Below are 71,549 nucleotides of genomic sequence, written 5' to 3' on the forward strand. Positions count from 1 at the left end.
GTTCCATTAGGAAGGGACATAGAGGTTATGGCCCTTTGAATATGTCAGATATAAAAAAGACAAACCGAGAGGTAAAAAAACACCTAATTTGATAGTACTTAGTCAATTCTGACATTCCTGCCATGTTTAAAATAAGATCAAACAACACAAATAGAACAATACCTCTCCAAAAAAATTATTTGCCCTTTCTATTCTTCTTTCAGTTTCATCATACTACATGCAATAAGATTAAGTTCATAAGCAAATATTGCTATAAAAATATATGCTAGGGGTAGTGAGATAATGGAAGTCTAAAACCTAAATCAAGGAGTATTCCAATGTCCCTTACCACTCCCTCCTGTTTAACTGCTTCGTAATGATTACAAGCATAAAAATTGCTCATCTTTTCACCATGGTCTAACCATCCACCCAAGCATAACATATGAATAAAAAAATATATATATTTTCACATCATTGTGCCCAAGAGATGACCCACAGAGAAGTTGAGTTGACATTGGCATTTCAAAATCGTATTCAATGCATTTCAACCCATCCCTCAAACTGTATTGAACAAAATATATATGCAATCCAATTTTAAAATAATATTCGGCAAAGGAAATACACATATAAACATAAACTTGAAAAAAAAAAAAGGATCGTTGCAATGACGCACCTATTGCAACAACAAACCAAAGATTACGACGATAATGGTGGCCAAAAATTGTAGTGAGAAGAGTGAGATGGTTTGCGGTGAGGCTGAGAACAGTGAGAGTGAGAAGGCTTTGCGGTGCGATTGAGAAAAAGGGTTTTCAGTGAGAGTGAGAAGAGGGGTTTGCGATGAGACTGTGAGTGGCTTCCGGTGAGAGTGAAAATGTGAATGGTTTTCGATGAAAGTAAGAAGAGATGGGTTGCAGTGAGAAGAGAAAAGTTTCACAGAATGAGAATGGTTCACTGAAAGGAGAATACGAAATGAGGGAAGATTTAGTGAGAGGGGTTGTGTTGCGGTGAGAATACGAAAGAGGGGAAGATTCAGTGAAGGGAATACGAAAGAGGGGAAGGTTCACTGAGAGGGGAATACGAAAAAAAAAAACATTGGAAAGAGAAATGTTACAAAGGGAAAGAAATGCGAGAGAACATTTATTTCGAAGGATAATTATGGCGATTCTAAATGTCACATTTCAAAGGATAATTATGACGATTATGAAGTTGTCGTATTATACAGCTAATTGTGACGATTTTTAATAACCGTCATATTATAATCTTCACATACAAGCTTTTTTGTAGTGTTTCCACGTTGAAATATTTTAAGAAATATGCTTACAATCCATCATACGTTGCAGGATGTCGACGGTCATCCTGAATATACTCTGCATTCAGTGAAATGACATGAGTTATTAAATATATTAAAATAATTAATAAAGGTAAATAAACAATAGATATATAACAAGATAAATTACTCAACCGACAAACATGCTCATGTTGTGATGGTTGTTGTGTCTCGCCATCATCCGGACTATGGGACTGATGACGTCGTAATACAGATGACCAATCTTCCTTCGTCCCACAAAGTATGTAAGGATGTAACACAAATTTAAATAAGTGCATGTAAGGTTGCACATGCAAATAGATGTGTATCTAATGTCACACCTCTAACAAGGTGGTCAACAAAGTGCAACTACATGTCATTTATTACAACATGCTAATAGATGTCGCACTTTTATTTGCAAAGATTAGGCATCCCACAGGATGCAACAAATAAGTCTGAGTTTTATACTCCTATCTCTGGTGGATGCAACACTCCTCATATACCTTTGCAGCCAACTAAGTCTGGCGTGTGTGCCACGACATTATCTCAACTCAACCATTGCATCACCTAAGTCCATCCTGAGGAGCTCAACCAATGATGTGCCCCATGAGTATCCACCACACATACATAAATTGTTGAACAACTGCAAGTACGACACACTAATAGATGTCACACTTTTATTTGCAAAGACTATGCATCTCGTAAGATGCAACAAATAAGTGCGAGTTGTAGACTCCCATCTCTGATGGATTCATCACTCACAACCAACTTAGTCTGACATGTGTGTACGACATTGCCTCAACTTAGTTGTTGCATCACCCAAGTCCACCTCGAAGAGCTCAACCAACAATGTTGACACTAATGAGCAATCCAATGTCACATATCCTGAATATTGTCCCATGATGGGGATATGTAACAACACAAACACATAATCCAATATGATGGTCATCTCACCAACGAGAAGGTGAAAAATGTTAGTCTCTCGATGCCACTTTTCCACAAAGGCTAATATGAGACCTTTATCAATAGTCTCATAGTTGATATTGCACAGTGACAAGAATCCAAATTTGAGCATGAGAGCCTCGATCTGAGGATGAGTTATCCCAAGTTTACTTAACTTGCATCTTTAGGATACCAAATTTAATTTTCCTAAATCCTAACAAAAATATATCGGTCTTTCTAACTATAAATAATAACAAATGATCAAACATAAAATCATTTTTAAGTTTTTATTTCTTATCTCACCCTCCCATACTCTTAATGCAACGTAATATGCATAATTTATAAGTATGGAGGTATTAAAAGGTCCACCAGAAAATCCTTGTTGCTAAGCATTTCTCCTGCAACTTTATGTAAGACATCATCACCAACGTCAGCGACAACTTGTTCCCGAGCTCTTTTGTAGATTGACGTTAGCAGTTTCTATTTAGCATCGTCTTGAGATGCACCACCTTTAATTCTAGCCATAAGTGTCAAATGATTTTTTATTAATGAACTATTTTTTAAAAGGACATTCTGGATTTTACATTCTAAAATGCATTTCCAGATCCATAAATTCATTTGAGAATGTAATCCAAAATGTATACAAAAGTTAAAATAAGTTCTGGATTATGCAATTTATAACCTTCCCGAATCACCCACCCAATCTATAGTAAACCAGAACTAATGATAACAAAGAGATATTCACAAAAATCAGCATCTTCAAGCGAAGTGCCAAGATAATAGAGTTTGAGACAGTTCTTCGGAGAGAAACATTGTTTTGAAAAAGCCTCTCACACACGAACGATGCAACAAATCAGGGTGCACGTTGCAACAAATGGGGCTGCAAGCGAAGGAGGAAGATGAAATGAGGGAAAGGAGAAAAGATAAGGTGTTTTATAAATGTGAATCATGAGTATTTTCTACATTTCACCACCCTATGGGGATGTAAGTTCAAACCATGGGGATGTAAAATGTAATGACCATATTAAATTTTTGTTGGGCTAGTTTATTAGGCTTGAATTTTAACTATAAACAAATTCTCCTTCCACCTCCATAACTTCTCCCTCCACCTCCATATTAATTGTAAAAAGTTGGTTTTAACCGTTTTTAAAATTTTCAAATAATCCTAAATAAAGCATAACCTTACCTTTTTAAATAACCTTAACTACACACTGCACGCCCATACCTCATTCCAGCCGCAATGCTTCCATTCTTCTCTAGCCGCAACATTTGAGAGAGTAGTTTCATCATTTAAGCATGCATGAGAGGGTTGACAAGAAGATTCATTGTATTTGATGTTTTCAGTGAAAAAATATATATTTTTTACTTTTGTACTACATTTTTGCACCTCCCTGAGTATATTTTAGGTTTTATGGATTCCAAAAAAATGAAAAAAATAAGCGAACAAAAACACAACCATCATAAATAAAAACACCCCAAAACTTACTTTAACTACCAACTTTCACCATTAGTCACCACAAACCATCACCATGACTTAAAAATAAAGAAAAAAAAACCGCTATCCATTCATACTTAGAAAGATATTGTTGGAATTAAAAAAAAAAATATGAAAGTGGAGCGAAAATTTGTCTAACTATATAAGGCCTTGGTATTTGTAGACATTTGGCATTGGTCCAAATAGAACAAATTAACTTATAAGTGAAACTAACTAGAATTGTCTAATTTAATTTTTTTTTTCTAAAATAAATAAATAACTTGGCATATCCAAATTTGTCTTGGAAGACATTTTTTTTATAGAAAAAAAACTTCAAAATCACAATTTTATTGCACTTTGATTTTTTTTATTTGTTTGAGTTGTCGTTTTTAAGAATTCCTTTTAATCACGGGTAATGTAGTCAATGAATGATTTGGTAAGCTTGAATTTTCAGTTTATTTGATTAAATTTCATTTGAAATAAAACAAAAATAGCATATGTTTAATTTAAAATCGTGGATATATATTATTATCAAGTGTTCTAACCCATTTTGTCACATTGCAACGAATGAAATATAATATGATTCCTTTAAAACTTTTTTAACTTTTATAAATAAAAGGGTGTACAAAGATTTTAATAAGATAAATATAAGGCAAATTCTTTCTATACCCAACCTTTTTTGAATCTGCACTCTAAGTGCTTCTACATTTAAGAAAATGTCTTTCATTCTAGAAATGAAGATCCAAAATTTGGAAATAATACATTTTTAAAAAGAAGATCCAAAATTGGAAATAACACATTTTGGAAAACTAATAAGAGATTATTGTATTCCCGAAATAAAAATTCAAAATAGATTTAAAAAATTAAATTTTCATTTAAAAAAAATTCCGCAATATAAAAAAGTTTGTTCTGAAAAAGAAAATCCGAAAACATATTCCAGGTTCAGAATATATATCTTTTTACCTCATTTTATTTAAGAATATTTTCGTCTTTTCACTCTAAAATGCAGTAATATGGTGCATGAAGTAATTGCCTAAATACAAAAGCATAACCCACAAAGAGACATTGGAAAGTGCACTGGACTTTTTCTTTAAAGTGGCCTTTTCTTTGAAGCCTTTAGCTTACCAAAAGGGCCTTCAAATAAAACACTCTTCAAGCTTTTTCATTCTGCACCCTCGTATTTTTTAAAATAATCATTTTGTGAAAGTAACTTTTGAATTACATGTGCTGCAAATATTTAAAAATAAGTTTTCTAAAATATAATTTTTGGAACATAATTTTCTAAATAAGTTCTCAGAACAAAATTTGTAGAACAAATTTTTTAAAAAATATATAATACCTTCGAGAATGAACTTTTCAGAATATGTAGATTACATTTTAGAAAGATATTTTTGGAACAAAATTTAAAAGAACAAACTTTTTGGTACATAAACTTTTAGAATAAGCTTTCCGAACAACTCTCTTCTTTTTCCTCTCCGAGAATGCAGTGCACGACGGGGAGAGAGGACATTTTAGTCTTTTTCTCGTAGTATGTGGATGCAGTAATTATGGGAGTGCAGAAAGAAAAAACCCACTCGCTATAGAACACACTTTTGGTTTCTTAATGGGCCCAAGACTAATGGATTCTCCGTGTGTGACACTCAGGTCACAACCATTCACCTGTCGTCACTAATAATGAGTTCCTCCTGGATTTCTTATTTTAGTTTAATATAAGCATTTGTTTTCGTATAATTACAATCAAATAATTATATTGAGATTAAAAGTATACTTTTTAACTTAAATGAATAAATCATATTTTTTTAATTGGTAATCAACCATTTCAATTAAAATATAAGATTATTATAAATTGATAGTTAAAAAAAAAGTTATTTGTGGATATAAAAGATGGTGGATTGAAAAAAAAACATTTAAAAATATCACATAAAGAAAGAGTAGTTTGAAACGATAGCAACATAAATACGAAATACTTTGCATATCTATCTTTGATAAATGTAAAAAATATATTAAAAATATATTGAAATATTTGTTGAAGATCTTATATCATAAATATAATGAAAATATAATATATATATATATATATATATATATATATATAAATATAAATGGAGTGAATTATTTCATCTTACTAAAATGGATTTTTAAAATTAAATTAAACTTAAAAAAATAAAACATCATTTTAAATTGAACAATACCTTAAATTAAATGTGTTGATTTATCTTAATAATATTATCTCAAAAATTTAAGATCGAAACATTAATATTTTTCGTAAAAATAAAAAGTAGTTTTAAAGACAAATTTTCATTCTTTTAATGATTTGAAAACTTGTTTCAATACACTAAAATAAAATTTCAAGTTTCAAAACTAATAATATCTTAAATACAATACAATGATTAATCCAAAAATCCTAATAATAATATTTGAAATGATTTAAAGTTTGAATAATGTTTCAACAACCGTTCCAATCTATATTATTGAAGCATATTTTCCATTTATAATTTGGCATAGCAGATTATTTTCTCATTTATTATTTTTAAGAAAAGTGGCACTGAACTAAATTCTCCTCTTACCTATTTAGTCTACTTCCCCTGAAACACGAAGTCCCAAATATAAACAAAATAGAAAAGACTCCAAGTAGACTTTGTATACACAAATTGTGTAAAGTAAACTAATTAAATGATTGAAGAGATAGTTTATTTTTTAATATATTATTATTAATTTTCTGATTATTTTTATTTTGATTGTTTATACAAATTAATAGTAAAATTAAATTTTCAAAGTACTCATTATACGATACAAGTTTGAAATTTCAAAGAAACTGACATATCATTGTACTTCACTTCCTTTTAAATTCATATATGAGTGTGATACTATATTCGGTCCCCTAGTTAGGAAAATATACGAACCAGTAATATAATATGAAAAATTGTAAAGTTTTTTTTTTCTAGAAATGGCCAATTAAACCAATTAAAGTATAATGCAAATGTGTATGAAATTTAATGAAGTACAAAGACTTTGATTTGCAGGTGGACTGGTATGGCCCACAAATTTGGTCTATAGATGTTTGCTCACATAACAAGTTAGTTCACCAATTGACCCAGTGACTTTGAAAAGAACAAATAAAAATTAAAACTATAAAATTTAATATTATTAATAATTTTATAATTTTAATTATTTCATTGTACTAGAGAAACAAGTTAAAAATAAAAAATTTACCCGCAAATTGATCTATTTAGTTGCACACTTATAAAATTTACATTTATATATCTGTTTCCCTTTTCTTCTAATCTTTCAATTAGCCATAGCAGGTTACAAAAGTGTGTTTGGACGAGAGCTCGCAAAATTATATTTTGAGCAAAGTGATTTATCTTAAAACTTAATGTAATTATTTTAATCTGTACAAAGGCTAATTTTTTTTATCACTTCCTTCTCGATTTTTGTGAGACATAATTTTACAAAACAATGCTTAAATATTTATACTTTTACAAAAAAAAAATAACTACAATTTAAATTATGAATGAGATTTGTGTTCCAAATCATCAAACTTTGAAAAATTCGGGAAAGGATAAACTATCAATTAATATTTTTTTATCACTAAACCAAAAAACACTAAAGTAGATTTGTCATTAAGAGTTGAAAAAGTGGTTTGGGATATTTTTTAATGTTTAATTTAACATACTATGAGCCTTTGGGACAGATACGACTCAAGAGGAAGGTCACGCCCAGGGTAGCCGGGTGCAGGGTACGAGAGGAAGGTAGATACGCTCTCAAAGTACGTGGCTAGATGATTGGGGGCATGAGTTGGCACCCAAAAAGTCACCCCTAGCGCAGTAGCACTCCCAAACAGGAGGACTCACACGTAGAAACGTCCCCAGATGGGCAGAAGCGCCCCCAGATGGGGTCACGGAGTCGTGAGACACGACAGCCATGTCAGAATAGAAACACCCTCTAGTCAGGTGCCAGGTAATTAAAGTCATTCAATACAGTTTCCGTTTCGAACATTCAGGTACTATAATGGCTCCCAAGCGTTTCAACGTCTTAAATGCGCTACGTTTTCTAATTAGATACGCTGATTGAGTGCGTTACATTTGTAATTAAAGGCGCGTTAAGGCGCTTTAAATGCTTGGGTAGTTTAAATAGTGCTGAGAATGTTGGAAAGGGGGTTCGAACTTTTGGCAAATTTCCCAGAACTCTCTAGTTGTTTGCTCGTGCCTTGAGGTTGCGTACAAGGGACTAGGGAAAGATCTTTGCCTGAGGGAGAAAACATACACACAATACACAGTTCTTTTTACCACCTTCAGAGTGTCATACGCGGCGCTCGGAGACGGAGGTGCACAGTTTTGGTGTTTCTTGCTGGCTGACTTGAGCGTCGGAGTGCAAACGGCCGCTAGGGGCGCCCTTTTGTCCTCTTTTTGCAGGAATCCACAGGTAACCAGTGGGAAGGAGTCCCTAGCTGATGGTTGAGGTCGCGCACGAAGACGTCCCAGTCAACCGGACGGAACATTTGGCGCCCACCGTGGGGCCGATATAAAACATTAGTCTCATCACAAGTTCGAGAAAATCTACCAAGTTACGGTAACGTTGGAGGAGGTTGGAGTGACAATGGCCCCCACCAGACGAGGCACAGCACGCGCAACCCCAACAGAACTATCCATGCAACAGGTCCTGGAGATAATGAGGGGGCTGCAGCAAGATATGGCGGAGTCGAAACTGGAACAGGAACGCATGCAGGCAGATCTCGATGCCTCGCATGAGAGGAATGAAGAGCTCCACCGCGTAAATGAGGAGTTGCGCCAGGGCCTGAGAAATGATCGGGGACGGCATGGCCATGACGAGATGGAGAACCATTCCCCACCAAGGGAGTTTTCCACTCCCTTTTCGCAGGAGATTCTAGATTCAGTGATCTCGAACACGTTCGCGAGACCCAAGGTGATCTTCACTGGGATGGAGGACCCAGAGACGCACCTTGCTGCATTTCACACACAGATGGTCTTGGTAGGCGGTTCTGACGCTGCCAAGTGCAAGCTCTTTATGAGCACCCTGACTGGGATGGCTATGGACTGGTTCATCAGCCTCCCGGACGGACATATCACATCTTTCCGCCAATTGTCACAATTGTTCAGGGAACAATACTTAGCAAACAAAGCCCCGCCGCCGGCCTCTTACGATCTGTTTGATGTGAAGCAGTATCAAGGGGAGACCCTGAAGGAGTATATCAATCGCTTCGGGGCCCGGGTCGTGAAGGTTGGTACGACAGAGGAGCCTATGATCGTGTATGCCTTCGTGAAAGGCGTATGCCCAGGTCCTTTTGGAGAATCCATCATTCGCAACCGCCCTAGGACTTTCGCTGAGTTACGGCGTCGGGCGGTAGAACATATTGCTTCTGAGGGGGAGGTGTGCGTGAAGCGCACCAGCGTCGTACCCTCACGCCCGAGGGGACCGGCGCGAGCTCAATCCGTCAGGGTCAATGAGACCACGACGAGAAGAAAGAAGCCAGATGCGAGACGCCCTTACGAGGCCAGAAAGCCCCAGTCCAGGGGTCCAGCGGGAGGTGATCGCCCGGCCAGGGAAAGAGCGAGACCGGCGAGGTACAACTTCGTGGTGGAGCTGAAGGATTTGATCGCCGTACCTAACATAGCTGAGAGGCTGAGGCGACCGACGAAAACTGACAACGTGTTAGGGCCTCGCAAAGACTCTTGGTGCGAATTCCACGAGGCTTTCGGGCACCAAATTGATAACTGCCTGTCGTTGGGTTACCAGCTAGATGAGCTGGTGAGGACTGGGTTTTTGAAGGATTATGTCGTAGAGCCCACGACGACCGCCACCTTGCCGCCGTAGGCGGAAGAACCAACACACGAGATGCCTGTGCTTGGCGAGGTCCACACCATTGCTGGAGGTTTTTCCGGCGGGGGACCCACCGCCTCCCAGCGAAAGAAATACTCTCGGGGACTCTCGGGGGAGCCATGGGAGTCGGATCTCGTGTTCACGAGAGGAGATCTCCGAGATGTGGTACCCCACGACAACGACCCCGTTGTCATCTCAGTCGTCACAGCCGGGAGGAAGGTGCAAAGGGTGCTTGTCGACCAGGGAAGTTCGGCGGACGTCATGTTCTTGTCGACCTTTAATAAGTTACGGTTGTCCCTCGATCTGTTGAGGCCCTACACGGGGTGCCTGTATGGGTTTGCGGATAACCAGGTGGAAGTCCGGGGTTACCTGGAGTTGAGGACTACGTTCACGGACGGAGAAGCCTCCCGTACCGAGAGCATCCGGTACCTGGTCGTGAACGCCAACTCCGCCTACAATATTTTGCTGGGCAGACCGGCGTTAAACCGTTTAAACGCGGTGTCCTCCACACGCCACATGAAGATGAAGCTGCCGGACCTCAGTGGCCAGGTGATAGTCATCAGGTCAGACCAGGAGGAGGCAAGGAAATGCTATGAGAACAGCCTGAAAACGAAGAGAGGCGTGTTCATGGTAAATGAGCGTCCGTCGATCGCGGACACGACAATGATTGAGGCGACGCCCGCTGGGTCGACGCCTAAGGAGGCCATACCGGCGAGGGCGACGCCCGAAACAGATGCACCAATGGAGGAAGGCCCTGAGGACGCAGCGTCCGTGGAAGAGGCGGCGCCCGTCGAGGATGACAGCAGGGAACAGCCAGCGGCTAACGCCGTAGAAAGGGAGATTGGCGGCAAGACATTCAAGTTAGGAAGTTCGTTGAGCCCAGAAGAACAGAAAGGGGTGGCAGAAGTGATTTCGCGCCACCTGGATGCCTTCGCACGGTCCGCCTCGGATATGCCCGGCATCGACCCCAATTTCCTGTGTCACCACCTCAGCATGGACGCCACGGTCCGCCCCGTGCGCCAGAGAAGGAGAAAGTTCAATGAGGAGCGACAGCAGGTGGTGAAAGACGAAACGCAGAAGCTGTTGAATGCTGGCCACATCAGGGAGATTCAATACCCTGAGTGGCTTGCCAACGTCGTCTTGGTGAAAAAGGCGAATGGAAAATGGAGGATGTGCGTGGACTTCACGGACCTGAATAAGGCGTGCCCAAAGGACTCGTACCCGTTGCCCAGCATTGACGCCTTGGTAGACAGTGCGTCCGGCAGCAAGGTGCTGAGTTTCCTGGACGCCTTCTCAGGGTACAACCAGATCAAGATGCACCCAAGAGATGAGAACAAAACTGCATTCATGACTGAGACTTGCAGTTACTGCTATAAGGTGATGCCTTTTGGGCTGAAAAACGCGGGCGCCACGTACCAGAGGTTAATGGACAAGGTCCTGGCGCCCATGCTCGGGAGGAATGTGTACGCCTATGTAGACGACATGGTGGTGGCGTCGCAGGATAGGGCGCAGCACATGGCGGATCTGGAGGAGTTGTTCATCACAATATCCAAGTATCGCCTCAAGTTTAAACCCTGAGAAGTGTGTTTTCGGGGTAGAGGCTGGTAAGTTCTTGGGTTTTATGCTCACAGAAAGGGGGATAGAGGCAAACCCCGACAAATGCGCGGCGATTATCGCCATGCGAAGCCCAACGTCGGTAAAGGAGGTGCAACAGCTGACAGGGCGGATGGCGGCGCTCTCGAGGTTTGTTTCCGTCGGGGGAGAGAAGGGGCATCCATATTTCCAGTGCCTCAAGAGAAACAGTCGCTTTGCATGGACTGATGAATGCGAAGCGGCTTTCATTAAGCTAAAGGAGTACCTGGCAACACCACCGGTCCTCAGCAAACCGGTAACGGGCGTGCCCCTCCGGTTATATTTTACTGTAACGGAGCGGGCTATCAGTTCTGTGTTAGTCCAGGAGCAGGACCAGAGTCAGAAGCCCATCTATTTTGTAAGCAAGGCATTACAAGGAGCTGAGACGAGATACCAAGCACTGGAGAAGGCGGCGCTAGCGGTAGTGTTTTCTGCCAGGAGTCTCCGTCATTACTTCCACAGCTTCACGGTGGTGGTGATGACAAGCCTCCCTATACAGAAGGTGCTGCAGAAGCCTGATGTGGCGGGAAGAATGGTGCGCTGGGCGGTGGAACTGTCAGAATTCGACATCCAGTATGAGCCTAGAGGATCCATCAAAGGGCAGGTGTACGCAGATTTTATAGCGGAACTTTCGCCCGGAGGTGAGCAAGAGGTGGAAGTGGGCTCGCAGTGGCTACTCTCGGTTGATGGCTCTTCCAACCAACAAGGGAGCGGAGCGGGAATAGTCTTGGAGGGACCTGACGGCATACTGATTGAGCAGGCCCTGTGTTTCGCCTTCAAAGCGAGTAACAATCAGGCGGAGTATGAAGCCCTAATAGCAGGAATGCTCCTGGCCAAGGAGATGGGCGCGCAGAACCTCCTGGTGAAAAGCGACTCCCAGCTGATTACGGGGCAGGTGTCGGGTGAGTTTCAGGCGAAGGACCCACAGATGGCGGCGTATCTGAAATACGTCCAGTTGTTGAAGGGAGCATTCAACGCTCTTGAGCTGATACATGTCCCGAGGGAGCAAAATGCCAGAGCTGACCTGCTTGCAAAGCTGGCCAACTCAGGCAAGGGGGGTAGACAGAGGACAGTGATCCAAGAGACTCTCAAAGCTCCGTGTAGATTCGTGGAAGACAACAGGGTGGATGTCCTCCAGATTTATACAACAAGGGAAAGGCTGATGAGAATCAAATAAAGGAGGCTTTTATTAATGGAGGAAGAGGACATCCACCCTCACATTTGAAGTTCTTCCTTCTAGTCTTCTCAAAATTAAAAGAAGACATAAAATAAAGATGAGGCCCAAGCCCAAAGCCCAAGCCCAAGCCCAAGAAGGCCAAAGCCCAAAGAGCCCAAGTCCATCCCATGAGGGGCAAGGCCAAGCTTTGAAATACTCTTGTATAGTTTTAGGAGGTGTGGTTATTAAATAAAGGAGTGTGAAAATGTAAAATAAAGTCACATTACCCATGTGACTTAGGAGAGTGGTGTAGGTGTAGTTTTTGGGAGGTGTCATAGTAGAAAAAGGTCACACCTCCCATGTGACTTGTTTTTGGTGGGAATTTCGAATGAGTTTATTTGAAATTTCCCACCTATTTTTCAGCACCTTAGGCTATAAATAGAGGTGCTTTCTTTGTAAAATTCAGATTGGAATTAATCTAAGAAAACTCTACTCAAATTTTGAGTGAACTTTGAGCCTTCTTCTCTAGTCTTATCTTGATGGATCATTGGAGTCCTCAAGTGGCGGCATCACTCTCATCTAGGAGCATTCCACACTTCTAGTGGCGAGATCATCCAACATTCTTCCATCTTCATGAGCACTCTCTTCTCCTTCCTTTCTTCTCTTTCTATTGTTTTTGTTAGCTTGTGTTCTTGAGTTTTGGTTTGGTGTTCTTGCTGTTTTTTTATGAGTTTTGGTTCGGCAGTTTTATATTTCAGTCCATTCATCTTGTTCCTTTGCTTTTCTTACTCTTTTGTTCGGTTCAATTTGACTAAAATTGGTTCATCCAAATGAGTTTGGGATTTGGTACTAGTTTTTGGTGAGTTCTTGTCTTAGAACAATGATCCAACTCTAAGAAAAGTGCCTCTATAATATCCAACTCAAGGTGATTCCTAAGAAGGTCAAGAACCTTTCTCTATATGGCTAGTGGAATCACATCATGTGGTATGAGAGTCTTAGGTTCATTCTTGTTTAATTGTTGAGTTGTGTGCACTTTATTTCAAGAGCTCTTTAATTTCTTGCAATTTAAGTTTCTGTTTTAGAATTTTACTTGAGTTTTCTTGCTGTTTTTCTTTTACACCAAGTGCTTGTGAAAAGGTTTATGGCACTCATTCTTCTTATGAGTTGCTCTTTTGGAATGGCATTATCCTTCCTAGAGTTTACCTTAAGCTTCCTTTGACTTGTTGTTAAAATTTGTGATGTGTCTTTTAATTTTGTAATCATGTCAAGTTTTGTCTTAGTCATGTTATTCCATAATTGTCATTACTTCTAGTAGTACTTTTCTTGTTTTGATTGTTTCTTGCTTTAGTGTCATATATTTTCTGAATTGATATTGATCCTTTGTGCATTTTCTTTTTAGAATTGAGTTCATACTTGTATTCTAGACCTATACAAGTTCCAATACATCATTTTCCATTATGTCTTTGCTAGTTCATAATTCTGTTTTTTATTCCTATTAGGATTCCTCTATTTCTGAAAAAAGTGCTTACTGTTTTCCTTATTGCAATTGATTTACTCACTGGAAAATTCTGAAATTCTGGATTTGTGATATTCAAAGTGTTAGAAAAGAGTAGAAAAAAGAATCATTCAAAAATTCAAAGTACACAAAAAATGATAAATAAAATAAAAAAAAGTGTACAATTCTGCCAAAAAGAATACGGTAATCCGGCAACGATTTTGAAAAATTTATTTCTCTCAATTGGCTTACTGTTTTTAATTGATTCCAGTGCCATTATTGAGTTAACATCTTGAAGTTTCTGTGGTTTAGGGTTTATGAAAGTTGATTAAAAATTTGAAAAAAATAGCATGTTTATCTTTAAGTTAAAATAGTCCAAATCCTAATTTTTTTTTAAATAAAAGTTTTCATTTTAGATATAATTATGCAACTTAAGATCTCAGTTAAACTGACATAGGTAGACTATACCTAATAAAGAATTATAAGAACAAATAAGATGGAAACCTATTATACCAATGAAAAGATTCTCTATGAATAAATTTTAAATTAACCAACTTATCAGCACACGCATTCCCTTCACGAAAAATATGAATAATCCTAAACTTAATTTTTTCACCATAATTAAAACAAGTATAAATTTTGAGTTTAGGTTTTGCCCTAAACCAAAAGTAGTTGGAATTGGTTCCACTTTGTTTTAATTGGGCATAGCAAACAAGTAACAATTTATTTGTTGATTCATTTACTCAACCTTGACATGGTGTTTCCATGGAAGGGCTAACATTATTTCTTCCCTTTCCTAATAATTCTCCTCCCATTGAACACATGTGACCAAAGAAAAGCTTGTGTGGATGTGATTTTCTAACCTAAAGATAAGATCCTTAGCCAATCAACATAAAAGTATGTGGGTCTCTCTAGTAGACTAATTCAAGTAGACTTTGTGTACACCACTTATTGTAAATTAAACCCACTAATTAACATTTAACACCATGTTATTTTATATTAAATAGTTATACTAAATTTTATGTCATGTAATTATTTTACTTATTAATTAGTTAAACCTGTGTATGTAGGTGATTATTATTATTATTATTATTATTATTATTATTATTTTCTATACTAAATTTGAAACTCCCGTTTATTTTTAACTATTAGTTTGATTAAAGGAGAAGAAGGATATTTTAAATGTTATTTAAATAAAAGTTGAAAGGAAAGCACGAGAAAACAAAGAGTGAGACATTTACTTATACTGTTATTAAACTAAAATTTATTGCATATAATAGGTAAAGTGTTTGTGAGAATACTTATTTTAAAAGTATTAATAGTAAATAAATAATTTCATAAAAAATGTATGTAAAAATAACTTGGGGTTTGGATTTTTTTTCTCGTCCTCTTATCTTAGGAGCAAGATCGCCAAAAGGCATAGTACAAAGGAAAATAATAGAGAACGGTATGATGGCCCCACAATGAAAATAATCTGAAAAGAGTGAAAGAAAATGAAAATAAGAATTTAAATATTATAATAAAAGCATTTAAACTTTATTGACGTGGAACATTAAGCATAAAATAAGAGTATGTTAGGTAGAGGTAATTTAATATATATATATATATATATATTAAAATTTAATTATTTCGTAAAATTTCATTGTCTCTTTAATTTTTATTTTAAAATGCTCTAAAATTTTTGTCTAGGATTATGCTATTTTTTCCTCTCTTTTCTCTGATGTGAAACGGTAGCTTAGAAGATGATATATATTAGATAGTGTGAGTAGATTAAATCGTGTTTTTCAATAAATTTCTTTTTTATTCATATATATATATATATTTTTTACTTTGGTTGGTATGTATATGTTCTTTTACATACATGTGAGAGGTAAGTCTCTTATACTGATGTTGATATGTTATGAATGAAGATCTTATTAGAGTAAATGAAGATGAATATTTTTTGTCTGATGTGATGCTTTAATGTAGCGTACGTAATCGCACGTAATCGTAATAAAGAAAGAGAGATTTTGATGAACCCTAATGGTAGAGAAAAATAAATATAAAAAAAAACTTTTATTCACTTGTATATTAGAGAGTAAAATACATGGTGTATATATAAGAAAAAGATTAAAACCTAGCTGAAACAGAAAAGTGGAAAGTTGGGCCAAACAAACAAAGCCCAATAATTTAAAATAGAAAATTAAATATATTAACACCCCTCAAGCTTGGATTTGAGAGTAGAGAATTGTGCGGAAGCAAGGGGCTTGGTGAATATGTCAGCAACTAGCATGGCAGAAGTAATGGGTAGTAGTTTGAGGAGACCAGAGTTAAGTTTTTCACGAACTAGGTGGCAATCAATTTCGATGTGCTTGGTTCGTTCATGAAAAACTTGATTGGAAGCTATTTGAAGGGCAGATTTGTTGTCACAGTACAGGGTTGCAGGCTGGGAGAGAGGAAGTTGAGAGGAAGTTGTAAATCTAAGACAACCACTGTAACTCACATGTGGTGGTGGCAAGGACTCTATACTCGGCTTCAGAGGAGCTGCGGGAGATAGTTGGCTGCTTCTTTGATTTCCATGATATTAGGGAGATGGAATATCCAGTAACAGATTTGCGTGTGGTAGGACATGTTGCCCAGTCAGAGTCACTAAAACCACAGAGGTGAAGTGAACTAGTGTGAGAAAAATATAGTCCTTCACCAGGGGTGCCCTTGAGGTAACGCAAAAGACGTGAGACAGCTTGCTGATGATGAGTTGTGGGTGTAGATATGAATTGGCTTAAATTGTGGACAGCGAAGGCGATGTCTGGTCACGTGTTGGTTAAGTAAATTAGACGCCCAAGGAGTCTTCTGTATTGGGAAGTGGCATCAGCATCGAGAGGTGAGCCTTGATGGGGAGAGAGACGGGAGGTGTGAGTCATAGGAGTGGCCACAGGTGCAGAGTCATAGGAGTGGCCACAGGTGCAGAGTCATAGGAGTGGCCACAGGTGCAGAGTCATAGGAGTGGCCACAGGTGCAGAGTCAAGCATGCCAGTTTCTTGAAGGAGATCAAGAGTATACTTGCGTTGACTTAAATGAAGACAAATTTTTTTTTATCTTGAAGTGATGGTGAAGGGATGCAGTAATTGTATTGATTTCCTCCATGTCATCACCAGTTAAGACCAAGTCATCAACATAAACAAGAATAACAGTGAGTTTATCATTATTATATTTAAGAAAAAGAGAGTGATCAGCAACAGAAATAGAGTAATTATTTGATAAAAGAAAAGTAGAAAGTTTAGCGTACCATTGGCGACCAGCTTGACGAAGGCCATACAAAGACCGTTGAAGCTTGCAAACATGTCGGGGAGAAGGAAGAGAGAGGCCAGGTGAGGGAGTCATGTATACCTCTTCATGGAGATCACCATGAAGAAATGCATTATTAACATCAAGTTGTTTTAAAATCCAATTTTTGGTAGTGGCAATAACAAGGAGAAGGCGGAGGGTAGTGAGTTTAGCAACAGGTGCAAAAGTGTCTAAGAAATCAAGTCCTTCAAGTTGGGTGAACCCTTGGCAACAACTCTAGCTTTGTGGCGCTCAATAGTGCCATCATAATGGTATTTGATTTTATATACCCATTTACAACCAATAGTTTTCTTTCCTGGAGGGAGAGGGGTAAGTTGCCAAGTATTGTTAGCAATAAGAGCTTGAAGCTCATCTTGCATGGCAGATTGCCAAGAAGCATGTTTGGAGGCTTCGTTATATGTCTGAGGTTCAGGATGAGAATTGATAGAGGAAATAACATTTCTAAAATTGGAAGATAAGGAATTGTAAAACAAGTAATTATGAATAAGATATCTACTACTTACAGTGTTGGTTGCAGTGTGGAAATCTGCAAGATAGGCAGGTTTTCGGTGAGGACGAGCTGATCTTCTTGGAAATTAGGGTGAGATGCTTCCTGGAGATGCAGGCGGTGATAACTCTAATGGAGGTGCAATGTTGGATGTAGGAGCAGAGGCACTATTTGTTGGAAGATCATAGGATAATGGGGCTGGTGAAGGGGCAGTATTGGGTGCAGGAGTAGAGGCACATGGCTAGACAGGAGGTGCAGTATCAGAAAAAAGATCAAAAGCAGAATTATATGCATTAGAAATAGAGAGAGATAAAGTGTTGGGGTCTTTAGGCAAGCCACTGTCCAATTTATATGGAAAGTGGTTTTCATGAAAGATTACATGTCTTGATATCTCTATGCTATGAAACTTTAAATTTAAGATAATATAACCTTTTGTATTTTGCGGGAAGCCAAGAAAAATACCTTGATAAATCTATCATATAATTTTTTCCTATTTGCAGTAATGATACTAGCATAACAGAGACAACCAAACAATTTTAGAAAGGAAATGTCATATGGTTTTCCAAACAACTTTTCATGAGGAGTGATGTTATTAAGTAATGGAGTAGGAATAACATTTATTAAGAAAACAACATGGTTTACAGCAAATTCCCAAAAAATAGGAGGAAGATTTGCTTGAAAAAGTAAAGCCCGGGTTACATTTAGTATGTGTTGATGTTTACGTTCTACAATGCCATTTTGTTGTGGTGTTTCAACACAAGATTTTTTATGTATAATTCCCTTTGAAACATAAAAATTTGACATAGCAAACTCAACACCATTGTCAGTACGAATCGTTTTGATATTAGTTTTGAAATGATTTTGAACGAAAACAGTGAAGTTAATGATGTGCTGACGCACTTCAGATTTGTTATGCAGCAGAATAACCCAAGTATAACGCGAGTAATCATCAACAATAGTCAAGAAATAACGAAAACCTTGCATAGAAATTATGGAACATGGTCCCCAAATATCAAAGTGTACAAGATCAAAAATAGAAGAGACAACAGTATTACTTAAAGTGAAAGGAAGTTTTCTCTGTTTTGCACGACTACAAGTGTCACATACATGATGAGTATCAACAGTAATAAAAGAGTATTGTTTGCTTAAGACATGTAATCTTTCATGTGAAGGGTGTCCTAGTCTATAATGCCATAGTGTTTTGTCTGTGATATTACAATTAATAAAAGGAGCAAAACAATGTGGTTTAGAACGACTAGAAGCAGGCAAGGTAGTGACAAGGTACAAGCCAACGGTGGCTTTAACTGTAGCAATCCTCTCTTGGGTGAGATTGTCTTGTATAATGTAGTGGGTTGAAGTGAAAGTTAAAGTGCATTTAAGTTGGTGTGTGAGTTTAGAAACAGATATTAAGTTTAATTGAAAATGAGGCACGTATAACACATCAGACAAATAAAACTTATCAGAAAAACGAACTAAACCAGAATATGTGGCATAAACAGTTTGGCCATTTGGAAGACTAATTAAGACAGGTTTAATTTTAGTATAAGTAGTAAAAACGTTCAAATTGTGACAAACATGATCAGTGGCACCAGAATCAATAATCCAAGATTCTTTTATAGAAGATAGTGAAGAGAGAAACTTACCTGTTGAAGAATGCTCAGTATTGGAGATTTCATCTGTAGAGATGGTGCCGACTTGATTAATTTGAGTGTGAGGGGCAGGATCCTCAAGGTTTTGTTGACGCAAAATGTTGGTAAGGAATTGACACTGTTGTGATGTAAGTTGAATCCCCTTTACATCCTGTTCTTTAGGAAAAAGCTCAGAAAAAGTGTCAGTAGTAATCATATTATTGGCTTGGGATGTCCAATTGGTGAATTTGTAGCCAGGAGGGAACCCATGCTTTTTACAACAGGTGTCGACAGTGTGGCCAAGGCGATTACAAAAAGTACAGACTTTTCTAGTAAAAGAAAACTTTGAGGTTTTAACATTACCAGAAGGAAAACCCACTTTGTGAAAACAAACAACCTCAGTATGACTATATTTACCACAAAAATTGCATGTAATAGTGTGACTACTATTAAGACTAGGGTTTTCATTAAACATTGCCTAAAAGATTTTTAAAACCAATCAAGATTTTGAAAGAGAACAGAAAAAAATAACCAAGAACAGCTAAGAGGGAAATAAAAATCAAAGAGAAGCGTAGCAGAACTCTTCATTCGAAGAGCTCTGATACCATATTACAAAGTGGACTTTAAGCCTAACTCAACCCCATAAAACCGACTCATGAGGTTGAGGTTTGCATCCACTTATATACAATGAAAGGCTCTAATCTCTAGTCGATGTGGGATCTCCAACACACCCCCCTCACGCCGAGACTACCAACTCGTGCGTGGGACTATATATTATGGGTGGTTCGATAGCGGCACATAGGCCCAACACAAACACTCGCTAGGATAGGCTTGAAATGGCTCTGATACCATATTACAGTAAATGAAGATTAATATTCATTGTCTGATGTGATGCTTTAATGTAGCGTACGTAATCGCACGTAATCGTAATGAAGAAAGAGAGGTTTTGATGAACCCTAATTGTAGAGAAAAATAAATATAAAAGAAACTTTAATTCACTTGTATATTAGAGAGTAAAATACATGGTGTCTATATAAGAAAAAGATTAAGACCTAGCTGAAACAGAAAAGGAAAGTTGGGCCAAACAAACAAAGTCCAATAATTTAAAATAGAAAATTAAATATATTAACAGATCTCTAGAGCAACTTAGATTTTTTTTTCATGTTATTTGGTTTGCTGATCTTGTGTTTGAAACATACAATTAGAGGTAAAATTAGTTAATAAATTTCATCTATTTAAGTTGTTTTTAGATACGAAATAATAGATAAATTTTAGGGTTGAATAAAATGATAAAGATAATTAAATTAGTATACTATTTAGTTTTAACTTGGGAATTTGTTATTAGTTTCAATGATATAATTGAAGTTTACACTAAATGAATGTTTCACTTATAGTTTGTTGATGTAAAATTAAGGTAGACAAATGTTTTTGAGTTTTAAATTCTTCATTGTATTGTTTATCATGTTTGAAACTTAAAATTGTTGAATTTGGTAGAAAATGGTTTTGTAACATTTCTAATTACATATATCACCTAAATAATATATCATAAAAAATATATTTAACTAAACATGTACTTATATAGATATCATTTATTTCAAAATATATATCTCCTTATAATATATATATATATATATATATATATTAAAATAATAAAAAGAAATGTAGAACACTCCACCTACTTAATATGGAGTTTTACACCTACAACATCTTTTGCTTTTATGTAACACACAATCATCATAGATTCTAGAACAAACATAAAACAAAAAATAGGGTAAGCTAGTATTTCAAAAATTTCCCTATAACTTTAGCTTTCTTTCAATCACAAACATGTAATTCCTCACTTTTCGTACATTACATTTTAACAAAGCAATCAAGTGTCTATAGATAATTCAAAATTAATATTATTCATGTAAGAAATTCAAAGACCAACATGCATAGATATTTGACTTTACTTTCGGAAGACTATAAAAGATCTACACATGTCATACTTATAAGTGTCTAATTTCAGTAATATTTCATATTAAAATATAGGCAATTATGAGGATTTATTGCTAATTTACATATAAAATAATCCCTAATTTATGAATTTATACCTTTTTACATTTTTTATGATCTTTATTTGAATAAGAGTATTTTATTCCCAAATTTGGTGTTAATTGCCGATTTTTAAGGAAGATTGGAGATTTGGATTAAAGATGAATGATTTGAGCTAAAAAGATAAAGATAGAAGGTCCTAGAATGGAAAAAAGATGCAAAGAAAGATTGGGCCTTTTTTATGTTTTATCATTTAGCCCATTAGCGCGACACAATAAACAACCTAACCCTAGAAAACTAGGATAAATAGAGGCTAGAGGCTCAACCTTAGTGTGCCAGATTGAGAGGAAAACATCATAGAGTGAATTGTAACCCAATTGGGAGAATGGAAGGTGCTAGAAGTATGCGTGGCTAATTGGGAGTAATCTGCTCAAACTCTTATGTATTGAGGTGATATCTTATATATTAATATTCAGTTCTTGCTTGATTATTGGTATTGTTGTTTTACTTTTAACTTTCCGTGACAAATTGAGAATCTTAAATATGACCGGGAGGTATTTTTAGGGTTCAGACCTAAACAACAATACTTAACATATTTGAGTGCTAGGAATAGACTTGAAATGTTAATTGTTATTAAACGTATGAGCTTCGTTCTAAGTTGTTCTTATAATTATGCGAGAGATTGATAGTTAGAGGACATTCTTAAGGATTTTATATGCGAGGAATCAATATAAATGATTTTTATACGGGCATCAATTTCAATCAAAGAACTTAATATTGACATGCTAATAAAAATACTTGAGAGTGAGAGAGATGAAACTAATCCTTATTTGTCCAATTGAAACAACTAATTCTTTGTTTGTTTTCTTATTGATCAGTGCCACCGCAATTAATTCAAAACTCTTTTAATTGTTGTTCTGTTTTTATATTTAGCGATTATTGTACTCGATAATTCACTGTTCCTTATGGGATCGATATCCGTCCTTAGGGACAATGATTACTTTTGACAAACGCGGTGCACTTGCCGTAAAAAGTCATCACATACTACCTGTGAAATCCACACAATTATGTGCATAATAATCTCAGTACCAAATAATCTCATATGACATGGTTAATTCGTAAAACGGATTAAACCAATTATCTTTCAAACTGCATACCAAATCATACGAACCTTATTTGACTCTCATCACTTGATAATCTTCATCTATATTATTTCACTATACCAGTAAAGTTAGGATACCTCATTCTAGACGAATCATTAGTTAATGCACATCCTAACAATCTCAACATGGTATTTTCTTTCCTGAAAATAGTATGTCTCGATAACAATTTCACATGATTCATATTTCATATCACATATAAGTACACCATTCTATCACACAAAAGTTTAGATTTTTAAACAATCTAAAGATATCAAAGAAAATTACATAAACACGTAAACTAATTGTTTTCAACTACATATATAAATAAATTTTTTCATAATATTTAATTAAAACAATAAACAATTTTCAAAAAGTCTTTTAAGTTTAAGTTTTTTTAACTTGAGTGAAAATAATTTCCTAGCGAAAATGAAGTGAGGGCAAATTTAGTTTTAGTACTATTTTCGCTTGATCGAGAATTCTCTTGCTTGAACGAAAATAGACCCGAGAGCAAGCCAAATGTTTACTCCATTTTTGCTTGAGCGATAATCCCCTCACTTAAGTGAAAATGCACTCCAGAGTAAGGTCATTTTATTGTCATATCTTAGCTTGAGCAAAGATCTTTAACTTGAACAAAAATATCAAATGAAAATTTCATAAAACCGATTACTTTTCAAGCATTCACCCAAAATCAATACTCAATTTTGTATTTTATAAAACATATAAGACCAAAATGATACCACCTCGCTCAGAGTTGGATAAATACTCTCATTGAAATCCCATGTCAACATATTCATGATTTCTAAACCAAATTCAGTTAAATTCAAATTCAAACAATCAACACTCATCAATGTTTACCCTACAACTTATTCATACTACAATTTAAACACATTCAAGAACTTCTTCAAAATCAAAATCAACATATACATTTCCAAATTTTTAAAGTCTATTATATCCATACTTTCATAGTTAAACTCAATCAAACCATTCTAATTCACTCAACAACAAACCATATAATAAAATTTTGAAGTTTGTGACCACGTCACCTGCACATCCAGATCTTCTAACCCATGATTCTATTGAAAAGTAAAACTAGTTTCCCTTACCTTATTAAAAGTAGGTGTACTCACCAAGATCTTCAACTCCTAAAGAAAATAGGGATACCCTAACTCGCGCTACAAATTCCAAATCAAAGATCAAAACATATCATTAGAACTCTAAACTAAAAGAGACTCGTTTTGAAGTCTTAAGTACCACATGCAAAGAAAATCTATCCAGGTAAACATGAAAACCTAAACCTAATTCAAAGAAAAAATGAGCATAGCTAAACTTACTCCAATCAAATTATGATCGGATAATTTTACTCTACTCACTTTCAGGAGTTCAAAGGTGGCCTCCGATTATCAGTCTGATGAAGAAAGTGGCCATAAATCTAGAGAAGAGTTAAAGAAAACTTTTCTATTATTAATTACATTTACTACAAAATTTCTACTAATTTTCCATTCTTTTTCCTTAAATCAAATAACATTAATTTTCTTCCTTTTCTCTATCTTTACTTTTTTTCACTTTATTTTTAATCCAAACGAAACATAAAGATGAGATATTGTTTTTAGGATCTCACTCATTAGGAAGAAGGGATATATTCTAGCTTTAGTGTAATAATATGCTCAAATGATTTAAGACTATAAGTAATGAGAAATGGTTGAAGATCCAACATTAGAACAACATTAAAAGTGAATACAACATTAAATTAAATGTATTATATTAATTCTTGAAACGAGGTGGTCGAGGAAATATTTTTTTATAGTCTCTCATAAAATTGTGAGAAAAAATCATTTAGTTACTTTATAAATTTGGACGTGAGTGGACTTATATTATATATATATATATATATATATATATATTTTGTGTGTATAAATGTGTTTGGTTGTGTATGTTTTGTAAATGTTAAATTTAGTTAACATTAACTTGCATTTGAGGTGTTATGATTATGCTAGGTCATTATTTAACATCTATAGTTACATCACATAAAGACTATATAATGTAGTAAAATATATATTTAAATATATACATACATACAAATCATTTACAGTGTATTACAATATATCTCTTTTAATAGGAAATTAAAAATGTATACATACACATATCTAAAAGAAAGAAAAGAAGAAACTTCTTTAGGATTAATTTGGAGTTCCACCACTTGTAACATTATTTGCTCCCATATAACACACGTTCATCGTAGATTTCAAAACCAACACAAAACAAAAAGTATGATAAGGTAGCATTTTTAAAAATTTCAATAAAACTTTGAATTTAAAAGAATTCATTCAAAAAATTATCAATCATTATACATCCTCCATTTTCAAGGTACTAAACAAGTGTCTACAATTATCTCAGGTTCCACATCACTCATGCCAGAAATCCACTCACTCCAACACTTGAATCTACATCTGGAAGACCAGTGTGTTGAAATTAGACTTAGAGACATGCCCCTGTCATGTTACCAAGTTCTCATCACAACATAGTCTTCCCTTTAGGAAAATCATTCTCACACTACACAGGTAAATCCATGTGATCTGCTCTAATAAGTTCTTTCAAACCTTACACTCAACCGTATGAACCTCGACTTTCATTGCTTATTACTTTTCATTTATATGATTCCAATATACCATTAAAGTCAAGTTCGTCCCTTTCACAGAGTCGCACAAATCAATACACTCTCCTAACAATCTCAACGAGGTATTTCCTTTCTTGAAAATATTATATCTTTATCACACTTTTACTTGATTCATCAATCATTCCATCCATCAACACTGCATTCAATCACACACAAGTTTAAATGTTTTTTAAAAAAAATCCAAAAAAATCAAAGAAAACCATATAAACACATAAACTAATTGTTTCAATTACAAATGTACATAAATTTACATAAAATCTAATTACAATAGTAAACAATGACCAAAACAGTCTTCAAAGCAAATTTAAAAATTTTAAGTTTTTCTTTTAGCTCTAGCAAAAATTGGCCTCGCTTGAATGAAATTAAGGTCGAGAGCAAGTTTAGTTCCAATACTATTTTCGTTTGAGGGAAAATTCACTCACTTGAGCAAAAATAAACCTAAGAACAACTCAAATTTGTACTCACTTTTCGCTTGAGTGAAAATGTGAAGAAAAAAAAATAAAATTGATATTTTTCAAGATTTCACCCAAAATCAATACTCAAACTTGTATTTTATAAAACATCTAAGATCGAAATGATATGAACTTGCTCAGAGTGGACATATATATGTCAACCTATATATCTATACATTCATGAGTTCTAAACCAGATTCATTCAAATTCAAACAAACAACATTCGTCAATGTTACACATCAAAGGATTCCTACAATTCAAATACATTCAATAATTTCTTCACATAATAATCAACATGTGATTTAACAAATCAATAAAATCTAACATGTATATACTTCTACATTCAATCTCAATCAAAATACTTTAATTTACCAACAAAAAATCCTGCAAGATAATTCGAAGCTTGTAACCACGTCACTTTCACATCCAAATCTTCCAACCTAGATTTCTATTGAAAAGTAAAATTAGTTTCCCTTATCTGATTAGAAGCAGATGTGTTGACAAAGAGTTCAAACTCCTAAAGAAAAACTGGATAGTTTAACCACCATATGCAAACACCTCTACCCAAACAAATATTAAAACTTAAAACTGACTCAAAAGGAAAGTAAGTAAAAATGAATTTAATCTAACTAAAATTTTGATCGAACAACTTTTGTTTTATTCGCTGTCATGAGTAGTAGTGGCTTTTGATCGTCACTCTGATGAAGAAAGTGATCAATTTTTTTTAGGAGAATGATAATTATATTAAATAAAACTTGAATAACTGATTTTTTATTTATATAAAAAAACTATTAGCTAGATATCCTTTGACAATTTCATGTATTAATATAGACACAAAGAGTAATTAAGAGGATTATTATTGTTTATAAAATGTGTAAATTTTGTAAATCTTTCTTTAGTAACTATAATTTCAATATTTTATAATTATACTGGTTGAGATTACATATTAGATTTATTTTTCACTATATTATTCATTGAAATGCATAAGGGCACTTAGAGAAGCAGAGATGATAATAATAAGAGTATTACAATAGTTCACAAAATATGAACAAAGATAGGACAAGTGTGAGAGCTCGACCTAACAAAGTCTCAATCAGTTCAATCAAGAAGATCGAATCATGACTCACTGTGACCGATCGGTCCATAATAGTAAAAAAACCTAAAAGTAAAAACCATGTAGGGTTAAGAAATGGAAAATCTCTTACCATAGGAGGGAAAAATAATTTACAATAGAGAAAAGGCCTCCCATAAAGCACAACCTCTTCAGCTGAAACCAAACATGTCCATTATTACACTTTGAGATTATCCTCATCATCGTCCTTATCCATTCTCACATTCTCTTTTTCTTTACTTAGGTATCTCACTCTCATGCATCAGACTCAGCTTTCAATGACAACACCACATTTTCTTAAAACTTTTTTGCCACTAAAAATAATTCAACAAAAAAGTTATTAAAAATTGACAGAATTGTCTGCCAACAAAAAACGAAAATGATATTCCCAATTCCAAAACCCCAAAACCGTTAAATTTTTTTTTAAGAACACTACAACAAAGCTTTTCAATCCATTCACGCGTGTTTCATGCAAAATGTTCGAGTCCCTGACATAACGGCCCGCTGCAGATCCTCCATGCACACATCGCCGCCGCAAAGCACCATTCTCGCCCCGTGGTTCACGGCTACGTTCCGTACACTCCTCCACTCGCACCCAACACCGTTCAATACCTCACACACCACCAACTCCTCCTCAATGGAAGTGTTCCTCACGTAAACAAAGTCCCCAATCCACGTCACCTCCACCGAACCTAACTCCGAACCACCAATCACCTTCCGAACCATCTCCTTCGGCATCTCCCCCACTTCCACCATCCCCGAACCTAATTCCCCCCGAACCTCCCACAGCTTCACGCTTCTCACGTTCCCAAATCCCCCCACCACCCCGGCCACCATCAACCGCTCCCCTAGTGTTCCGGTGACGCAGTGAAAAACACTCTCATCAGGTCTCAAATAGAACGGACCCTTCCATTTTTTCATCACAGTGTCGAACGAGTACGTCACGCCGGAGTGTTTCTCCGTCAAGTGCATAACCTCTCCAACGACAGCTACCGAAAGCCACGACGACGCCGTGGAATCCTTCAGAAGAGCCGGCATGGAGGGGCACTTCTCCCAAGCGCGGGTCTCCAAGTCGTACATCTCCACCGCGAGCGGATCGTCCTCGAACTCGCACGCGCCGCCGGCCACAACCACGCGCAAGCCCACGCGAGCGACGATGGGGTCGGTGCGCCACACTCGTGGGGAGGGCGCGTGGTGCCAGTTGAGGTGCAGCGCGTCGAGGGAGAAGGCGAACTCGGCGGGGGTGAGCGTGTAGAGTAGTGAGGAGTGCGAGGAGCGCACGGGGGAGGAGTGTTGACACGTACGGTTTTTTATCTCGAGCCACACGTGGGAGCGAGGGTCATAAGCGTGCAACTTTGTCACGTGCGAGGCGCGTGAGCTCTGGGTGAGGACGATGAGCCAGGGCTTAATGGGTCGGATATGTGCGAGAGAGGAGGAGACGGCACGCTTCCATGAGTTTGACACGAGACAGACTGGCACGAGGTGGATGAGTGGCACGTGCGAGAATATTGCCTCTAGGATATCGCCGTGAATGGGTGCTTCTTCTGCTGCTGCCATTACTAATAAGCACAGAGAATAATTTTAAGGCGTGTTTGTTTGTTTGTTTTTTAGTTTCTCTGCATTCGAGTTTTTTCTTAGCAAGAGAAATGGTTATTGAGGGGTTTATATAGTGATTCGAAAGAGATAATGAAAAACAAAAATCATGTGTATCCAATGGAGCTATGCCACCTCGTTAGTTTTGTCAGATTGGGTATTGGTGAACGACAAGGACCTCTGTCAGAGTCTGGAGCCAAAAAAGGAGTAGAATTAAACTTAAAGGCATAAAAATGGAGAAAACGAATAAACATAAAGTAAACGTACTTGGTTCAAAATATAAAATACATAAATCATACGCAGTAAGTAACTAAAAAATATACTTTATTATTATTATTCTCTTCGTTAAACTTTGAATTCTATACAGTTTAATTATAGTATTAGTACAAATTAATAATTTACCGATATAATTTATCTATATAATTGCAGTTTAAATTCTTTAGAATAGGTTAATAATAAAAATAAACATGTTATTTACTAAAACAATTTTAATATTCACTTAAAAATTGAAAATATTAACAACTTAAAATGTAAAAATAATTAAACTAACAAATAAGGGAAGGACTTAGAAAATAATTTTAGAGTATGAGTGATATAATTAAAATTAAATTTGAATATTTTATTAGTAAAGTGAAAAATGTATATAAATAAAAAATCAGTTATTCAAATTTTATTTTAATCACCATTTTTTCTCCTTATCTTCTCTTTAAGATTTTGACAACCTCCTTCATCAGACTAATAACCGAAGTTCTCCACTAGACTCCTGACAATGAATACAACAAAATTGTCCAATTAGAAGAATAAATTCATTTTTGATCATTTTCCATCTAAGTAAATTTTGAGTTTTAGTGTACCTAAGTAAATGTGGTTACATGTGATATTTATACTTCAGGATTAATTCTTGTTAGTTCAGAGTTCTAGTGATATGTTTAGATCAATGATGAGGACTTTGAGATGCAGGTTAAACTATGCACATGTTCTTTATGAGTTGGAGCTCTTTGTGAGCACGTCTGCTTCTAATCAGGTAAGGAAGTTAGTTTTTTTTTTCTTCAATAGAACCATATGTTAGAAGAGTTGGATGTGAGGTGACGTAGTCACCAGTTTCATTTTTTTTTTTGCAAGATTGTTTTGAGTAAATTAGTATCCGTTGATTTAGATTGAATATGAAGGTATAAATCTAGTAGATTTTGTTGATTTGGTAAATTACATGTTGATTTTGATCTCAACAAGTCATTGAATGTGTTTGAATTGTATTCTGATTCATTTGAAGTGTAAAGATTCATAAATATGAGTTGTTTGAATCTAGATGTTGAATTTGAATGAATTTGGTTTTGAAATCAAGAATATATAGATATATGGGTTGACATAGGAGATCAATGAAAGTACATGGACAACTTTGAGCAAGGTGGTATCATTTTGCTTTGATGTGCTTTGTGAAAATACATATTTGGTATTGAACTTTTGAGAAAAGGCTTGAAAGATATCAGTTTCATGACTTGTATTTCCTAATTTTGCTCAAGCGAAATATCCTCGCTCAAGTTAGATTAGGACAATAAATACATCTTGCTCTCAGGCCTATTTTCATTCAAGCGATAAAATTTTAGCTCAAGCAAAAATATGGTGAAATTTTGGGGTGTTCTTGGGTCAATTTTCGCTCAAACGAGAGGATTATCGCTGAAGCGAAAATGGGGTGAAATTTTGGGGTGCTCTTGGGTTCATTTTCACTCAAGCGACGAGATTTTTGCTCAAGCTAAAAAAATCTAAAATTTTGATTTTTGCTATTGAAAGATTGGTTTATTATTTTTTTAATTAATTTCTTGTAAAATTTTATTCATATATGTGGTTAAAAGTAATTAGTTAAGTGTTTATGTGATTTTTAGATATCCTTAGATTGTTTTAAAAATATAAATTGTTGTGTAATTGAATGATGTATTGGTGTGTATTGTTAGATATGAATTATGTGAAAATATGATTAAGACATAGTATTTTCACGAAAGAAAATATTGTATTGAGATTGTTATGATGTGCATTGATTAGGGATTCATCTAGAATGATGTATCCTGACTCTACTGGTATATTGGAATCATATAGATGAAGATTATCAGGTGTTGAGAATCAAAGGAGGTTCATATTATTTTGTTTGTGATTTGAGAAATAATATGGTCTTATAGGTCATATGAATTAACCATGTCATATGAGGTGATTTGATATTGAGATTATTATGGCATAAATGTGTGAATTTCACAATGAGATAGTATGACATATGCAGATCTTTGAGTCTAAGTCAATGCACGAAACATTCTAAAGTAGAGTCAAATGTCCGTGTATGTTGGTTTGTAAATTTATGACATGAGTAATATTGAATATGATTTATTTATAGGCATTTTTCGGTTTGATAAACTGAAATGTATGACAATGGTAAATTTTTTTATTCTGATTTTAATTTACATTTATATTGAAGTTTTTTTTAAAAAATTCTAGGTTACTCTATTGTTCGTGTTGTGTTTATTTTTCTTTATATGACTTTATATGATCGTGTATTAAACAAGAGCAAATGATGTCGCAGGTGTTAGAGTTCCACTCAAAGCTAATGGAGTGTTTTATTTAAAAAAAAATATGTAAATATTAAATTTCCTTTGAAGGGATATGTTTTAAGGTACTGTATGGACAATTTGTATTTATATGTACATATTTATACGTTTAATTAGATAATTACTTGCATGATCTAGTCTTTATGTGATATAACTAAGGATGAGGATGTCACATTTAATGGTATTAGAGCAATTAATCCTTAGGATGACCTGATGGTAGTGGGTTCGTTATGTTTCTTTTGCTCATATATATATATATATTTGTTTGAGTTTAAACTAAAAATATAGTGAAAAGTTTCTACTTGAATGTTTAAAAATGGATTTTGAAACAAGGTTTGAACTTGAATTAAATATATGTTCTGAAAGTAAAAATATTAAGAATAAAAAAATCTTGATTAAGTGGTGAGGGCGCACATTCATAACTAAATCATGATGATTTTCTATCTTAATTCTAAAAGTTTGATGTTGAGCATATGATTAATTCTTGTGTGATATGTTTCCTTTTATTAAGTGTTTGTTTATTGATTTGGAAGTTGTTTATTAGAGCAATAGTTTTACACCAATAATTGTTTTGGTGTAGTATTTTTATATGCTATAGATGTTTTGTTATTATTCATAAACTCAAATTCTAACTGAGTTTGAGATGCTTACCTTTAAAGGATTTAAATATTATTTGCTTTTGAAAAACTGGTTTATTATTGTTCATTGTTTATTATTGTTAATATAAAATAACTACTATACAACCAATTCATTATAAATCACTAAGAATTTCAATTACACAAATAATCATTATCCCCCTTGATAATTTTCGTATAACAATCAAATTAAAATGATTTTATTGGAGATCATCTAACACCAAAGAGATGATAGTATATATAAGGTCAGATGATCCCAAGTCGACTTCTAACAAATCCAATAAATAAATTAAGTTAATTAGTGTTCAAATGTATCAACAAGCAAGGTTAGAAATGCAATAAAGATAAAACCGAGGATTTTGAGATTTTTATGCAGGTAAGTAAAGTAGACACTTAAAAATCATAAAAGGAAGCATGTTGTCTCTCAAGTTTTTTCAAGAGTGAATTCATCATTGGTTTTCTTTAGACTAATATCCTTTCAATTTTCACATACAATTGAACTTAATCAAACAAGTGTTGATCAAATTCAATAAAATCTATATTATTATAATAGGCGTATATTGAAATATTTAGTGTCACAGTAATCTCCAAGCGTTTACTCTTAAGACGTTTATTTGTTACCTCTTGGACTAAGAGAAAAAATATTGATTAGAACTAAGTGATCTAAACAAGAAATCTAATTAAAGAAAGGAATTGGATTATCAACAAGCAATAAGAACAAATTCATTTAACAAAAATCAAAATTCAAAAAGATCAACAGTAAAACATACGTTGTTGAAGTAAATTGAAGAGCAAAACTTTATTGTATAGAAACCTCAAAATTCACTGTGAAATCACAAGAGAATCAACTAAAAAGAGTTTAGTCTTCCATAGAAGCAGAACGAAAAGACTACAACAAAGAAAATAAGAAAACTATGATGCTCTATTTTTCGAACGCGTTTTGCTTCGTTCTCCTTGAAGCTTGCATCTTTTTTATAGTTTTCTTTTCTCCAAGGTTCTCAAAAAAATATTTGGCCTAAGATATTATTCACAATTTCTCAGTTTCCAACTTTCCAAAATTTCTAGATTTTGTATTCAAATTTAACGCAAATCTCTTTCTTCATTTTTTGTTGTTAATGATTTCCTTCCAATTTTGTTTCTGAGATTTTGTAAATTTTATTCTCTTAATTTCTTAGCCAAAATTTGTTTCCCATTTTGATTCAAATAAGCAACTTGGACTTTTGTTTGATTAGTGGTAGACGTTTCCTTCAAACTATTTACCAGATCATCTAATCTTTGTAATTTGCATCAAACTCTTTTTACACCTCCATCTTTATTACATTTGATGTTTTTGAGGTGCTTTCTTTAGTTAAACCTCATTTAACCAACCAAATCAACCTCATTTAACATTTCAAAGTTCCTATTCAATTACATGCAACAAAAAATTAAAAATGGAACCACAAAATTACAACTCATTCAATATAACCTTAAAAACTCACATTTGTTTACCTAAATCATAATTCTAAAATCAAACTTAATTCTCAATCTATTCTTCTATTGTAATTTATGTTTTTGTCTTGAACACATACGAGACATTAAATTTTAAACTTTTAAAGCAAAACTCAATTTCAAATTTTACATAGTGTTAGCTTTCCTTGTGAGAGATAGGTTCCTAGAAATTAAAATTCCTTACCTATCAAGTTCCAACTTGGAAAGTCCTACCATATCTCAAGAACACAAGTTGCTTTAAATTTTGGAGGGTACAAATAAGGAAGGAAGATAGAGATAGAATTTTGTTTATAGAGAGAAACAGGAGAGTTTAAAAAAGAGTATAACAACAAAGGAAATAGTTGTGCTTGCTTAAAATAAAATAAAATAAAAGTTTAAGATTTTCTTTTATAACTCATGAATCTAAGTTCATCTTTTTTTTTTTAAGATTTTTTTCTAAATAATAAAAAGTTGACTTTAATTTAATTTTACAAAACGTATTTTTAAAATGAATTTTGTACTTACTTAAATATTATAAAATATTATTGTTTATAATCGATATGAAATCTCCAACACTAAATATATTAATTCAATTTTTTTTTAAAACTATTTTAAATTTTTCATACGTTTATTAGTAATTTAGTAAGCAGATAAAAATTTATTAATTTATTAAAACTTAAAAAGTAATATTTCAAAACAATATTTTAGAAATATAAAAACAATCTCTAAATACAATTCTCCAGAAAAAGAAAAAGACAAGAACTCTTTTCGGATCTTCCGACAAAAATACAACCCCTGAACTATCCATTTCTTTCACAAAAGAGATACGACAATATGTTCCAAGCAAGATAGATATAAACTTATAAAATTCATCAATAATTCTGAAATAAACGTGAATTTGTCAAAAGTAACAAATCTTCAGAAGCAAAATTATAACTTAAAATTTAATCTCTGCTCTTACTCGTGTTATTTTTTTTTGTACGTTTTAAAAAATGTTACTTTTTTTTTTTATCATATGGTATAGTAATGATGATAGTATAATTTTGTTGATAGCTTAATATCATGCCCCACTAGCGGAAAAATTATAAAAAGGGTGAATATTTTACGAATATGATTGAAATAGGTAGATTTTGAAAAATTTACCTATATGGATAATATAGATAAGTCGTACTTTCGATCATTACTTCAAAGTATTTAAATATATGATTTTGTTTTATCTAACATTTTTTACAATTTTTTAAAAAAGTGTCTACACGTTTTAAAAATTTTTCATTCACAAAAATGATGCTAGCAGTACCAAGAGAATTGTACGAGTTGAGATTGTATATAATATTTTCATCTTTATGCACTGAAAACTAAAAATCCAATGGAATGCTGCAAATATAAAGATAGTTCTGTTTCATTTTGAACTTGTTATGAAGGTGACTTTACTCTTTTATTGCCTTGTCCAATTGCATTATTTACTTTCAGATGTATCCCTCCTCTCCTACTCCATTGATTCATATCCAATTGGTCCCACCATCTTGAAAATTCTCCACCAATTCATATCCATTCATTTTCAACTTTTTCTTCAGAGAAAAACAAGATTAACAATATAAGTGAACCCCCATGTGGAAACTGGTCCAAACTTGGTCCCAACTTTTTTTTGGAATAAGATAAAAAGGTTTTGTGTTCAAAAGCTATCTACAAGAGTTAAAAAAAATAACGTGTATTTATATTATTATTAATATTGAAGTTTAAATAATGTGAGATTAGTGGAGGTAATCAAACAAACCCCTTCAAATAGACACTTTAACGATAATTTATCTTTAGAATATTTTTCCTTCACACAGACAATACAAAAAGTTTATTTAGATAATATTATTATTGTAAATCACTATATTCAAGATATTAAAAGACATCTAAGAGAATTTAGAAAGAAAAAATTATTTCTGGAACGTATTATGGATGGTCCGATAACGGTTCAATAGTAGGTGGTCTGATAAGACCAACAAACACTCGCTAAGATAGACTCGAAAATGACTATGATAGCATATTACAAAATAGACTTTAAGTCTAATTCAACCCCATAAAACTGACTCATGAGGTGAGGTTTGCACCCACTTTTATATATATATATATATATATAATGAAATGTCATAATCTCTTGTTAATGTGGGATCTCCAACACGAAATAATATAAAATTATTGGACATAATTAACAAAAAAAAAAAAGCATATCAATAAGTATAAATTTTTTAAATTATAAAAAAAATTAAAATTTGTATTGAAGTATGAGTTTTGAAAATACGACTTCACGGTTTAAATAATTTTTATATGAAATTATTCTAAGTTTTTAAATTTCCCAGCACTAACTTATGGTAACAATACCATCCATAGGTTTGGAATTATATTATCTTTATTTTCTTTAGAAATATTTAAAATATGATTTTAGCTTTATATTTTTTACATGTATTTTGTTTTAGATAATTTGTTCGAAATAAGGTCCAATTTTAAACGTCAACGTGTATTTGAACATCAGTTAGCCTTTATATAAAAATGCAATATGATTTTAGTTCTTATACTTACTAAATGTGTATTTCAATTTCGGCCTTAAATCAACATCTAAAAATACATACTGTTGTTAGAATTAAAATATATCATTTCATAAGAATTAAAATAAACATTTCAAATTGTTTTCTAGGTGAACAATATAAATTAATTAAACTTATATTTTTTACATTTTAAAATGTGTTAAAGTTCAATTGAAACTAAATTATTTTTATCAGCTTTGGATATTTTGTCCGATTTTAAACTGATATAACTGATTTTATTCCAATTCTTTGTAAGACTAAATAAAACCAATCTAATGTTTTATTCTAATTAATTGATTCAAAAATTCAGTTTTTATAACAATATGTAAGTCTAAACAAAATTGGAAAGTATTGATATTGCCCAGAAGTCAACTATCTAATTTGATCGTATGAAAAAAGAAAGAAAAAAGAACCACAGCACTTACATCAATTATCAATAATTTTGAAATAAACTCGAATTTGTTTGAAAAAAAAAAGGTAATATGAATTAAGATATTGAAATTTGATTTCTAATTATTTTATAATGAAGAATAGTCATTATAAACTAAAACCTAAACTTTAATTTAACTCTAATTTATGATGTTGGTATAATTTACACCAACTTTTTTCTATCATTTAGATAAGACTCATTTATGGTTGAGGATGATGGTAGTTAAATGAGAGTGATAGCCCAAAAATCATGTCTCACCAACTAGGATATAGCAGCAAAAACTCATGGGTTAAATATGTTTTGTTTTCTAAACTTCTTTTTTAATTTTAGTTTTAGTTTTTAAGTAAATATTTCATCGATATTTATTTTTATATTTTTCTTTAGCTATTATTTATGTCTTTATTATCAATTTTCACGGTTAAGGGATGAGTGATTTTCATGCGAAAAATTATATAACTTTCACATAGTAACTAATATAATGAAGATACATAGTTTTTTTCTAGACTATATCATTTTCTAATAAAAAATATTTTTAGTATTTAAAAAAAAAATTATCGTCTTAATTTATTTTTTCAAAAATATTTTTCAATCTCTTAACAATATTTTTTTTTATCTAATCTCACCTATGAATATACAAGATTCATTGAACCAGGCAGTTCAAATTTATCTATCTTAATTTGACCTGAAAATGATAAAGTTGATTGAAAGTTAAAAACTAAAACATTAACTCAGGAAAAAGTTAGGGCAAAATATTACTTTATACATTTGTTAACCTCTAATTTCAAAGTTATTAGTGTGTTTTTATAGCCTATTTTTTATGTTTATCTTTAATTAGAAGTTTTATCTATTTTTTAACCTACTCTTTCTATATGTTTTAAACTTATGCAAATTTTTTTTCTTCTAAGTAACCATTATTTGATTTACATGGTATATGAATAATGATGAAATAAAAATTATTGAAAAAAAATTACATAAAAAAGGGTGGTATTACTTATAAGTTAAGTTAACTAAATCCTATTCTAAACAGAGTATAGCCTAATCAAAATTTGTTTGGACTAGAAACTGATTAGATATAATTAATTAGTATGATCAAGAGTTATATATGAATTAGATTGGTTAAGTATCCCACGCAATAGTCATTATTTTCAATATATATCACTGTGTGACCTTAATTTTGATATCTATTTATTTACTTATAAGAAAAATTTCTTGTAAAATAATTTTGTAGATTTTATCTTGTAAAAGATTAATCATTATTAATCTTTCATGGATGCTTTCATCTAAAAAGGTATGTTTTATATATAAAAAAAGAAAAAAAAAAGATACATGAAAGATGATAAGACGTTGCAACAACCAGAAAACTAAACCACTTTAACAAATGCAATAAGGATGAGCTGCGAAGCCAGAGAGAAAAATGAGGTTCTTTTTTCGGTGTACTGCAATTTTAAAAGCAAATTCCAAAAATAAGTAATTTTTTATTTGAAAATAGATAAATCCTATATAGATTATATGATTTAATCAACTAAAATCACTAATTAAATTTACGAGTTCTGTAAAAATGAAAAACTCGTATATTCCATATACATTTTCACCTAAAATTGCATATGAAACATACATTTTTAATTTTAAAAAATAAGAATTTGCAGGGTTAAGGAAAAAAAAATGGGTATATGAGGTAGGTTATCATCGCCATTATTTTCCTTGTTGTCGTCAGATGGAAAATCAGATCCCAATGACGGCATTGTGGATCAATAATAATGCATGATAGGAATTGGCCAAAATATGGAGGGCGGTATCATTGTTGAAGTACCAAACATCTGTGATGGACACATAGAAAAAATAATTCTCTGCGATGGAAAATTGATGTAAGTTGATGACACTTGCTGGTAGGAAAATTGGGCAAACATGTTGTGGTGGTGCTCCATAAAGCTGAATATTTGTGGTGGTTGATTGGTGGCATATTCAAGTTCGACTTGTTATCCAAATTGTTCAACTTTTGAAGAAGACCCAACATGATGAGGGTGACCTTTGAAACTATCGGGTGACATGTCGTATTGTTTAAAAAAATAATTAATGTAGGAATTTAAAAAAATGACAATATAAAATGAGGTGTAAATTGAACTTACATCATCTTCAGACGTAATCTCTATTGGTAAGATGTAGCGAATGGTATGAGTGATGTACCATTGCATGTAAGTTGAATTATCATGCAAATGGTCATTTTCGTGGAATGGTACTCCCTGAATTAAACGGTTTTGTCGATCATTCCACATTGTTATCCACCTCTAGTGATATTGTGGTCAATACTTATTTGTTCTCCCTCGCATGTCTTCTTTGTGCACTTTATCGAGGTCTCATGGGTCATGTGGAATTTTGTTGATACTCGAATTGTTGTCGATCGGCTTGATGAAATTTGACAGTTGCAAAACAAATTATAGGTACAACCTCTCAACTTACAATTGTCACATCAATTGTAATTAGACCAGTAATTTGAGGTCCACTACAAGAAAATCATCAAATAGAAACCAGTTTTTAGATACCAAAATAATTAGTTGCAATAGTAACTAAATTAGAGACCATTTTAGAAACTAAAAAAAAATTGGTTTCTAAATTAGTTTATATTATTGTTAAATAGTTTCTAAATTGGTATCTAATTAGCAACTAAGGTTTTAACTACCAATTATTTAGTTTCTAAATTTGGTTTCTAAAATCTTGGTTTCTAATTAGATACCAATTTAGAAACTATTTAACAATAATAGAAACTAATTTAGAAACCATTTTTTTTTTAGTTTCTAAAATGGTTTCTAATTTAGTTACTATTGCAACTAATTATTTTGGTTTCTAAAAATTAGTTTCTATTTCATGATTTTCTTGTAGTGTCGCCGATATGGAGTCCACAAAAATTGTCAACAATAAGAAATAACATTATTAATTTGTTGGATTACTCATAAAGAAATGAGTTGTTAGAGGATGAAAGGATAACATTGTTTGTTCTTTCTCCTGCTACGTTCAGATGTCATACCACAACAAAATATCAACAAAATATCTGCATTAAAATATGCAGAAGTTGCTTGGGAAGGGCATGGTCTCCTATCAGTATATTGCATGTGCCACATTGCATCTAACTTCAATAAGAAGTTCAAGAATGTCGAGGTGAAGAGACAATTGATAAACATGAATATTTATCTTAATTTAATTGATTTCTATTGATTATTCTTGTTGCAATAGAATTACTTTAAATTATTTCATTTTTTACATTCTTATAGTTTACGAAATGAAACAGCCAACTCTCCAGGCAAATTTTTTGACTCTAAGATCACAATTTCAGCAAGCTTTTTCCTGGATAGATCAAATACCTTTGAAAATATGGACACATGCATATGACAGAGGCAAGAGGTATGACCACATGACAACAAACTTAGATGAGTACATGAACTCTATATTAAAGGAAGCGCGATCGTTACCCACATGTGCTCTTGTGAAGAAATTTTTTGAAAGAACCAAATCTTGGTTTGTTGATCGAAGGATGAAGATATAGTGCATGTTACAAGTTGACCATCAATATCCAGAAGATATTATTGCCTTGTTACGAAAATATGAACAACAATTTGCTATGTCATGTCCAAAGGTACAATAGAAGTCTGACATGATTAATGTGAATTGTAAGGATCTAAAAAATTACTTTAGAGTAGAAGTGGTATATTTTAAATGACACCTGAATATTTTATTATTAAAATGAAAGAACATATAAATAGAAAATTCAGTTATTCGGGTTTCATTTCAAAAGAACTACCATCTCTCTAGAAGTTCTTTTTTCATTTCCTCTCCCTTCTCTCTAAGATTCTAACTTCTTCACTCATTAGTTTGACGACCAGAGTTCGTCATTAGACTCCTGACAGCAAGATCTACAAGACTACCCGATCAGAATATTTGATTGAGTAAGTTCAATTTTACTCTTCTCTTTGAGGTAAATTTTGAACTTCTTAGGTTTCTCTCTGCATAGGCTTTACATGTGACTCTTTTAGCTTCAGGGTTAATCTCTGTTAGCTCAGGGTCCTGATGGTATAGTTAGATTTTTTATCAGGACTTTGTGGTGCAAGTTAGGCTACCCTTGAACTTTTGGTAGTTTGGAGCTCTTAAGGAGCATCTGCTCAAGTTCAGATAAGGGAAGCTAGTTTAATTTTTCAAAAGAACCCTAGGATAAAAGAACTGGATGTGGGATGACGTGGTCATTAGTTCTAATTTTGGTTTGCAAGAATTATTGTTTATGAGTAATGTGGTATTATTTGAAATAAAATGTGAAAAATGTTGATTTTGATATAGATGATTTATGGTAGAAGATTTGGTTTGAATCTAAAAATTTAATTGATTTGTATAGTTGATTAGTGCAAGTTACTTTTGAAATGAATGAGTTGTTGAAACTGTTTTGTTTGACTCTGAATGGTGAAATTAGGCAAAATTATGCAGATTTTTCTCCATATCTCATTTAGGCGAGATAATTCTCTTTCAAGTGAGAATAGAATGAAAAAAAAGGGTGTTCTCGGGTCTTTTCTCGCTCAAGCGAGTAAATTCTCACTCAAGTGAGACATGGGATGAAATTTTCGGTGCTCTCGACTTGATTCTCGCTCAAGCGAGAGAATTTTCGCTTGAACGAGACCCATTCTCGCTCAAGCTAGAATCTTTGTAATATATATATATATATATATATATATATATATATATATATATATATATATATATTGCCTTTAAAAGGCACTCCAACGCTCAAGTCAGTAAAAGGGGGATTTGACACTCGGAGGTGTACAATGATAATGACGTACCTTGATCTTAGAATGTGCGTTATTTATATTATTTTAATGGGCTTACCTTATTGGGTCAGATTTGTGGAGTGGATCACACTTAAGGATGTATAATTCTTAATGATAGTTTAGCTTTGTTGACCTTGATTTGAGCGTTAATGGTTTAAGTGTATCGGTAGGTTTGCACGTCCATCCAGGTCTCGGTCAGTCCGATCAAGGGAACTGAGTAATGGCATTTGACCGGTCGGTCCATACCAGTACATGTGTAAATATTTATGTTGATCATTTATGTATATCATAAGATTAGATATGGGTAAAAGAATATTAGAATAACTACAATACAATTGTTTTGTTAGAGTCAATGGGAAATTATTAATATTATTGATATAACCATTTTTAAATAAGTATATTATAGGATTAGATATGGGTAAACGAAAATGTTAACTACAATACAATTATTTTGTTAGAGTGAATGGGAAAATTATTCATATTATTGATATAACCATTTTTAAATATGTCAATAGAGGTCTTGACTGTCTATGTAAAATAATACCTTGAATACTTCAGCTTTTAAGTTTATGGAGACTTAAGACTAAGACAACATTAATTAAAATTCATAGACGAATCTATAAAGGGAATCTTTAATCCGGTTGGTTTGAAATTTTTCACCTAAACTTGTTACTTGTCAACAAAAACCTGGTAAGCCATTTTCTTTGTGACTACATAAAGACATTGAAATGAACTAATGCTTTTTCAACAACAATTAATTAGAGAACACACACTACAAGAAAATCATGAAATAGAAATTAATTTTTAGAGACCAAAATAATTAGTTACAATAATAATTAAATTAAAGATTATTCTATAAACTTTAAAAAAATAGTTTATATTATTATTAAATAATTTTTAAATTGGTATCTAATTAGCAATCAAAATTTTAACTGCCTATTATTTAATTTTTAAATTTGGTAAAAAAATCTTAACAATGACATAAACTAATTTTTATTTAGTTTATAAAATTGTCTCTAATTTAGTTACTATTACAATTAATTATTTTAGTCTCTAAAATTTATTTTTATTTGATGATTTTTTTTAGAGACAACGTCACTACACTCAGCAGGCACAAACACAGTATGTGGGATATGTAGTTGGTGGTGTAGGTTTTATGGCCTGAACAAAAGATATATACAGAAAACGAACTACATCATTACCAAAACTGACCTAAAATGTTTGAGTTATTAATTAGAAGTGGAAGACAAATGTAGATGCCCAATAGAAATAGCTGATAACCAATGTATCACCCACTCAAATACCCTAATATGGAGCTTTTGCTTATATGTTCAATGTCCGTGTCATTTTGGTTGGAAGACGGTGCCAACCATACCCCAATCAATGGGGGACCATTCAAACACAATTTTTATAATTAGTAAATACTAGAACAAAACTAAAAAACACTTTAACTATATATCTAAGTTTCTTTATTAAAAGTGAAGATTCGTACCACAACAAAATTGTACATAAACTTTAATTTGGATTTTGTAAACTGATTTTATAAAATTAAATTAAGTTTAGAATATTTTTTTTAATAGTATTGTTTTCGTATGTTAATATAGTTTTACATCGTTTAAGAGTTGAGGTCAAAGATAATTTATATACTTCCTTCTCTCTCAATTCATCGAAATGCTTTTTTAAGGACAATATTTCAAATAAGATGATTGACCCTAACGATGTTATCTCTCCGACTTGAGATCGGAACAAGTACCATAATTTATTTTTAAACAAAAAATTATTAACTTATCGTATTATTTATTATCATATTATTATTCGATCGTTTATAAAAAAATTTATAATAGAAATAAGTTAAATCTCATTTTATATTATAAAATTAAACTAAATTTAAAATTTATTGTTTAAGATGACACTATAATCTATTTAATGAAAATTTGTTCGAGCTATGTTATTTATTATATTGAATCACTAATAAATATATAATTATATGTTTATTATAATCTGGTAACTGATCTAGAAGGTTTAGATAAGGCAAATAATGTGATAATTGGTCTAGAAGATGGAGTAAAAAAGTGTTTGACAAATTGACATAGAAAGAAAGAGAGGAGACGAAAAGGGGCAAAAGTGACATAACCGTGTCAGAAAGTCGCATTGTTCGCACCGCTGTGCTTGTGAATGGCGTGAAATTTGGAACATAATGCACAGTGTCAGATTCTAGAAAATGAACTATTTGATTCAGTAGTATTATCATAATGAGAGGGGGTATAGTGGTTTTATTTGATAATTAAAAAAAGAAAATGTCAATTGAAGAGTTAAAGCAAATGTTTAGTTGGTAAAGTAGTGGAGATCAATCCTTCAATTATTTTTATTCATGTCTTACCTTTATTTGCTTTCAAAGTAAGGACTAATTTTATGTGGGTTGTGGATTATTTAATATCATATCATATTTATAATAGACTCAAATTTAATTAATAATTTCTAGATGAAAATAATATAATTAAATTAGACGTACTTTTAATATCTAATATTTATGTAAGTTATTATAATTTATTCTTTATATGTTATAAGGTAGCGTTGATAATTTTTCTTTCGCACCATCCTCACCATACATATGAATCACACGAATAAAGAATTTAGATGAGCGCATGTTTCTTAATCATCACCATCAATACTAGGTATTATATATGTTTTAAAAGAAAAGACATAAAAATTGATAAAGCATATAATAAAATTATAAATCGAATTTTTACTATTCTTTTTCTATTATAATTTCACAGAATATTAAAATAAGTAAAATTTTAAAACAATTAAGAAAATAAAAAAATCGTATAAAAATAGTATAACTTTAATTGAAATATGAGTAACACCATTCTAAATTAAAATTATTGTGTGGATGAAATCTTGATACAACTTACTATTTTAATAATTTTAAAAAATTTACTTATAATTAATAAGTGAAATTAAATCAGAATAACAAGGCACGTTTTTCTCTTTTTCTCTCTCTGCTTTTGGGTGGGGTGCGCTAACAAATCATAAGGCACGTTTTGTCGGTGACAGAACAATTCACACTCACGTACTGTACTTTACTTACTTGAAGTTTAGGTAAATATTGACTACTAAAACTTATTTTACTACAATTCTTCTTCTAGAAAGTACACCTATTTTATACAGGGGATACTTTTATTTAAATCCAATAAAATTATTAAATTAAGATTTTGTTTTCAAAATATTTTATTATCATATTTTTTATACAATCCAAATTGTAAATAAAATATAATAAAAAAATGCGTTAATACTTTTTAAAACAAATTGAAGGAAAAATCAGAGGGAGTAAAAGATACAACTGCTTTAGGTATATTTTGATAAACTTCTAAACGACTTTAAAAATAAAACAAAATATTTGATAAATTGTTTATCTGGTATATTTTTAAGTTGAAAAGATATAAATGTATTTTTTCTTAGGTTTAGAATTTACATTTATAATTAATTTTCTCTTTGAGTCATAATTATTTTTATCAATTAGTTTACTGATTATGTTGATCTTATCATTTAAAACGAATAATTCAAACAATGTGATTTTTCAGATTTATTTTATGATTAGAATTTAATGGTAAATATGAATGTGTTTGATTTCATTTTATGATTAAAATAATTGTGATCAACACAGTATATTCCTAGTAAAGCATAATCGGAGATTATCATGAGACAACTTTGATCTTAAGTGATGGAAGAGACCCCAGCAACCAAAAGAGTGTCTAGGACCAACCTTGCATGAAAAGCAACCAAAAAAGCGTCTAGGACCAACCTTGCATGAAAGACACCCACAAGAGTGTCTAGGACAACAAGGTCCATGACCAAGAGAGTTGATGTTCCAAGAAGGCCCATCAAGTGTTAGCATAATTTTATTTGTGGTGCAAATAGCATAGCATTGTGAACCTTGTTTAATTCTGCAAATTAGGATTAAATTAGGATTACCTAGATTAGTTACGATTTCTAGAACCTACCACACTAATCTAGGCCGGCCATGTGCTCCCATGTGCCATGTGCTCCATGTGCTTCCATGTGCTTACACTTGCATGTAATTTGGCTAGCATTTCATTTGTATTTGGCTCTTCAAATTTCAGCCCTCCAATCCTATATAAGGAGGTGCTTGGCTCTCATTTTGTAAGATTAAATTGAGTATTGTTATGCTGCCAAACTTGAGCCATACTTTACTCCCTTGCCTAAGATTTAGGTCTTAATCTTCAATCCTTTCACCTTCCAAAGGGGCTGGCCGAACCTCCCTAAATTCCTACTCTTCATGCACCTCCAAGGCAGCCACACCTCCTAGGAGGGCCTTGTTCCATCAACAATCCACAAAGTTTCCGCAAACCACCCAAAATTCACAAAAGAGAAGAGCTCAATGCCATCATTTGGTATCTAGAGCTATGGTCTTCAAGAGATAAGTATCTCTTTGTATTTTTCTGCTTGAGTTCTTCTTATATTCATATTGTTCATCTTGTCTTGTTGTTTTTTATATTTTAATATGATTTGAATGCTTTTCTATGCATTTCAATCGGTAGTTTTTGTTCAAATTTTGCTTGAGCATCTTATTTCAATTTTGTGTAGGATTCTTGGTACATTGTGTTGCTGTTTTTGATTTTTTTAGGTTGCTTGAGTCTTTATTGAAATTCTATTCGGTTCATATTAATATGTTTGAGTCATTTTATTTTCTGAATCTATAAGTTTTGTCAAGTCATGTGATTCCAAAATTTGTCAACAAATCTTAGTAGTACTTTTCTTGAATTATTTGTTTCTTGTTTTGATTTGTGTGCTTAATCTGAATTATGTTTTGATTTGATCCTTTGGTGCTTTTTTCTTTTTAGTTTGAGTTCATATTTGTGTGCTAGATCCACACAAATTCCATCACATTAATTCCATTGTGTTTTTTGAAGTATATCTTTCTGTTTTGATTCCAGATTTCAGAATCCTCTGTTTTCACAAATCTGTTTGGGTTGTTTTGCTTTATGAAAATTAAATACGTCATAAGAAAATTATGAGCCTCTGGATTTCAATAGTTTGAGGTGTTAGCACAAAAAGAAAAAAAGAATCAGTTGAAAAAACAAAATAGAAAAAAAAAAGATAAATCATACAAAAGAAGTGTGCATTCTGGCACTATACCTGACGGTAATTGGACACTGTTTTTGGAAAAAAATTTATAATTAATTGGCACATGTGATTGGAGTGGAACCAACGCCAATAGTTTGTTAAGAAACTGAATTGATTATGTTTAAATTTTCAGAAACAAATACAAAATAGCCAGCTCAATATAAATCATTTAAGTCACGCTTTCTGGACCACAACATTTTCAGTGGTGTTGTTTTGGTTTTTCAAATCAAATCTAGTGTCAATCTTTAGGTTCCTTTTGTGTGTCAAATCTTGCTTTAATTTGCTTATGCTTATCTTTGTTTAAAGCTTTGATAAATTGCTTTAGTTGTTAAATAGATTTGCATTGTTTTCTTGCATAAAATTTGATTTCTCCATCCTCATTGTGTTCTAAATGATTTACCTAAAGAAAGAATTGTGTGAAGATTTTGAGGGATAGTTTTTTGCTAAGGCAAGACTTGGTATTTAAGTAGTCCTTAGTGACTTACCTCTCTTACCTGGAAAACTACCTTCATTAACTTTCCTCTTCTTCTTAAAGTAAAGCACTTCTAAACACAAAGTTTTAGCCATGTCTTCTCACTCCTCTAAATCTCTTCAAAGTGATGTGAAATCCTTGAAATCTCTTTTAAAACAACTTTCCAAGGATATTCAATCAATTTCATCTAAACAATTGGAGAATGAGGCCAAAACTAATGAATTGACTAAAGCAAAGGATGAGAAGTCTCAAATTTCAAAAAAATTACATTCTCATGCATATAGCTCTCAAGTTTATGATTCTTTTGGGGAAGAAAGTCTTAGGATAAATGAATATCATCAACCATCCCCTAGGAGAGCTAGGAAAGAGAAACAAGAAAACCTAAAGGAGGTTAAGGTAGAGCTACCTCATTTCTATGGAAAAGAAGATGTCGAAACATATCTATATTGGGAGATGAAGGTAGAGCAATTGTTTGCTTACAACCATGTGAGTGAAGAAAAGAAAGTACCCTTAGCTACCTTAAGTTTTCAAGGTGATGCTATGTATTGGTGGAATGCCCTAAAAAGATAGAGACATCTCCACAAGGACCCTCCCATTACATATTGGAATGACCTTAGGGGAGCCTTGAGATGTCGCCATATTCCCTCACTTTACAATAGGAAGTTGATGGACAAGCTCCAAAGACTTCATCAAAGAGATATGAGTGTAGAAGAATATTGGCAAAAGATGATGTCATATATTAAGAGGGCAAGGATTAACGAAGACAACCATACCACCATAGCTAGGTTTTTAAGTGGTCTCAAACTTGAGATAAGAAACAAAGTTGAACTTTTACCTTATAAAGATTTAAATGACTTGATTCAACTTAGCATTAAAGTTGAAAAACAAATTTTGAGGCAACAATCAAGTCAAAAACAAAGTTCATACTATGTATCTTATGACAAGGATGAGTTTCCTAGAGGGGAAAAGCATACAAAAGAAACATCTCTAGAACTTTCCCAAAACCTAGCCGAGCATATATCTCACACACTCAAACTAGAGAAATTCAATATTTAGAATGTCTTGGTAAGGGCCATCTAGCATCTCAATGTTCCAATGAAAGATCTATGATCTTAAGGGACAAAGATGAGAATAGTAGCCAAGAAAAAGAAGCTAGTGAGAGTGATGAAAATGTAAAAATAGAAAAGCAAGAGAAAACCCTTAGAAAGCAAAAGGCGTGGGAGAAGAGTGTTCCTTCCCACAAGGTCATTCAACAAGAAGGAAAAGTTGAAAATACCTTTGAAAATATGCTTCTTGTTGAACAACCTAGCCTTACCTTTTGTAAAGGAAAACTTTTGTCACCCATGAGAAAGGATGTTCAAAGACATTACCCTAGATACATTTCTTGTTTTAAAACTACACCTAAGGCAATGTCTCATGAACTCTATACTCCTTCACCTTTTGCAAATGATCATTGGGAAGACATAAGCCTAAATTTCATATTAGAGCTTCCTAGGACAACAAAAGGTTTTGATTCCATTTTCATGGATATGGATAAACTCTTCCTTAGAGAATTGACAAGTCTTCATGGATTATCTTCAAACATAGTGTTGGATAGAGCTCCAAAATTTCAAGACCATCATTTGAGGATTTTCTTGGAAAAACTTGACACTAAGTTGTACTCTTCAAATTCTTATCATCCTCAAAAGAATGGTCAAAATAAAATTGAAAACATAGCTCTTTCTACTATGCCTAGAGTAATCATGAGAGACAACCACAATTCTTGGGATGAGTATCTTTTTCATATCGAGCATGCATACAATAGAGTAGTCCACAAGACTACTAATATTTCTACATTTGAAATTGTATGTGGACTTAATTCTCTTTCTCCTTTTAAGTTGTTACCATTTCCTAAAGGACTTATGCCTAAGTAAAAAGTAACAAAGATTGAAAATTTTAAAATGAGGATTAGAGAACACATACAACGACCAAAAGAGAAATATTGTAAAAAGTTGCCAAAAACAAAAGAAAAACAAAAATGGCAACTTCATAAAGTTGATTTTTATATAACTACTTCAACTAACTCTTTTGCTTTATTTGATAATTCCCCTAGATGGAAGTTCGATCCGGGAGGACAAGCATAGTTGAAGGAGGAGATGATGGACACCATCCAGCCATACACATCCATCCCCCTAGCCATAAAGAAGAAGAAGCAATGGATTTGAGGACAAATCCTCTTTCAAGAGGGAGGGGATGATGGAAGAGGCCCCAGCAACCAAAAGAGCGTCTAGGACCAACCTTGCATGAAGGGCAACCACAAGAGCGTCTAGGACCAACCTTGCATGAAGGACACCCACAAGAGCGTATAGGACAACAAGGTCCATGACCAAGAGAGTTGATGTTCCAAGAAGGCCCATCAAGCGTTAGCATAGTTTTATTTGTGGTGCAAATAGCATAACATTGTGAACCTTGTTTAATTCTGCAAATTAGGATTAAATTAGGATTACCTAGAACCTACCACACTAATCTAGGTCGGCCATGTGAAGGCTAGGTGGCCATGTGCTCCATGTGCTTCCATGTGCTTACACTTGCATGTAATTTGGCTAGCATATCAAATTTCAGCCCTCCAATCCTATATAAGGAGGTGCTTGGCTCTCATTTTGTAAGATTAAATTGAGTATTGTTATGCTGTCAAACTTGAGTCATACTTTACTCTCTTGCTTAAGATTTAGGTCTTAATCTTTAATCCTTTCATCTTCCAAAGGGGCTGGCCGAACCTCCCTAAATTCCTACTCTTCATGCACCTCCAAGGCAGCCACACCTCCTAGGAGGGTCTTGTTCCATCAACAATCCACAAAGCTTCCGCAAACCACCCAAAATTCACAAAAGAGAAAAACTCAATATCATCATTAAGCATAACTGAAAATGTTATTCTTAGAGGGGTTGACAAAACACGTATCATTATTATATAAGTTAATTAAAAATATAAGTTGGTATGAATTTTTATCAACTTTGTGGTTGATTATTTTTTATAAAAAAACATATATTTAAATGAGTTTCTTACTTTTTTTTTTTGTGTATACTCATACAATAATTTTTAATATTTTATAACTAAGTATTATATTGTCTAATGTTGAGATAATGATATTATTTTTAATCAAGTACATCAATTTAGTTTATAACACCACACATATTCCAATTAATTACTTTAAGTTGTATTAACCAGTTTCGAGATGATGTTGGCCAGTAAAAAACTAATAAGATTAACATGTATATTCATAACGAAAAACACTAATAAAGTATTAAAAAGACTCATTCAGAATAACCTAAGTATAATTTCATTAATTTTAATTGTATATTTATTATTATCATGAATATATGGAGCTGACTTTAGTATGCATAAGAGTGTTTTTTACATATAAAAGTCTCATGCGAGTTGAAAGAATAGATATATATATCTTTTTGTAGCGTCTTGTAAGAACAAGTATGAAATTAAAATTTAAATATTTAAAATAATATTTATTTATTTATTTTTATAGAAATAGGAAAATATTTAAAAAAGTATTTTACAAGTATTGTTAGGTGAAAATAATGATTACATGGAATGAATGAGGTTGCAGATCTAAAAAACATTATAAGTGAGTGTGTCCCTTTGTTGTTGGATTAGTTGTTTTTGTGGTGGGTGATGATAAAGATAGTTCATCATTTAAGTAACTTTGCACAACTTTTTTGCTGTATCAAATAAAATATAAAAAAAATACTTATCCTAAAGCCTGATTAAATCTTATCAACAGATAATAACCCCAAAAAATATATAAAAGGTTATCTTAAGTGGGGATAACCTTTGGGTCACATCTTCAATTTTATGTTAAAATATATATAAAAAAATCTATAAATAAGTATATTTTTAGAGTTTCTTTATTAACCGATATTAAAATTGAATTAGAAGAACTATGCGTAGATAAAGAAAAAAAAATTGTAAGGTAGTTTACAACCATAGGAGACAAAGAAATCTACTCTATATAAAAAGTCACAAAATGATAAGAAAATATATTAAGAAATTTTAACTTAACCTTACGTTTATAAGATGGGTTTTATATATTATAAATTGACTTTATTTCTATTTAATATGAGATATCCAATATAACTCCTTTACGTAGAGATTGTTAAGTCATGTGTGAGACTACATATCTGATAGCGGTACAGGTGTCATAATAGATTAACAATTTTTTGTTAGAATTGATTTTAAATGACTTTAATATCATTTTAAAAATTGAATTTTAAGTATAATTCAATTTTATAAAATCAGTTTGAGCTCGTAAAACAAAGTTTACACTCACTTATATACTATGAATTGATTTTACCTCTAGTGTGAGATTTATAATAAATAAATAAATAAAATAAATAATTATATTTTTTTTTGTTAAAATATAAATATAAAATATTTTAAGAAATACTTGTAATACTAAAAATCTACACTTTGAATTCACGAGAGATTGAAAATTAAGTGGACTTAAAACAAAACAATACAAAGAAAAAACTCTTGGAAATGAAAATTACTAAATTTGGAAAAAATTTCTTTTCAAAAATAATAAAAATAACAAATAAAATATTTAAATAAATATTTTTTAAAATATTTTTTAATAAGACAAATTAAATAATAAAAATATGTGCAAACCACATAAGAGAGATTTTTCATATATAAAAAATGTAACATCCCTATATTTTTTTTCCACATCTAATAACGGTAATATGCAATATATATATAACTCTTTCATAGTGTTACAAAATATATCCCTTTTCATAGGAATTTCAAATATTTATATAAGACTAAAACAAAATATTCAAAATAAAATAAACATTTTCATCACCTGTAACCTATGTAGCACGAACACTGACACGGACACGGACACGAAGATACATATAATCTCTAAAATGTAGGACACGAGGACACGCATTTATATATTATATAATTATTAATTATATAAATTGACAATAAAGATTTATGTGCACATGTTCTAGATTATTTTTTGGAGCAGAAAGATGTTTTTCATGACTAGTTCAAAAGTATTTGTTTCTTATTTTTATAATCATAATAAAAATTTATACAATAAGTTTGAGTTTTTAGAAAATTAATGTATTTTTTTAAAAAAAAATTGTGTTAGAATCGTACTAGAATTGTTAGAAATCCAACAAATACTTTTTGAATTAGACACTTCACAAATACGTGTTTTACAAGTGTCATACGAGTGTCAGTGTCCGATACGAGTATCCGACACCGACACACCATTTAAGAGGAGTGTCCAAGCTTCATAGCCTCTAACATTATCTGCACCCGTGTAAATATATGATCATCATGGATTAAAGAAAATAAAACACAATGCAAACAACATGATAAACTAGCTTTTTTTAAAATATAACTTTAAATATCAACATAAAGTCATGAATTCTCATACATTTTCACAAACCATAAGTGTCTATTATAATTCATAATTCATCTTTCTCATGTAAGACTTCTACTGACTCACCACACATAGACACTTGACTCTACTTCTAGAAGATTCGTGTATTGAAATTAACATCCTAAGACATGCACCTGTCATATTACTCGTTGTGAATTCATACAGTCGTGCGCATAAACATCACAATATCTCATCATCAAGGTAAATTCATATGACCGGTTAACATAAGTTAAATTTATTTTATGAATAAACTAATTTCAATTTATTTATTATTTTTTAGAAAAAAAAATCAAAATAATTACAATAAATATCATTTTAAGATGTAATAGAATACCTACACTGTGTTGTTTCTAGGTATGTAGAATGAGGAGGGAGGCCAAAGTGGGTGTTTCTTGTGTTTATTTCAATGATTTTGAGAGTGCGGGAGATGATAGAAAGAGGGTGAAAGCATTTTTTTATTTATTTTTCACACAAATGAAGAGACAAGTAGTAATTCCATGTAAGATTATTGTATTTTATCCAAATACCTTGTACATGCATTTGCAAAACATAGTTACATATATACAATATACAAAATTAAATATTAAATAAATTTATTTAACAATTTCAAAAAAATTATTATACTATTAATAACAACATATAATTATAAATAATGGAAATAATAAAATAAAATTTATAATATAAAAAAAACATATAGAATTATATAAAATAATAAATATTATTTTCATAAATTTTAATATATTTAATAAATTTATTTCCATTTAGCACAATTTTTTATTATATTTTTAATTTTTTATTAAAAATACAAACAATTATATATTAAAAAATTACTAAGTCAAACATAAAAAAAATATCATAATTTATTATTCAAATAATTTTTAATAATAAAAATAAATTTATAATTTACATTTTATACCTTTAAAATAATTTTTAAATTCCAACTATCATATTAGTTAAAAATTGTGTAATATCATATAACTACTCCCCCTAAATCTATTTTCGTGTGTAAGATTCCCTTTGAAAATTCCTTCTTATCGTGTCCAAAACAATGCAAACTTCGAATTGATTTTCTCACCCAAGTTGTAGCTAGATTTATTTTTCTTGGACATTTCATTCCTTATCAACAAATATTAACCTAAAAAGTTACATGTGTGTGGATCACATTCAAGCTCACAATTCAATGAAATAATTATATAGAGAATATCTAGTCACTGTTATAGATGCTTAATTCATGAAAATGACTATCCATTTTTTTTCAACCATATTATTCATTAAAAAATTGATTTTATTAATTATTAATTTTTAAAAATAATTTGATAGATTATTTTCTGTGAGGTTTTTTCTTCAATAACATTTTTTATGAATAAAATTTAAAGTTGGATTTTTGTTTAAAAGAATTAAACTCGATTTACTCCAACCAACCATTTGGTGGCGGCGGACTAGTACATACTACTTTTGTTCATCATAAAAATTATTCTAAATTAAGTTTAAAAAAATTATCCTTAAATTTAAATCTAAAATAATATTATATTTTACATTGTTTATACTTTAAGCTGTTTTTACCTTAAAATATCTTAAATACAAAGTAATGTTTAATTTCAGTTCCTCTAATTTGTTTTCCTTCTTAACTTTTTAAAATGCAGTCCAAATACTATCATCTAAACTGCTTAGAGAACCGAAAATAGTATATTTTAAGATTAGAGGATTGAAAAATGAATAAAAATTTTAGAGGAATTAAAAAATATTTTACCTTTAAATAATATATCCTTGTATTTAAATTTTTTAAATTAAATAAATTAAAGTCAAAGGTTCGTAAAATTGTTTTATTTTAGTTTTCATTAGAAATATATTTTAAAAAGTTTCATTTGTTTCGCTATTTAAAAAAACCCCCCAAATTTTACTTGCCTCTCTTTTTAGCCCAATCTTGAGCTAATGGATCTGGACAAATGCTTCCTCTGCACCCAACACTTTTGAACCTGCACCCAGCATAATTTCAAAATTCTAAAAATACCCTTTATTTCCGAAATAAAAATTCGGAATTGAAAATAATGCATTCCGGAAAAATAGATCTGGAAGAGAGTTTTGTGTTCTGGATATAAAAATCTGGATAAAAAAGTCCGGAATTGAAAATAATTGATTCTGAAAAAGGGGATCCAGAATGTAATTTTATATGTACCCATTTTTTAAGGGTATTTTCGTAATTTCTCCTATGATTGGGTGCAGTGATATAGTGCAGGAAGCAATTGCCATGGATCTGTTTAACCTCTTCCAGTCCAATGGGCTCACTTTACCTAATTTATGGAGAAACTAATTTCAAATTTTCTTTTTAATTTTATTTCCCAGAAGTAACTTATAGATAAATTAATTCAAACAGGTTCAATATGTATTTACTTATTTCAATAACTTCAAAATTAAGTTTTTGATAATTAATACTTGAAATATATTTTTATATTTTTAATTGTAACCAAGTGTTTCAAGTTTTTAATTGATGTAGTCAACTTATTCTTCAAATGTTGTGATTTACATTTTCTTACAAAATATGTGAATTAAACTCGTCCAAACATTTTAAGCATTCATTCAAAATCCACCAATGAAAATTAATGTTTAACCAAATTTAAATTATTTTAAAAGACCATCTTTAAAATCATAACCTAACACTATAAAAAAGTCTTTAAGATTTGATCAATTTTTGTATTTCTAAACCTTTCAAATAAAAAAAATTCAATCTCAAAGTCATCCAAAAGCTCTAAATATTTGAGTGAAAAAAAACAGGATTAAAGGCTTTTTATAGAGAGGAAAATTAAAAAAAAGGGACTTTATTATAAACTGAGTAAAATTTATTGAGAGACTAATATCACCATAAATTATAATTGAGGGACCTTTTTAATTTTTTGAAAACATCTGGTATCTCTTCATCGGTTCCTTTAGAAAAAAAAATCTTACAAAAAAAGTAAGACTAGTTCTTAACAAATATTTCAAAAAAATTTAAAAAATAATATTTATTAAATTAAATTCTGTATTTACTTCTTTACCTCATTGATCCCATAATTGAACATAAAATTTCAGTTTAAAACTAAAACTAATTTTAAACTCATTGATCCCATCATTATTTGTACCAATTGAATCTGTATTATTAGTTTATTGTATAATGGAAGCATATCTGAAGCAAGTAATTAGAGTTTTGGAAATTTCATTCTTGAACTATAATGTTTCACATGCATATACATCAATACTATAGTGTTAGTCTGGTGGTAATAAATGTGTTCGTAATCATGCAGTGTTTTTAAAGTGTTAAAAAAAATGCAGTAAGTAAACTAGAGATACAGAGAGAGAACAAGGTACTAATAAGGTCTGGCACCTTTAAAATGATAATGTTATTGAAATTGGATCAGAAATTTTATATAGTTTAAAATGTAAAAATAGAATTAAAAAGAAGAAAAATTATCTTAAAAAAGACATCAGATGAGCAAATGAAAAAAAAGTTAGTCGTATTTATTAGCATAAAATATGGTTAGAGTTAGATGATATAGGAATATACACTAAGACCGAAATCCAACTAATACCTAACTGATCAAAGTCACCAAATTAGATAATGTTATTTGGAATATTGGATTATGAGAAGACCAAGATTGGTTGGAAGTTGGAACTAGGACAGGTAGTGGTTAGGTACTCACCCTGGAATGGATGAACCAAATGTTGTTGGTATGATGAAAAAATTGACATACTAGATAATAGTTGAAAGTGTGAAGATGTGAACACTCTTGGAAGTTAAAACTAAATATGGTAACGAAATACTATTTATTATTTGTCATGCCATCAATTCTACAAAAAACAATATGACAATATTCATGGTCACTTTTCTTGGATGGCTTGAATTCATAAACATATGCTCTAATCAAAATTCCCAATTTCGGAATAAGGATGGAAATTAAGAATCAAGTTCACTTCACACTTGCCATGAAAAATATTATGGATGAAGGTGGTGTCGACCTTAAGCAGAAGCAGTAATGAATTGTATTGCCTCTTTGCATATACCAGTCATTGTGGCTTCAGGTCCATAAATCTGTAGGAAAGATAGATGACCAAGAACATTAGACTTCCCTCAAGCCAAGTTTTCCTAACAACATAAATTGGTTGTTCAGTACGATATCAATAATAGAGACATGAATTATGTTACCTCAATGGGGATGCCAATCTCCTCTCCAAGTGCTCGCATTAAAGTTAGACCCTTCTGGTAGTTGGGCCCTCCTCTCCTCACATAAATGTTCATCCTTGCTGCTTTCAATTTTGACTCCTGAATAGCAATAACTCAACATTCAATTCACCCTACCTACTACAAGAAGATTATCGTAATATATCTGAACCAAGCTCCATAATCAAAGGCTTACCTTCTCCCTCAGTGCCCGAATTATACCACTAAATGTAGCAGCAACATCAGTAAAGTTGGCTATGCCTCCTCCTATCACAAGAGCTCTCTTTTGGCCATCAGGGTTTGCAGTTGCACACTGTAGAGAAAAAAGGTGATTATAATAGATGCAACATGTCTGTGGTATCTGGTTCAAAGTTACTATGCAAATCATAGGCTAATATATGATGAGACACTTCAAACAAGAATTGTCTTGTCTTGTAAGCACGAATTTTAAATCATCAAATCAATATGTAGACCAATGATAAAACAGGGATATAGGTTAATTACATCAATTACAACTCTGGCATATTGTAAGACTTCGTCTTCTTTGGGTGCACCACTGTATTCAGCATAGTTTCCAAGCTCAGATGCAAAGCCAAGATCTCCAACCTGTGTTAATATTGTATGACATAAGATGCCACTTAATGCTACAAAATATGGATATTTGCCATGAATTTAGTTTCAATATAGAGAAACACACCGTATCAGCATAGATGACACTGGCACCTCCCCCAGCTACCATTGTCCAAATTCGTCCCTTAGGGTTCAACACAGTGAATTTTAAAGATGCACTTGTCTGCAAGATTAAATAAGCAAGCAAATTAACTACCAGAATAACAACTATAAGCAATAGTATTATTGCATTTATCAATACATTATTCTGTTAGAGGAGTATGTGTATGGGTATTAAGACCAGGTGATACTGATAACCATAAATGTTTCGGTGCATTTGGGTAAATAGCTTAATTAAGCTTATATTTTATAATAACCTTTTATTACATGATAGCTTATATTAAACTTGACCGCAAAAATTGTTGAAATTGTGAAGAGCTTATTTTGATATAAGCTAAAAAGAGCTTATATGACTTATAAGTTATTTTCATAAGTTCAAATATGCTGCACCTATAAGTTCATTCCTGCCGCCCCCCCAAGAGACCTAAACCATTTTTACTTCCCTATATCCTCTGGCCAGATTTCAGAATATTGAAATTGTAATAGTTTTTAACAAAGGAAAAATTAGTATGTACTGTGTACACACACAAACAAACAAATCTTGCGGACACAATTTTAACTAAATTGAACAAGGTTGTAAATGCAGCTAAAAAATTTATGCATCTCTTCATCAAATCCATGAATAAAGATTCAATCGTGGGTGGCCCTTTTCATCTAACAGGTTCATTACCCAGCTACAGAATTATAACTTTCACATTTAGTAAGAAGGAAAAAAAAGTATGTACAGTGTACACAGACAGCCACGCAAAACGCAGATGCACATGTTATGTTTAACTTGATTGAATAAGATTGTACATGCGGGGTAATATTTATGTACCTTTTCATCTAATCCATGAATGAAAGACTCGGTGGCACTCATAACCCTTCCAAATGGCAGTGGAAATTCAATGTCTCCCCATCTACAAATTCAATCACATATGTTAATTTAAAAATATTTACAGCAAAATATACATCAATTTTACATTAGGAAATAGAAATATAGTATTCTATCCTTGAAAATAACACTTGGCATTTATTAGACGTAAGAAAATGAACCCACTTCTTGAAGTTCTTGAAAGCAGCAGTGTCATCTAGCTCGCCTCTCATATCCAAAGGATAAGGCTTTCCATCAACCAATGTGAAAGGATTCAACTCTAAGAAAGTGAAATCCAGATCTAGCACAAATGATAAGCAAATAAATAAATACATAAAATAAAAGAAAATGGTACAATTTAAATGTAACTTTTAATAAAGTTGATTACTATTCTATTTTGATAACTTGGTAGATATATTTTGTATACCTTGAAACAGCATGAAAACCACTTTAAGAAATTCCTCAATTTCTCCCTTGATCTGTAGGAAAAGTATAGGATTCAATCACATTGTTGGATTGGTTTACATCAAAAATCAAAGTAAGATGAATAAACCAAGTATGGTAAAGAGTCGAAAGTTAATCTGTTCATAGAACAAATTAGTAATTTATTTGAATTTACCTCCAAGGGAAGGGTTGCAACAAGTGGGGCAACAATTTCTGATGTAATAGACACTCCAGTTGGAATGAATATAGTCTTAACCTGAAATATGAATAAGCCATAGTAACTTAAACAAGGGAAAAATTTACAGCACAAAATATAGAGTATTTAACATGAAATGTGAAAGATATGCATTGTAGTAGTGCAGTACCTTATCCCAGTTATCTTCAATTTCAATTCCTCCACATTCAGAAAAGCTTATGCTGTTGCCGAGTCTCTCAGAGACTATGTTAAGGTAAAACTCTTCATCGTGTGGGATGAAAGGTTCAACAATGAAAGTTGTTATGGGTCCTTTGCATCCACTCATCTCAACCTATATATTATAGAAAACATGACTAAATAAATCAAGGTTGAAAGGGAATCTCGCAGAACAATGGCAAAATAACTGCAAAATAAAGAGGAAAAATCCCAAGAGTAAAGCACCTCTTTTCCAAGACGCTCTTTCACAAATGAGACAACCTGTGCAAAATCCAAATTCAAAGCAACCAAACCACTTTTGCCACGCTTTCCAAATAACATGTCAGGTTTCACAACCAATTTAGAAGATGAAAGCCAAGGTTCCTTCTCTTGTAGCTCAGTGAAATCAGTTGATGCATCAATCTTGAGACAGATAGAAACAAATTCATTAATCATTACTCAAGTTTTATATTCACCATGCTACATGAGCCACATACAGAATGGTAAAGGAGTATAAATTTAATTAGAATGCACTAACATTGTAATGATTTTTCCACTGTCCTCCAATTTGACAAATCTATTGACATTTACAATAACTACTAAAGTCACACTTGAGATGATTTTAGATGGTTGACAATATAAATGAAATTATTTAACATTGACAGTACAAAAAAAATTAAAGTCAGAGACACTCTATTTCTAGATGGTTGACAATATAAATGATCTTATTCAAGCATAACTGAACTTAAGAGTGTGTTGAACTAATTTTAGTTGATAGATCATAGATCTTATGCATAATAAACACATCAATGTTTATATTTCCTTCCAATTATAAGATTACTCACTTGTGCAGACTTGATTGGCAAATCCTTGCCAGAGAGTCTCTTAAAGTGCTCTTTCAACAACCTCTTGGAGTCGTACTCTCTGATCTTCTTGCGCGCCATTTTTCTTACTCTATTTCATGAACAAAACAACCCAATTATCAATGATTCATCAAAAGTCAAAACAGATCTGAAGAACCACAACCACACATGCAACAAATTTAAACACCAAATCCCATCAGAATAAAAATCAGAAAGACCCCATCTCAAATTCGCTTCAGGGGGCTCAAAATTCACATCAAAATCGAAGCTTTAAGGCTGAGAACATTGTACGGGAACATGAAAGAAGGGATGAGGGAGAAGAAATGCTGGGAATTACCGTTAGATGAGGAAAAGGGCGTTGTGAGTGGTTAGATCTAACAAAGAAGTGAACGAATGTGGAGAGTTTGTGATGGGTGTATATATAGTGCAGAATTTGATTAATTTAATATAATTGAATTTGTGTTGGAGAAGAAAGAAATGGTGAAAAGAAAATGATAGGGTGGTTGGGTTGGTGAAGTGTGAGGATGAAGAGGAATTAGGCAAGAAGAAGGCATACACATGAAGGGTTACCCACCTACTACTCCTTCCTTTCGACCAAAGTCTTAGCTTCAGTTTTCATTCAACTACTTCCCTACACACATCCAATGTATGTATTTCCAACTTTGTTTCCTACAATAGATAACAAGACAGAAAAAAAAAACCAAATTAATTTATGTGTTTTGATTCTAGAAATATAAATTAATTGAAGTAATTTTAATTTGTAAAAAAATATTTTTTTTCTCTTATTTTTCTTTCAAATTTGTGAAGGTTCTACTGAATATGATTGAAAAAAAAGGAAGAAAGAAAAAATATATTTTTAAGAATGATATCTTTTAATTTTTTGTAAAAAGATGTTTTCTTACAGCATAGTATACTAAGAATCTTTCTATGTGCATTATTAAAGTGAAATTTATTTATTTTAATAAAATATTGTGATATATAAGTTCACAATCAAACATGTTCTCATTGAGAAATATCTATTCTTTGTTTTTTTTTAGACAAATAGATCTTTTATGCATGGAGCTGAGTATAGTTTTGTTGGGGTGGGGACATCATGTCAAATAAATGATTAAATATAAATAAATAATAAAAAAGTAAACATTAACTAGACTTATTTAATTTATGGTAGTTGGTGATTCTACTGCTATAACTTCATTGGTATTGGCTATAAATTTTCAGTAAAAAAAAAAACATCTAATATAAATTCATCGAGAATTTTATTTTATTCTTGTAGCAAAATTAATCTATATAAGAAAATATGAAGCAAGAAAAAAATACATAATTAATACAAAAATTATAAGCTGATGTTACAATTTTTTATGCGTTAAAATTCTATAACTAAATTGGCATAAAAAAATTGAACAAATTTGATTTTGTCGTTTAAGAAACATTATCACAATCAATTTGAACATGATACATAAACGATAACCTACCCACTTTACATGTATGCATTACAGCCTTGGATGTGAGAAAGATTCAAAATAATATTTATGATGCTGAATTCAAATGGCCCTCCTCTTTTGAACTCAATAATAGTTTTTATTTGCTAAATTTTGAATTTGGACCCAAACATGTTATGTTGATAACAATGGCACCCTTGTGTCTAACCAAAATTATTAGGGGGTGGCAAAGTGGGATGGCCGCAGTAAAAATGCGGGACATACTGACGTTTTCAACCTGCTGACCCGCATTAGCCTGCCCCGCACAACTTACGGTCCGCACAGGCCAACAGCGGGGCGGGGCGGGCTGGCCCCCTAGCCCGCCAAAAAAATAAAAATTAATTGACCTGACAGCAATGGTCCAATGGAGGAGTGATAACTTTGAGTGAAAGAAAATTAGGTTTTCACTCAAATCACAACGTAGTTACGTTGTTCCAAAAAATGCACACGACGTACTCTCCTTTGCAGCGTCGTCACTCGTTCCGCTTGCGACTCCGCATGGCTTTGCGCGCTATTGCCTCCACTCCTCCTCTACGTTAAAAAAAAAAAAAAAAAAGTGGGTCGGCTTGCAAGCCCGCGGGGCAACCTCCATGTAGGGCGGGTCATGAAAACCAACCCGCATTTTTACGGGCCTAAGCGGGGCGGGCCGACCCGCTTTGCCACCCCTAAAAATTACCAATTACTTCTAGATTATCACTCTTCAAATATGAACGCACTTAATTTAAGGATAAAAGATCAATTATATGTTATTCAATTATAGTTATGATTTTATTTTTAGAGTATTGATCACATTTTATTAATACACTATATCATGAAATAGAAATCAATTTTAGAGACAAAAAATAATTAGTTGTTATAGTGACTAAATTAGAGACACTAAAACAATTTTTGGTTTCTAAATTAGTTTATATTATTGTTAAACGTTTTCTAAATTGGTATCTAATTAGCCATCAATTTTTTTCTACCAAATTTAGAATATAAATAATTGATAGTTAAAAACATTGGTAGCTAATTAGATATCAATTTAGAAACTATTTAACAATCATAAATAATATAAACTAATTTAGAAACCAATTTTTTTTTAGTTTCTAAAATGATATCTAATTTAGTCATTATAGGAACTAATTATTTGTCTCTAAAATTGATTTCTATTTCATGATTTTTTTATAGTGATAAGTTTGGATTAATGTCTCTACACTTTACTTTATTTTTCCCATAATCTTGCATGAAAAAAAAATATTATATATTGCTCATTATATTAAAAATATATTCATTTACATTCATAAAAAAATGTGTTTTTAGTATAAAAAAATACCAAAATAAAATGCGTTTTTCATATAATAAATTAGTATAAAAATAAACTTTAAATGGTAATAAAGTTTTACATTATTTCAACTTGCACTACCAATAGAGATGGATTTTACACAGATCTTTTAAATGGGATTGAAAACGAAAAAGGGCACTGAATAAATTTATAATTATTACTTAATATAATTTGAAGGTTGACACTTGAGAATTCAAAATTCAATTTTATTAATACAACCTGGTAAGAACTAAAAACACATGTTTTAATATCCTCAGAGTTATTATTTAAAATTTATGAAGTCATATATAAATAATAAATTTCATTTATGATCTCATTAAACTTTAGTTAATACTGACAGAGTTTAAGAGAATATGTTAAGGACTATTTAATAGTAAGATATAATAATTAAATAATAACAATAAAAAAATGTGAATGTAACAAATTTTAATCTTATTCTATATTTGATATGTAGAATAATAACATTTAAAGATAAGAAGTTGTGGTGTACTATTACTATATAATTAATATGATAATAATAATAATAATGATATAAGTAATAATATTCACATTATAAGAAAAAAATATGTTTAATAAAATTATTTTTTTAGTATTTTTGATGATTTTAACTTTTGTAAATCAAACGTTTTGATTTACAAGGGCGGCGGTATAAATAACTATACTTGTAAATGAACTTAATTACAAAAATATCATCGCGTTTTTTACGTTCGAGCGTAAAACCGCACTAAATAAATTGGATTTGTTTATACATTTTGCACTAGTGAATATGATGGACTTATACCTTTCAACTCAATAAAAGTCCATCCTATAGCTTTTTTATTTACTTTCAACACTAGTACTTGTTGCTCTTCTTTTTTCTGATAAAAGATTGCTTATGATAATTGGTTTCTCTCAATTTTCTTCAAGAAAAACATACTTCATATGAGATGACAACGGTTTTAATTCTATTTTTTAGGACTGGCTTTATTCAATTGTGATTCATCAAAAACCTCCTGATACACTTCTTTGCCTTCTCCATTATAAACAATCCTTGACTTCCTTTTCTTCCCAGACTTCTAGATCTTCATGACTATTAGAGACTGTTTTCATCAAAGAATCATTTGCAAATATTTGTCTTTGATTATCCAAATATAGTTCATCAAGTACATCCATTATAAAACAATCTCTCTGGTCAATCGAATGTTTCATAGCTTCAAATACATCAAAGCTAACTTCTTCATCTTGAACTCAGACTTTTAGCTTTCCTTCATCCATATCAATCATAACTTTTGCAGTTTTCATAAATGGGCATCCAAGAATGAGAGGTACTTCAACATCTTCCTCTATGTCCATGTGAATACTTTATTGATCTGTCAGCTAATTGCAATGTCATCCTTGTAGGTAATATTTCAACATTTTCAATTTTTTCAACATTATTATATAATAGAACAAAGATGAATAAAAGAAAACAAAGATGAACAAAAGAGTAAAAGGAAGGTAAAGGATATGAGAAGGAATATCTTTTTTTTATTATTATTCAAATCAAAACAAATGGTCTGAATATATACAAGTAGTAGACTCATTATAGGTTTAACTAAAGAGGGAAATAATCAATAATTAAATACTAGAATCATAACACACAAAGACAAAATAAAGGTTATTCACCTCTATAAAGAGAAACAACTGATAATTAGAAAATACACCCAATTATTCTCCTCTATAAAGAGAAACAATAGATAATTAGAAACGACACCCAATTAATATTAGGATCCTTCTATAACTCTGGTATCCGTATCCTTTAATACCCCGCCACAAGCTGGGGAACAAATATTGATGAGACCTAGCTTGGAACAAATATTCTTAAAAAAGCTTTGGTATAAATATCAGTCAGTTGCTCTGTGGTGGAAATGGGAAGCAAATGGATGAGACCCTTCTTTAACTTTTCCCGGACCACGTGACAATCTATTTCTATATGTTTTGTACGCTCATGAAACACTGGATTTGCTGCAATGTATCTTGTTGAGTCATTGTCACAGTATAAAAGAGATGGTTGCTCAAAAGGAACTTTGAAATCTCGAAGAAGATAATTTAGCCATTGAATTTCACATGTAACAATAGTCTTTGCCCTGTATTCACCTTCACAAGAACTCTTTGATATTGTTCCTTCTTTATTGGATTTCCAAGATATGAGAGAATTCCCAAGATACACACTAAAACCAGTCATTGATTGTCTTAAATCACCGCAGGTGCCCCAATCACTACCACAAGAGGCTTTGAGATAAACAAAGGTAGTGGAAGAGAAAAATAGACCAAGACTTGGAGCCCCTTTAATATACCTGAGAATTCTAATCGTTGCATTATAATGAGCAATTGTAGGCTTAACAAGAAACTGAGAAAGTTGTATATATTACGAAGTGGACTTTAAGCCTAACTCAACCCCATAAAACCGACTCATAAGGTTGAGGTTTGCATAGAAAATGTTATGTCAGGTCGAGTATTAGTGAGATACATAAGCCTTCCAATCAATCTTCTGTAGGCTTGAATATCTGTGAAAGGAACACTTCCAATAGAAGAGAATTTCTCATGATTATCAATATGAGTGGGTGCAGGTTTGCAAGCTAAAAGACCTGCATCTGTTAATAATTCCAATGCATATTTCCTTTGATTTACCATTATTCCTGTCTTACTTCTTACTACTTCTAGACCAAGAAAATATCTTAAATTCTCAAGATCTTTAATCTTGAATGTCTAATTCAAGGCTTGTTTGATTCGAGCAATCTCTTCTTTATCATTTCCGGCCAATATTATATCATCCACATATACCAATAATGTTGTAAAAGATCCTTCAGAAGAATTAATGAACAAGGAATGATCATTCATAGATTGAGTATATCCCATAGAAAGCAAAAATGATGGCAGTTTGACAAACTATATAAAGCCTTTTTTAGTTTACAAACTTTTCCTGGTGGAATAAAAGGCAATCCAGGAGGAGCAACCATGTATACATCTTCTTTAAAATCTCCATGTAAAAAAGCATTGTTTATGTCTAATTGTTTCAATTCCCAATTATAAATAGAAGCTAAAGAAATAAGCAACCTTATGGTGGTCATCTTTGCTACTGGAGAAAAAGTATCAAGGTAGTCAATGCCTTCTGTTTGTGTATATCCCTTTGCCACTAAGCTTGCTTTATACCTTTCAATTGTCCCATCAGCCTTATATTTTATTTTGAATACCCATTTGCAACCTATGGCAGCTTTGTTCTTAGGTAGAAGAGCAGTCTCCCAAGTTTGATATGACTCTAAAGCAGATATCTCACATTGTATAACTTTTCTCCAACAATCATGTTTCACAGCTTCAGAATAAGTGTTTGGCTCAACATGTGAAGAAAGAGACATATCAAAAGATTTGTAAGAAGGTGATAAATTGCTATAAGACAAAACAGAATTCAAAGGATATTTAACTCTTGAAGATGTACTGGAAACATTAAAATTACAATGATAATCCTTTAAATACTCAGGTGGTCTTTTTATTCTTGTGTTCATTTGTACAGATGGATCTAATTCAGAACTTTGTTCTATATCATGAATTTCATTGAGGTTTTGGTTTATATGGGAACAATCTTCTTCCGAAACCTCAATTTGTGACTCACAATTATTATCACTGCTATTTTCAACATTATCACAGGGTGTATTATCACAAGGTGCAAGAATAGCTTGTGATGGTTGACTTAAGACAGATTGATCTTCAACAAACAAAATTTGATCATTAATGTCAGGACTGTTAGTTTCATTGCTAGTATCTTGAACCATTTGGTATGGAAAAACTTGTTCATAAAAGACAACATCCCTAGACACAAAAAATTCTCTTGATAGAATATTCAACAAATTATATTCTTTTGTCCCCCTTTGAAAACCAATAAAAACACATTTTGATGCTCTTGGATCAAATTTCCTTCTATTTCTTGACAAAGTGCTAGCATAACATAAATAACCAAACACCTTTAATCCATTAAAATCTGCATCAGTTTTGAAAAGCATTTCATGAGGAGAATAATAGTTTAAAACAGGTGTGGGAAGCATGTTTATAATATGTGCAACATGTATCACAGAATATGGCCAATAAATTTTGAGTAAATGAGATTGTATCATAAGAGCTCTTGCTACATCTAATAAATGACCATGTTTCCTTTCAACTATACTATTTTGTTGTGGAGTATTGACACATGATCTTTGATGTAGTATTCCTTTACTGACAAAAAAATTAGTCATGAAAAATTCAATTCCATTATGACTTCTTATTATTTTTATTGTTGTCTCCAACTGTGTTTGAACAAAAATAACAAAATTTTCCAAAACCTTAACAACTTCAGATTTTTGTTTCAAAAGAAAAATCCATGTGTACCTCAAATAGTCATCAACTATGGTCAAGAAATATTTATGACCATGAATTGATGGTATTGAGTATGGTCCCCAAACATCTACATGAATCAAATCAAAACATTTATTTGATTTAGATGTACTAATAGGAAAAGAAAGTCTTTTTTGCTTTGCAAAATGATAAACATCACAAACAAAAGATTTGTTATATTTAACAAAAAGAAGTTTATTCTCGATAACATCAATACATTTATATAAAATATGACCTAATCGAAAATGCTAAAGGGTTTATAGATCACTAGCACTGACATTAACAGTATTGATGATGTGTGTAGATTCAAGGGGCTTAATTTGAAATTTCTGGTAAGATGGGATCCTGAGTATATAAAGTCTATCTTGCATCTTAGCATAACCAATTATTTTCAAGGATTTTTGTCTTGAATGTGACAACCATTAGAATCAAAGGTAAGAATACAAGATAGTTTATCAATCAATTTTGTTACCGAAAGAAGATTAAAAGTGAAGCAAGGAATATACAAAACATTGTTTATGACATGATTTTGATTGAGAAAAACACTTCCAGAATAATTTGAAATGACTTGATTTCCATTTGGTAATTTGACATAAATAAGATCAATTTGATGATATGAAGTGAAGTAAGTTAAGGATGAACAAATGTGATCAGTAGCACCACTATCAATAATCCAATAACTAAAAGAAGAAATAAAGTTATTACGAGTTTGTGTTGTCATGTTGGAAGGAATAACAGAGACTTGACTAGAAACATTGCCACTGGATTTGACATGTTGTAAAAGAGCTAACAATGTTTGATACTGGTCAGGAGTAAAACCAATTTGTTGAGACTCCACTTCTGACTTTGAACCTTCATGATTCTGCTTATTATTGTTAAAATTTGTATTGTGAAAGGCTGCATGAATCTGATGATGATTCTGATTTTTAAATTTGAAATGAGGTGGAAAACCACATTTTTTATAGCATGCATCAATGGTATATTCTGTCTTTCCACAATAACTGCAAATTTTGGAAGTATATTTTCTTCCATATCCACCACCTATGCCATAGGTTGTAGCATTGTTTTTATAACCTCATTTGCTAGTAGCAATCATTGCCTTGGATTGATAGCCAAAAACTTGTCTCTCTTGTTGTGTAATGAGAGAGTAAACTCTATTCAAGGATGAATTATCTGATGAACTAACATGGTAAGGTGAACAAAGATCTTGTGAGGGATCAACAACTTCACCCATAGATAAATGTAGCAACCAGAGCTCTAATCAGAGCTCTGATACCATCTTACGAAGTGGACTTTAAGCCTAACTCAACCCCATAAAAATGACTCATGGGGTGAGGTTTGCACCCACTTATATACAATGAAATGCCCTAATCTCTAGTCGATGTGGGATCTCCAACACAACCCCCTCATGCCGAGAGTGACAGCTCGTGCGTGGGATAACATATTATAGGTGGTCCAATAACGACTCGATAACGGGTGGCCTGATAAGCCCAACAAACACTCGCTAGGATAGGCTCAAAATGGCTCTGATACCATATTATGAAATAGAACAGAGATGAATAAAAGAGAACAAAGATGAACAAAAGAGTAAAAGGAAGGTAAAGGATATGAGAATGAATATCTCTTTTTATTGTTATTCAAATCAAAACAAATGGTCTGAATATATACAAGTAGTACACTCATTCTAGGTTTAACTAAAGAGGGAAAGAATCAATAATTAAATATTAGAATCATAACACATAAAGAAAAAATAAAGGTTATTCACCTCTATAAAGATAAACAACTGATAATTAGAAAAGACATCCAATTATTCTCCTCTATAAAGAGAAACAATTGATAATTAGAAAAGACACTCAATTAATATTAGGATCCTTCTATAACTCTGGTATTCGTATCCTTTAATAAACATAGATAGAGACATGAGATTAATACTTTCTCCAAGATCTAATAATGTTTTACCCACTGTAAAATTTCCTATTGTGACTGGCAAGGTAAAACTCTCAGGATCTTTAGATTTCTATGACAAAGATTAATGAATGATGGCACGACATCCTGCTTCTAATTCCACAATCCCTTGCTCCTTTAATCTTCTCTTTTTGGTCAACAAATCCTTCATAAATCTAGCATAACTGAGCATCTGTTCCAAAGCCTCCGTAAAATAAATATTTATCTTCAATTGTTTCAGAATTTCACAAAATCTGATAAAATGTTATTCTATATTCTTCCTTGAGGGAGCACGTGGATAAGGTAAATCTAGGATTGAAGCACTCTTTTTTTATATTCTCACTTTTTTCTTTTTTTCTGTTCTTCCTGTACACTCTTTTTCTTTCTCCTTTTATTCCCCCCCTCACTCACAATTTTTTTTTCCTCAATTTTTTTTTCTCCTCATCAACAATCAAATTATCACCAATCTCCTTTCCTATAACTATTTCACTCCTAGTAGTGACTAACTTACATTACTCCTTGGATTTCTTCAACCGTTGGACAATTTGTCCGATTTGTGTATCCAAACTTTGAACAACAACGTCAAAGTTCTTTTGGTTGGGCAATGATGTTTGCATGAATTTCTCCAAGGCATCCTCCAATTTGCTTATTCTCTCTTAGGATGAAAGATATAGTGGTTGTCGTTGTTAAAAGGGGCCTTGCTTAAAACTTGATTTTGATTGCTTCTCCAACCTTGAGGATAATTATTATTGTTGGAGAACCCATCTCGCTTTCCTTGATTGATGAATTAATTTTATAAGCACACTTCCAAAAGTCACACTTTATTGGTTAACTCTGACTTTGAGAAGATTGCACAACTTATAATTATTGTGACAATTTAGTCATTTGTGCAGTAAATGTTTTGAGTTGTTGTGTCAGAATTTGGTTCTAAGCCAAAAAGTGTGTTTGAAGTATTATGATTCAACATCCCATTCTTTGGCTCATTTTCACTATCATTTTGGGCTTGATACTATGTGGATGTCATTGCCTCAATAAAATAAAATAAAATCTATACATATATATAATGGGGATTCCCCCATAACTGTTTTTGATATATATATAAAAAATTAATTTTATTTTTAGTTATTTTTGTAATTTTGTAAATATTAAAACAATTATCAGAATGAAGTTTTTGAATGTAAAACAATTTTGAATTTAGTTTTTTTTAAATATATCTTTATTTTTTCAGTTTTCACTTACAGTTTCTTTTCAATTTGAATTTATATGTGGAATTTTTATCATCGTTTTTCTCTCCTTCTTTCTCACTTTATCTCTTTTGTTCATATCACTTTCATTAGATAAAAAGATTCATTCTTCAAGATAAGAGTAAAAAGAAGAGCATGCATCCCACGTTAGTGAATATAAGTTTCTTTTCTTGATTGTTTAATTGTTAATGTTACTCATTTTTATCATTTTAATTTTTTTATTCTGCTTTTCATTTTCGTACACCAAAGGCGGAATACAGATCATTCAGATTGCACAAGTACAGAGACACCATTGTTGATGTGGACATCGACGGGGAGGATGAATGCGTTTTGAATATGACATTCTTGCTGAGAGAGGAAAGGGGTTAGAAAATAAATATTTTCTTAAGGTTTGTTATGGAGTTTCTCATCTTATTTTTCTTATTTTTTTTTATTATATTTCTCTTTTTTAGTTTTATGTTAGTAACAACAAATCAAAATTAGTGATTCACAATAATGATACAAGAATGATGACGTGATTTATTTAAAGTACAAAGTTAACTTGACATCATTGTTGATGTGGGCATCGACGGGAGGATGAATGCGTTCTAAACATTCTTGCGGAGAAGAGGAAAGGGATTAGAAAATAAATATTTTCTTAAGATTTGTTACGGAGGTTCTTATCTTAATATTCTTTTTTTTTCTTTTCATTATTATATTTCTCTTTTTTAGTTTTATGTTAATAACAACAAATCAAAATTAGTGATTCACGAAAATGATAATTGTTGTAAGTTTCAGAGTTATCTTGACATCATTGTTGATGTGGGCATATAAGGAGAGGATAAATGCGTTTTGAATACGACATTCTTGTAGAGAAGAGGAAAGGAATTAGAAAATAGGTTTGTTACAGAGTTTCTCATCTTATTCTTCTTCTTTTTTCTTTTCATTATTATATTTCTATTTTTTAGTTTTATGTTAGTAACAACCAATTAAAATTGGTTATGTTTATTGTGTTATAAATTTAAATTTGTTTAATATATTTTTTTATTGCAACTTAATTATTAAAATAATAGGTTGAAATTCATAAATGATGAGAGAAAATATTTCTATCTGATTTTTACTTAATGATATTTGATATTTAAAATATATGATGAATAATACACATAATAATATATAATATAATAATAATAATAAAAATGCAGATACACAGATTTTTTGGAGATTGGATGCAGTTACTAATTCATGATCTGACATGTACAAAATGAAAACTTCATTCTCGATTCTACAAGAATTTTTATGAAAGCCTTTCATTTGCTTCTCTTCGATGGAAGTTTGATTTTCCCATAATATATCCTCATTTTTGGCCTAATTCTTCTTTTGATGATTAATTCAACCTCTGATCAAAAAGATATATCTTGGTTCTATTTTATCTCTTCAACAAGTTTAGTAATGAGCATAACGACCCTATTGTTCCGATGGAGAGAAGAACCTATGATTGCCTTTTCGGGAAATTTACAAACGAACAATTTCAACGAAATCTTTCAATTTCTTATTTTACTATGCTCAACTCTATGTATTCCTCTCGCTAAAGCAGCCTCTGTTTTCACTAGTATATTTATAAAAAAATTATAAGAAACAATGAAAATTAGAAATGCAAAACAATTGCTTTCGTTAATATCAAATAAAAATACTCTCACACATTTTCATACCAAAACTCACATATAAAATAAAATAACCTCAATTTCTAATCACTCTCTACACTCAATTTTTTACTTTTCAATTTCGACTCATCGAACTCATACAAAATTATTTATGTATGTTAAATTTCTATCATCGTAAAAATTAAGTAAAAAAAAATGCAGATACAGAAACTCAATCGTAACTGTG

At 32.0% G+C, this 71,549-nt stretch overlaps 2 protein-coding genes across 3 annotated transcripts; both read right to left on the reverse strand.

The window, feature by feature from the left end:
• Window positions 1-26,574: 26,574 nt before the first annotated feature.
• LOC137810559 (F-box/kelch-repeat protein At1g23390-like) lies at window positions 26,575-28,412 on the reverse strand. Its single transcript, XM_068611901.2, has one exon. The coding sequence runs from the start codon at window positions 28,232-28,234 to the stop codon at window positions 27,134-27,136; it is 1,101 nt and encodes a 366-aa protein (XP_068468002.2). The 5' UTR covers window positions 28,235-28,412; the 3' UTR covers window positions 26,575-27,133.
• A 27,191-nt stretch (window positions 28,413-55,603) lies between these two features.
• Window positions 55,604-60,174, reverse strand: LOC137810563 (ATP-citrate synthase alpha chain protein 1). 2 transcript variants are annotated; one of them, XM_068611907.1, is made up of 13 exons: window positions 59,882-60,174; window positions 59,290-59,398; window positions 58,691-58,867; window positions 58,419-58,580; window positions 58,229-58,309; window positions 58,037-58,088; window positions 57,796-57,910; window positions 57,574-57,655; window positions 56,725-56,820; window positions 56,532-56,633; window positions 56,224-56,340; window positions 56,013-56,129; window positions 55,604-55,898 (listed from the first exon to the last, which is right to left on the reverse strand). In XM_068611907.1, exons 2-13 carry the CDS (start codon window positions 59,386-59,388, stop codon window positions 55,827-55,829), a joined length of 1,272 nt encoding a protein of 423 aa, XP_068468008.1. In that variant the 5' UTR covers window positions 59,389-59,398; window positions 59,882-60,174; the 3' UTR covers window positions 55,604-55,826. The 2 variants fall into 2 exon arrangements, with proteins under 2 accessions (XP_068468008.1, XP_068468006.1); XM_068611905.2 differs by having other exon boundaries at window positions 59,645-60,007.
• Between the last annotated feature and the right edge of the window lie 11,375 nt (window positions 60,175-71,549).

This window comes from Phaseolus vulgaris, chromosome 2 (genome assembly GCF_051622355.1).
Source record: "Phaseolus vulgaris cultivar YP4 chromosome 2, ASM5162235v1, whole genome shotgun sequence".
Classification (NCBI taxonomy): Eukaryota; Viridiplantae; Streptophyta; class Magnoliopsida; order Fabales; family Fabaceae; genus Phaseolus; species Phaseolus vulgaris.

What these genes read in the sequence shown, in the direction of transcription:
- LOC137810563 (XM_068611907.1), bottom strand. Translation starts at nt 59,388, where the DNA reads ATGGCGCGCAAGAAGATCAGAGAGTACGACTCCAAGAGGTTGTTGAAA. An exon ending in GCTTTCAAGAACTTCAAGAA is followed by an intron (nt 57,656 to 57,795) that starts GTGGGTTCATTT and finishes TTGAATTTGTAG; the next exon opens with ATGGGGAGACATTGAATTTC. An exon ending in TTCATGGATTAGATGAAAAG is followed by an intron (nt 56,821 to 57,573) that starts GTACATAAATAT and finishes TTAATCTTGCAG; the next exon opens with ACAAGTGCATCTTTAAAATT.
- LOC137810559 (XM_068611901.2), bottom strand. Translation starts at nt 28,234, where the DNA reads ATGGCAGCAGCAGAAGAAGCACCCATTCACGGCGATATCCTAGAGGCA.